General features: G+C 42.2%; 2 protein-coding genes across 5 annotated transcripts; both read left to right on the plus strand.

The window, feature by feature from the left end:
- The first annotated feature begins 16595 nt into the window (after nt 1–16595).
- On the plus strand, nt 16596–49152 carry LOC139019392 (regulator of microtubule dynamics protein 2-like). Of its 4 annotated transcripts, none has more exons than XM_070428413.1 (11): nt 16596–16685; nt 20492–20959; nt 31254–31428; nt 33646–33748; nt 35060–35120; nt 39373–39448; nt 40658–40735; nt 42823–42921; nt 44168–44221; nt 44308–44388; nt 48803–49152. In XM_070428413.1, exons 2-11 carry the CDS (start codon nt 20508–20510, stop codon nt 48845–48847), a joined length of 1224 nt encoding a protein of 407 aa, XP_070284514.1. In that variant the 5' UTR covers nt 16596–16685; nt 20492–20507; the 3' UTR covers nt 48848–49152. The 4 variants fall into 4 exon arrangements, with proteins under 4 accessions (XP_070284514.1, XP_070284513.1, XP_070284515.1 ...); XM_070428412.1 differs by lacking the exon at nt 16596–16685 and adding an exon at nt 16742–16901; XM_070428414.1 differs by lacking the exon at nt 16596–16685 and adding an exon at nt 18933–18953.
- Nucleotides 26793–28655, plus strand: LOC139019562 (uncharacterized). The gene is made up of 3 exons (XM_070428562.1): nt 26793–26809; nt 27416–28254; nt 28651–28655. The coding sequence occupies exons 1-3, from the start codon at nt 26793–26795 to the stop codon at nt 28653–28655; spliced, it is 861 nt and encodes a 286-aa protein (XP_070284663.1).
- Nucleotides 49153–61220: the final 12068 nt, after the last annotated feature.

A 61220-nucleotide genomic window follows, 5' to 3' on the forward strand; every position in this document is an offset into this window, starting at 1 on the left:
TACCTCACTGTTCAGACTGTTTCTGCCCCTCCCCATCCCCCTGGATCTCCCCATAATCTGGCAACTATAGGACTAATGCATGATTCAACAAGGGTATCTTCCAAATCTAATCTAAGCCTTGAGAAATCACTAACCTGTTCCCATCCTATTCAGGCTCCTTACCAAATCTAGCAATCCAACATCCTTGAGTACACACACGCACACACACACACACACACACACACATTAGGGAGAGACCCTTCTTGGAGGATTGGGTTGGATCAGGGAGATAATGACTTGCTTAGGTCTGAATTACTCAGCCTGGCTGACCCGATTATATCTCAATCTATATGCATAGACTGTTGCCCAGGAAAGGCCCAGAGAGAAGGAAAAGGCACAGTCCATCAGGATAGGCTTGGAGCCTGCAGCCTGGAGAGGCAAACAGCTCAGTTCTGGGCAATTTGTGGCTCAGCGGGACCTACCTTCAGAAGGATGGAGCTTAAATTGCTTGCTTGGATTTATTAAGTTGGCCCAGGCCATGGCTAATGCATCACAAACCCAAGGCCATTGTTGAAGATAAAATAAAGTTTTGTATGAAAAGTTGGGCTGGGGGAAGGGATCGGAGGCTCACACCCACAGAAGTGCACCTGAAGACTGAGAGAATTGACTAGATTCACTTTTCCTTCCTTTCACACCCGCTGTGGTGCTTGTACTGATGGCTGAATCCTGGCTTGATATCTCAGTGTTGTAAATGTTTTGCAGTCTGCCCAGAAGTTTACCATGAACAATTACAGCGCCACGCTGGGCAGTAATTATTTTTACTCATTTTACAAACAAGGAAACCAAAGAAACTCAGAGAGTTTCCATAACCTGCCTGTACCCCTTTGGGAGTGAGGCCCTCAGACCTTAAGTCCAACGTCTCCTATTACATCATGTTGCTACTTAACGTCCTTTGAATAAAGACAGTGCCCTCTTTTGTGTGACTTAGTAGGAGGTGGCACAGTGAAGCTTAGTGATGTATGTACATTTCTGAGGCAAGTAGGTGGCAGCATGTTAGATTGGGTGAAGGTTGAAAAGAAATATATCCTGGGAGCTGATGGCCTTTTCAGGAAAACAACACATGTACACATGCAACTCTTAAAGAAAAATATAAGAATCCATCTTATTTTTGTCAGACGAGTACAGCTCATTGCAACAGCAAAAGAAATAAATACAAAAACCCGCAATGGAAAGCTTACTTGTTGGATGTGTACCCATAAGCAAGGAGAAGGAAGAGGATGACAGGTTTAGTTAACGGGGAAGAAGAATTTCTCAGGACTGGGGAGGATGCAGAAGGAAGAAGAGTAACCTACTCTGATGCAGCATCCAGAGAGGCACACAGTTCAGGTTGGGCATGTTTGCTGCAACCTCTAAGGCAGTGGTTCTCAACCTTCTGGCCCTTTAAATACAGTTCCTCATGTTGTGACCCAACCGTAAAATTATTTTCGTTGCTACTTCATAACTGTAATAATGTTGCTACTGTTATGCATCGTAATGTAAATATCTGATATGCAGGATGGTCTTAGGCGACCCCTGTGAAAGGGTCGTTCGACCGCCAAAGGGGTCGCGACCCACAGGTTGAGAACCGCTGCTCTAAGGGAAGGAGGACTGAGGAGAAGTCTTTGACATCCTCCTATTGTCCTCCCCTTTTCTACATGGGTTTTTCTTCGGTGGAGAAAGAGACTAAATAACTTTGCATGTCTCGTGGCTTTAGGACCTTTTTGTCTGCAATATATGTAGGGAGATAAGGACATTTTTATTATTTCAGCACCCTGGTAGGTGAGCTCCATGCTTGTTGGGGAAATACTCAGTAGGGCCACACAGAGCAGGTTTGCCTCTGGGTATGTGGAGGTTGGGGTTGGGAGAGGGGGGTTGGTGCCAAGGCCATGGGAGCGAAGGGCATACAGTGCAAGGAGGTGAGATGTCAGCTCCCTATGATCCTTATGGAGGGATGGAGGGGGGGGGGGCTAAGAAGTAGGGGTGGGAAGAGAGGAGAAGGAACAGTACAAGAGATGGCAGTATGTGGCATCTCATGACCCTCCTACAGCAGCTCTAAGACATTATTAACTTCTAGGAATGCTTGACAAGAATGACCAACTACAGAGACCTCCGAGGGCCTGAATTTTCAGGTTGAGGGGAAGCAAAACACAGAAACACTTGTGAACGCAGGAGCTTGGAATAGTCCCATTCGAGGGTCCCCTAAGTCCCCAAAGGGCAGGGAGGTCTCAACTGAACTCTGGATTTCATAGTTAATCACATTAAGGCATTTTTTTTTAAATCCTCACCCAAAAGTATTCTACCATTGATTTTTAGAGAGAGTGGAAGAGAGAGAGAAATATCGATATGCGAGAAACACATCGATTGGTTGCCTCCTGCACACACCCCCACCAGGGAGGAGCCTGCAAGGTACGCGTGCCCTTGATCATAATCAAACCCAGGACCCTTTGGTCCGCAGGCCAACTCTCTATCCACTGAGCCAAACCAGCTAGGGCACACTAAGACATGTTTAATATCTGAATCAGTAAAAATGGTTTGGTTTCCTGGTTTTTAAATTTTGGGGGAGATATCTTTTTGATCCTCCTAAACTCAAGACACCATGATTCTCTTTATGCTCAAATTACAGTTTCTGAAAACCTGGTTTTTGAAGGCCCTCCAGGTGCCCTGTGGTTTCCCAAATGCAAGGAATAGGTTTTGTTAGAAGGGAATGAGTTCTCCATAAAGCGTATAGATATTTGAAAATTACAGTCAGAAAGATAGTTGTGTGCTAGACCAAACACTTCAAATAGTGTGTGTGTGTGTGTGTGTGTGTGTGTGTGTGTGTGTTGTATGGTTGCAAACAAAGCTTTCAGGTTAAGTGGTCCAAGGGGTTCTCTTTCAATGTGGTTCCCAGTGTGGAAAAAAAAAGGGCCACATGCTAACCTGACTAACTCAGGGAAGGCCCGAAGGCCTGCGTGACGGCCTTGCAAACTCAAGAGACCTAAAGTAACCACAAAAAATGGTCTGAAATTAAAAACCTTTTGTTAAAAAGCAGTTTATAGTGGGTAGTCATGTCCTAGGACAGTATCTTCCTTGACAAAAATCAACTTCGATCTTACTCAGCCTATTGTCCTTTTGCATCTAAGATAACATGCCTGTGAAATGTTAGGGTAACTTGTTACTTCCCTTTTTCGGACTCCTCTGGGCACAACCAAACGCACCAGAGCGCCAGGGCCCAAACCAAAAATTCCCTCATTGTTATCCCGTTAATTGTTGCCAGTTAACTATCAGTACTCACCTAAGTAAAAGAAACATGTGTCTATCATTTTACTTTTTATCCAATCTAAGAGGTTCCCCCTCCCCCCACTGCCCTGCTTTGCTTTCTCCCACTTCCCTAATCTATCACCAGTGGATTTCCTGTAACCCACTTACGTCTCCTCCTTTGATTGTAATGTATAAAACAGTGATGGCGAACCTTTTGAGCTCGGCGTGTCAGCATTTTGAAAAACCCTAACTTTACTCTGGCGCCTTGTCACATATAGAAATTTTTTGATATTTGCAACCATAGTAAGACAAAGATGTATATTTTTGATACGTATTTTATATATTTAAATGCCATTTAACAAAGAAAAATCAAGCAAAAAAAATGAGTTCGCGTGTCAGAGGTGTCATAGGTTCGCCATCACTGGTATAAAACAAGGTGAAAAACTTCCATTCTCCGGAGCATTATCCCAATACAATGGTCGGCAAACTCATTAGTCAACAGAGCCAAATATCAACAGTACAACGATTGAAATTTCTTTTGAGAGCCAAATTTTTTAAACTTAAACTATATAGGTAGGTACATTGTTATTAACTTAATTAGGGTACTCCTAAACTGGCCTTTGCTAAAAACATCCTCAATCTGAGGGGTTGACCTCAGCGAACATACCTCCACTTATTCTAACACCACTTCTTCCAAACAGACTCGCACAGGCCGAAAACCGACTTCTGCGCATGGGCCACGAAGTTTCAGTAGCACTGTACATGTGCGCCCGCAAGGGGCCAAAGAGCCACATGTGGCTCGAGAGCCGCGGTTTGCCGACCCAATACATTGAGATTCTGCTTCCTGGCAATTGTCCAACAGTTTGGCTCAAATAAACTCACAAAACTTCTCTACAGGTTTGAATGTTTTTATGCTAGCAACAGTCTAAAATCTCATTTGGGATGAAGTTAAACCACTTATAAGACACTAAGAAATCAAACCAGCATGTCTGAAAAATCTTTAAAGTGGGTATTTGTGACTGATATTTCAACTGAGAAACAAACTACCTTGACCCAAAACCTTTGCAATTTCATTTCTGACCATAATGAAGGGTTTTCTTGTCCGTGTTGCCCTCAAATCCAGTTTTGTTTTGAGTACTACTCAGCTTTGAAGTTTAGTGCTGAATCCTATTTATAGGGGATGCTTTGGGAAGAGATTGGCTAGGAAATCCATTCCCAAAAAAGGTCTTTTGAAAACCTTCCTTAATCATTATCATCGTTAACTATTTTTTTTAAAGTATATTTTTATTGATTTCAGAGAGGAAAGGGAGGGGGGAGAGAGAGAGAGAGAGATGGAAACATCAATGATGAGAGAGAATCCTTGATTGGCTGCCTCCTGCACGCCCCCTACTGGGGGTCAAGCATGCAACCTGGACATGTGCCCTGACCGGAATTGAACGGTGACCTCCTGGTTCATAGATCCACGCCCAGCCACTGAGCCGGGCAGCCGGGCTATGGTAACTATTTTCTAACTTTAGTATTCTCTCTCACATCGATGTTTCTCTCTCTCCCTCTCTCTCTAAAGTCAATAAAAACATATATTTTTAAAAAAATTATCTTCTATCCTTTGTTTCAAAACCATGGCAAGAGTGCAGATCATTCAGAGAGTAAGAGATCGCCTCCAAGTGCTGGCCACATTCTGCTGTTCAGCCTTGGAGAGGTTTACGCATCTTTATGACCTTCTTTGAAATCAGCATGTCTAAATACTCCTTGTTATGTGGTCTAGTTTCTCAGGAAAACATTTTAACAGCTACCACTCTCCTAACCATCGTGTTTGTCCTTCCGGATCAAGGTCACTGAGTGGAAGATTCTGAATGGGGAACAGTGCCCCAAAGCTGCTGCATCGGCGTCCTGTGGGCCCTGTGTTAAAACTACGGACTGCCGGCCCCACCCACGCCACAGAACCAGGAAGTCACGGGTGGGGTCGAGGAATGGGTGTGATTCTGCCCTGGCCATTTTCTACGAGGCATGTGGGGCCACTCCAAAGCAGCCAGGCCTCTGCAGCCATCTCCTGAGGGCATCGGTGGCTCCCTACTGCCCTCTTGTGGTAGGAGAAGCTCCAGGCATTCTATGTGCCTATCTGCTTTATGCCTCAACACAACTTCAAGGCTAGGCCTGCGCTCCATTATGCTCTGCTTGGGACTCTCGCCCCGCCCCTCGCGGCGCTTGTCCTGTTATTCTCATTACAGGTCTCATGATTGACGGCCTTCGGCTTCCAGTACACGCGTCACCCAGTTTCCAGTGGACCGCCTCCACCTGGCCCCCACCTGCACCTGCTCTGACCGGTTACTCTGCCTGACCCTTACAAGAGACATAAATATCCTGCTCCCTAGCCTTAACTAGTTTGGCTCAGTGGATAGAGCACTGGCCTATGGACTGAAGGGTCCTGGGTTTGATTCCAGTCAAGGGCATGTACCTTGGTTGTGGGCACACTCCCAGTAGGAGGCAGCTGACCGATGTTTCTAACTCTTTGTCCCTCTCCCTTCCTCTTTGTAAAAAAATCAATAAAATATATTTTTTAAAAAAATCCCGCTCCCCCTACTCTGCCTCGATGATGCCATTTTGGCCTCAGCCCTTCTGCTAGCAGATGTAACAATAATTTATAATTCTTTACCCCTTTTGGCCTCATGCGTTCCTCCTTCGGGGACCCTAACACTCGACTCATCTATGACAAAGATACTGCAGAGTGACTTGCTGGAGGTCATAAAGTAAATCAAGTTCAGAGTCCAAAACACCAACCCAGGTCTCCCTCCCAGCTTAATTCCATCACGACAGCTTAAAAGAATCCCCCACCACTGCCTTCCCCGGAAAAATTCTTGAAAGGTTTACATCCACGTAAAACTCCCTTTTAACTTAAATATAAACTTTCAAAAGGATATATATTTAAACTGTTTTATTCAAAACTCTTCCTTTAACCGGCATGAAACCTTCATGAAAGAACATTTAGAAATTGCAGTGAAATGATAACGATGAGCTTTTTCTTACCATGTTTTTTTTTTTTTAAACAAGACATTTTAGCTTCTATACACAGCCCCCATGCCACTCGGGGCCCGGTGGCACTGATTGGACCAGGGGGACTTAGCATTCTTCATTTCTTCATTTGAGAGGCTTAATGCTTTATTTGCAAAGCTCGCTGGCACAGAAACCCACATGGGCTCAGTCCGGAGTATGGAAGAGCAGCCAGGCTCCCTGGAGGGAAAATCACTGAAAGCAAACGTTTGTTTTCCCTCAAGGCAACATTATCTTATCTCAGACTTTGTTCCCTTATCTAAGAAAAGAGGGTCAAATTCTTCCTGGGTTCCCCGAGCTGTACTTGCACTGTTGGAAGCAAGGCTGGTTTCTTGTTTTCCCCTACTGTAATCTCAACTTTCATACAACTATGTAAAAGAAATGAGGGATTTTGCAACAGCTCATGGTCAGGAAGTCTCTTTTTAGATGGTTGTGCTTAATTGTGTCAGCGTTATTTTTATGAAAAGGCCAGTTTGTCTCAGAAAGTTCGACTACCCCACCCAGGTAGGAAAGCAGGCAAGGGGTGGAGTGGGGAGGCAGGGAGGGGAAGCAGAAATGCCCAGAGAGCCAGAGACCAGAGAAAGCTGATGGTTGACCCACAAAAGAAACAAAGTACTTGCCCTTGAAACCAAAGGCCATGGAAATGACCACGGATACCAGCAGCTGAAGCCGGAACATGAACCCAAAGGCAGGGGTGGAGGTGGGGGTTGGGAATCAAACAAACTCCCTCTCAAGGGAAGAGGACAGCAACCGAACACGCCACCACACGGGTGGGGTGCCAGGATGATCCAGGAGCCTCATCAAGAGCTTAGCTCATCCTCAGGGCAAAGGAGAGAGGGTGAATGGGGTGGGGGAGTGCCCCAGGTTTAACGTCTAGGAGTAATCCAGTTACCTTGAATAAGCAATTTTAATTTCCATTGCATTGCTAGCCAGGACTAAGGGTTCAGTCATTAAATTCAGTCACAGATTAATAAAAAACATGACATTTCTGCATAGTTGAATGTTATCTCTGAAAGGCTTGCCTGCTGTATTAGCAATATTTTGGTTTATTGAAGGATGTTGTTGTAGTGAATCTTTGTAAAATATTTTTACAACCCCTCCCCCGCCAAAAAATGTTAAGGTCATTGTCAACATGCCTTACAGCAAATCTAATTCAAATGTGTAATAAGTTAGTTTAGCTTTGATAGTACCAAGGTTTTTTTTCCTTAGTATCAAATAATAGAACAAATTCATATTCCTAATATATAATGTTCTTACCAGAGTTTCTCATACTTTGGTAATATATGAACCTGCTTTAAAGAAAAATAAGCAGAATCCCTATGCTGACTTTTTCTATTATAATATTTCTTAAATAGGTGCAAACATAAAATAGATATATAAAATCCTTATTTTTGATGTCCCTTTATTACAGAGGATATATGCAGTCTTATGCTCACCAACAAAATAACCTTCTCAATTAAATAACCTGTAATGAACAATGCTTCTCCCCAAATCAGGGAACAGAATGTATACCTAGAAACAAAGGCCTGGTTTGTCATGCCTGCCATGAATCGCTAACAGCCCTTTGAGCATATTACAGGAACTAGCTAGGGGGAAGGAGGCTAACTCCAGCAACTAGACGTTCTGGCTTTGGGAGACTTGCCGACTTTCAACCTTAAAAAGTGGACCTCTGCTTGACCAGTTTCAAGATAATCACCAGAATGGATTGTGCTGACTTACACATAGAGAACTTCCAACTCTCCTCCCCTTGATTTCTTTGTTCTGCTTTTCCTCTCCCTCCTGATTAAAACCCCTACCTGCACTGAGATGTTAAGATGGGCTTTGCAATGAGAGTCGCCCATCATCTCAGGTGGCTGGCACTTGAATAAACCACTTTACTTCTCATCAGCATCTATCTCACAAGTTTGGCTTTCTTCATGGCAGGCAGTCTAACCTGTATTCAGTTACACCTTTATAACTATAAGGAAAGAAACATAAATTAAATATAAGTAATATCCATATAATTCAAGGTAACAATTAATTTAATAATAATGCTGTTTTGCTGAAACTAAATTGCTATTCTAAGAGTGAACCCAGATGTTTAGGCTTATTGACTGAAAAAAATATTGACTAAGTGTTTCATCAGCAAAAAAAGGATTTCTTAATAAAAGGATTTATTCCGGAAAATGGATTGCAACCCCATACATGCCGACACAGCAAGCCACATGCACACTCTGGCCTACGTGCCAAGATGAAGAGCTATTTATAGAAGGAAAAAGAAAGTTAAAGGGAGAGGAAGTTAGAACCGCAGAGCGTTATTATAAACAGAGTTCTTCTGGGAGGGTTCTTGTGATTACATAGAAAGCGATAACTTCCATAACCCTTAGCTCTTTCCATCAACCCTCTTGTTTAAACTTCTTCTTTTTTTAAAATATATTTTTATTGATTTCAGAGAAGAAGGGAGAGGAAGAGGGAGATACAAACATCAATGATGAGAGAGAATCATTGATTGGCTGCCTCCTGCATGCCCCCTACTGGGGACCCAGCCCACAACCCATGCATGTGCCCTTGACCAGAATCAAACCTGGGACCCTTCAGTTTGCAGGTCAATGCTCTATCCACTGAGCCAAACCAGCTAGGAGCTAGGACATGATTATGTTCCTTTCAAGCTTCCAGTTAGTCTTAACAGGCTTTAGAACTGAATCTAAAGAGGTAAACATACAGGTTGGGACAAAAGTAGATTTACAGTTGTTCATATGGGAAAAAAAGATACTTAATAAATGATAATACAAGAATAAATTCTGTTTCATGTACTCACAATGTAAACCTAAAAAAAAAAAGTGACTGCATGTTTGGTGTTCAGCATGTTTATCCCACCATGTACCCTGGGACCACTCAACCCTTTGCTCCACTTATGTGTTTTGCGGATGCACAAAAAGGTGCATTCCAAGTCTGATGGCCATTGTAACCCACAGGTATTAAGAAACCCCCAGACTCAAGGAGTCTGAAGCCCAGAACCTCTAGCTTATTATAAAACTGGGGGAGGAACATGCTTGTTCTTTCAATGCCGGGCATTGCTCAAGCCCACCAGGCATTATTTAATTCCCTAGGAAAATGTACTTGTGTTTTACTGTGCTATTTCCTATTAACCAAGGGCTGGATTCACAAAGTTACATGTTAACTAGTAGATCTACTGGTAACTAGTGGGTGGAGACCAGGGATGCTGCTGAGCATCCTACGACAGAGAATTCTTTCTCCCACAAACAGTTTTTATAGTCCAAAAAGTCAACAGTACTGAGGAACTCTCTTCTGCAGGGGTCAAAAGCCACTCTTTCTGAGAAATCAGGAGGCATTTGTCCTTCTTGGATACAGCCGTTTCAGCGCCATTTTGGAGGTTTCTGCAGTGGACTAACGAAGGGAAGGCAGTCAGCAAGTGAAGCCTGCAAGTGGAAACTTTTAAAGTTTGTGGTAGTGAAGAGTGTGAGTGAGATAATGTAGTAACACACAAGGGGAGGCAGGGACGAAGGTATATTTTAAAGTATCTGGATCAATTAACATTTGCATTTTCTTTTTTTTTTAATCTTTCCATTATGCAGCTTGGCTTAGAATGGCCCTTAAGCGCCCTCTCTCTCTCTCTCTCTCTCTCTCTCAATATATATATTATTGCTTAAAGTATTACAAAGAGTGTTACATATGTATCCTCTTCCCCCCCCCCCCCCTTGACAATCCCCCAGCCTCCCCACCCCCCAGTGTCTTATGTCCATTGGTTATGCTTATATGCATGCGTAAAAGTCCTTTGGTTGAAGGACTCTCCCCGCCTCCCTTCCCGACGTCCAACCCTCCCCAGCCTTCCCGCTGTAGTTTGACAGTTTGTTCGAGGCTGCTCTGCCTCTGTATCTGTTTTTGTTCATCAGTTTATAATGGTTCTTATTATCCATAAATGAGTGAGATCATGTGGTATTTTTCTTTCATTGACTGGCTTATTTCACTTAGCATAATGCTCTCCAGTTCCATCCATGCTGTTGCAAATGGTAAGAATTCCTTCCTTTTTACAGCAGCATAGTATTCCATTGTGTAGATGTAGCATAGTTTTCGAATCCATTCATCTGCTGATGGGCACTTAGGCTGTTTCCAGATCTTTGCTATGGTAAATTGTGCTGCTATGAACATAGGGGTGCATATATCCTTTCTGATTGGTGTTTCTGGTTTCTTGGGATATATTCCTAGAAGTGGGATCACTGGGTCAAATGGGAGTTCCATTTTTAGTTTTTTGAGGAAGCTCCATACTGTCTTCCATAGTGGCTGCACGAGTCTGCATTCCCACCAGCAGTGCATGAGTGTTCCCTTTTCTCTGCATTCTGACAGGTGTGAGATGATACCTCATTGTTGTTTTGATTTGCATCTCTTGGATGATTAGTGACTTTGAGCATGTTTTCATATGTCTCTTGGCTTTCTGAATGTCCTCTTTTGAAAGGTGTCTATTTAGGTCCTTTGCCCATTTTTTGATTGGATTGTTTATCTTCCTTTTGTTAAGTTCTATGAGTTCCCTATAAATGTTGGAAATTAAACCCTTATCGGTGATAACACTGGCGAATATGTTCTCCCATGTAGTGGAACATTTGCATTTTCATTAAGATGATTGATGCCTTCAAAGCAGCATTATATAATTTTAATGAAAAATCTTTACATAGTCCACACCTGAAAAATGTGGGAAAATAATGATACCTAATTATGCTCATAGCTTCATAATTGCAAACATTTAGCAAAGGAAAACAATGGCAGTGCCTTTATGTCTAAAGCTGTATTTTCACAACTAAACACTGAGTGAAACTCTGAAAATCCCGTGAGCTATTGTCACTCTGTAAATCTTACTGCATTTCTGTTTGTAAATATCTAAATTATTTAAGTGGCTTGTTAAGAGTCTTTCATTCATGAAATAGACACCCCTTCAGTTGTGCCTTGTGTACCATGAGTGGCCAGTCATTACGTCCAGAAGAAAAGTTCCTTTTAAGCCCTGCTGTTTGAGAAATGGGAACTTTCCATTACTAAGAGAGGGAGTAAATGTCATTATTGTCAATTTTTTTTTTTTTTTTAAGGAGCAGTGGAAGAGTTGTTTTGCCTCAGGTGAGAACGGCAAAGAGCCCTGTGGCTGAATGGGTGGTTCTTTTACAATACATTTTGTCTAACTGATGGAACATTTAACTTTATTTTTAATCTGTCACAAACAGTGAAACTGGCCTTGACTTGTGAAGTGGACATATACGTGGTCAAGGATGTCCTTGAACATGCTCTCTCCACATGAAGAATGCGGAAGGGAGGGGCAAAATTCCTCTTTGCTCTGACTCTCTTGATCTCCATTTCAGAGTGTATCCAAGGCTGCACTTTGAACAAGCTGAGTACAGAAAATCAGTAAGCGTATGACTTACATCTCCTGCAAGTTCTGAAGAAACTATTCCTATCTTGAAGTGCCACCAAAAAAACTGCTGATAATCATTGAGCAAGGTCAGTATCAACCAGGCAAGATACATGCTTTTCTGAACAAAAACGTAATTCTTCCAACAAAACAAAGTTTCTAATAAGAATTCTGTATCTTAATTAGATAGATTTTTAAAAATAAATAGATTCAACATTGAATTGCTAAGAGCCATTATATAAATGTTGCTGCTAACTTTTCTTTTATGCATATCTTCCTAAAATGCTGTTTTTGATTTATTCAGTACAGGCATATTGGGTCAACTATGTTCTATGTATTTAAGTGATGAATAATTTATCCCACTAATTCCTTAGTCTTATGGAAATAGTTAATAAACGTATCCTCATGCCTTTTCCAAAGAAAGCATTTTTGCCTTGGGAGGTCCAATTTCGTCATAACAATTTTTCAAAAATTTTCTGGGTCATTTTCTTATGTCCTAGGGAATAAGATTTTAAATGTTTATATTAGACACAGTATTATTTTCCCTCTTTTCCTCAAACTGGATTCCCAGCCTAACCTGATAGACCCACAATAACTTTATACCCCATGGCTTAGAGATAATGGTAAACCCCACAGAAAAGCCCTCCATGGAGTGGGTAAGTGTGCCTGCCTGGGATTCAGTCCTTCCTGTAAGAGGAACAGTGAAAGATGAACCGAAAATAGCTGAAGAGGGAGACGGAGACAACAATACCACGTGAGAAGTGTTATGATGTGCTTATGAAAGGTGCTATGAAGAGTCCCCTTCCAATGCCTGGCTCACAGGAGTGGTTAAGAGGGTCTCTGAAACTGACTGCGTGGCTGGGACAAGCATCTTCATCTCTCTAGGCCTCTCTTTCCTCATCTGTAACTTTTTGTTGGGAAGATGAAATACAATTATTCATGTAAAGAATGGAGGAGCAGCCTGGCCAGCGTGGCTCAGTGGTTGAGCGTCAACCTATGAACCAGGAGGTCATGGTTGGATTCCCTGTCTGGGCACAAGCCCAATTGCAGGCTGGATCCCCAGTAGGGGGTGTGCAGGAGGCAGCTGATCAATGAGTCTCTCTCATCATTGATGTTTCTATCTCCCTCTCCCTCTCCTTTCCTCTCTGAAATCAATAAAAATACATTTTAAAAAACATATTATGCAATATATTGTAATAAACTTTTTTTTTTTAAAAAAGAATGAAGTAGCAGCTAAATATAAGACTCGGTCATGGTTTTTGCTGTAGCTGCTGTTGTTTGCTCTCATTCCAGGTCACAGAACTGGGGCGTGGCTCCTGCCTGGCTGGCTCCTCTCCCCACCCTTGCTCTTTGTACAGGCAGACTTGGATCTCTGACTCGCTTTCTTAATGTGTCCTTAATTTTTAAAAAAATATATTTTTGTGGATTTCAGAGAGAAAGGGAGAGGGAGAGAGAGATAGAAACATCAACGATGAGAGAGCATCATTGATCCGCTGCCTCCTGCATGCCCCCTCCTGGGGATCGAGCTTGCTACTGGGACATGTGCCCTGACTGGGAATCAAACTGTGACCTCCGGGCAGGACTACAATTTCTTAATGCCTTTCTTTAGAGTGTACGTTTTACTTTCACAGAAGTGTGTTCAAATATTTATCTAATACAGAGCATGTGCAGACATCAAGGATACAGGGATAAGTACATCCTTGCCTGTAGTTGTTCACCCTTTCCTGGACACAACAATCACTGACTAAGCAGTAATGTACAGTGTCCAAGACAGAGGTGTGCTGCAAGACAACAGAGAGGAGTTTTATATTCGTCTAAACCAGCGGTTCTCAACCTGTAGGTCACGACCCCTTTGGGGGTCAAAACGACCCTTTCACAGGGATCGACTAAATACATCCTGCAAATCAGATATTTACATTATGATTCATAACAGTAGCAAAATTACAGTTATGAAGTAGCAATGAAAATAATTTTATGGTTGGGGGTTACCACAACATGAGGAACTGTATTAAGGGTCGCGACCCATTAGGAAGGTTGAGAACCACTGGTCTAAACTCTTCATCGTTCAGAAAAGTTTTGATTGGGCACGGATGACTACTCCTTTCGGGGAGGAGGAGAATGTGTAGAGCAGTGGTTTTCAACCTTGGCTGCACATTAGAATCACCTGGGAATCTTTTTAAAATCCTGATTTCTGGGCCTCATTCCAGAGTTTAAAAGGATTCCCAGGTGATTCTAATGTGCAGTCAAGGTTGAGAACCACTGGTGCAGAGTCACTGCTCAAGGGAAGCAGACTAGACTGGATGAGTTCGTTTTTGACAGGCGGCACAGAGCAGAGTATTCCAGGCACAGGGAAGCAGCCTGAAAAGGACACACAGACTAGAAAACGGGTGGCTATGGAGAGATCGTAAGGTGGTTTGGCTACAGCTAAAGTGCAGGATGATGCCCGGTGGAATGGTAGGGAAAAGCTGCAAACAAGGGTGGGGGGAGATTGAACGCCACTGGTGCTCAATGATTGTAAATGCTGTGCTGGGCGTGATGAATTAAAGCAGGGATCCTCAAACTTTTTAAACAGGGGGCCAGTTCACTGTCCCTCAGACCGTTGGAGGGCCGGACTATAGTTTTTAAAAAAACTAGTCAGCTGCTAAGCAACAGGCAGCGGTGGCAAAGCGGGCCGGATAAATGTTTTCGGCGGGCCACATGTGGCCCACGGGCCGTAGTTTGAGGACCCCTGAATTTAAGTGTCTTAATCTGGGTTGCTATAGCACATTACCAACTGGGCAGCTTCAATGAGAAACATTTATTTCTCACCATTCCAGGGGCTGGAGATCTCTGATCACAGTGACATGGTTGGGTTCTGGTGAGGATCCTCTTCTGGGATGCAGACAGCTCGCTTGCTATACCCTCACCTGGTGGGAAGAGCAAGCACTGGTCTCTTTCTCTTCTTATAAGGGTATTACACAATCCCATTCACGCAGGCTCCAACCTGCTGGCCTAATGATTTCCCAAAGGGACCACCTCCAAATACCATTACTCTGGGGAGTAAGGCTTGGATGAAATTCAAGTAAGGCTTGGATGAAATTGGGCATAGCTGAAATTCTTTGGGGAAGTTCTTTGAAGACTATACACTCCTATTAAGGGTGGGGTGAGTCATTTCTCCTTTTTTTTTAGTAATCCCTACCACAGTGCCTGGTAAAGATAGCTCCTCTCTTTGCCAGCCAGCCAGCCAGGCAGGACCGACACGCCCATTATCTAAGTTCTACCTCTCAGATAAATTGTACTGATCAAGGAACACAATCAAAGGAATCAGAGGGCAGGCAGAGGAGCCGGTACTGCACAGGCACACAGGAAGAGTCCAGCTAGTTCACCCTGTTTCCTGAACCTGAAGAACGAGTGAGCACCAGCTTGCCAGCTGCCATCTCCCTCTTGGAGCAGAGGTGGCAAGGTCCTGTTCTCGGCCCACACCCCACGCTTGCACTGGGGACTCTTCTGTGTTGTGTGCTGGGGAGGCAGCAGGGAGCGGTTCCGTGGGCTCCCCCGGGAAAGCTCAATCTCAAGGTGCTTTAAGCTCCTTTTAAGTATTGAAGAAACAGTCAGGTTTCTTTTATAATCAAATCCTGTTTTCCTTTCTATTTTTTCAAAGATATTCTTATTGATTCCAGAGAGAAAGGGAGAGGGAGAGAGAAAAACATCGATGATGAGAGAGAATCGTTGATGGGTTGCCTCCTGCACGCCCCCAACTGGGGATCAGCCCGCCCCCTGAGCATGTGCCCTGGGCCCCAATGGAACTCGAACTGGGGACCCTTCAGTCCGCAGGCGGAGGGTCTAGGGCCATGGTTGGCAAACTGTGGCTCGTGAGCCACATGCGGCTCTTTGGCCCCTTGAGTGTGGCTCTTCCTAAGCCTTAGGAGTGCCCTAATTAAGTTAATAACAATGTACCTACCTATAGAGTTTAAGTTTAAAAAATTTGGCTCTCAAAAGAAATTTCAGTCCTTGTACTGTTGATATTTGGCTCTGTTGACTAACGAGTTTGCCGGCCACTGGCCTAGGGCCTATTTTTCTTTTCAAATAAAAACCTATTATCACTAAGCACGCCAGGCTTGCGTTCTATGGTGTTCTGGTGGAATGGCGCACCTTTTAGCATTACGTTGTAGCATCTCTGCCAACCATACAGAACAGCGCTGAAGGCGGTTCTCAGAGAAGCGCGCGCTGGCTGACCTGGGCGCCATACGCTGGCAGTGGGCATTAGAGACGGGCATGGCCCCATGCACGATGGTGCGCAAATTCCCCCAAAGCGTTCCTTTTTTTAAAGAGGAAAAAGAGGGGAGTGACTTCGTTTTCATGACAGGACAATGGCCGGGCTTGCTTACTCTGGCATGTGCCTGCCTAAAGCTCATGAGCCATATTTGCAGCCTTATATCCCCGGGAACTCCCGTCGGTAGCTTTGTCCGGCCTGGAGAACCAGGTGACCTTTTACGCAGGAGGGTGGGGGGCGCCGAAGGGGGTGCCCGAGCAGTTGCTCGTTTATTTGGCAGAACTTTATCGTCTTCCGAACCGCAGACAGTGAAGGCTCAGTTCTCAGAGGCGAAGCTTCTGCGGAGGCGACTTGGAACGGCGGGGGGCGAGCAGGCGGGGCTGCGCTCATGGAGAGGGAACGGGAGCTAATGGAGCGAGGGAGGCGGCGGTGCCGTGATGACCGGACACCCGCGCCTGACCCTGGGCCCGCGAAGGGCCCCAAACAGGCGAACGCCAGGGGAGGGGGTGGGTGTGGGCGCGGCGGCGGCGGCGGGGGGCCGCGGGGCGGAAGGAGCGCGGGAGGCGAGAAGCCCGCGCCGGGCCTCCGCCGGGGAGGCCGCGGGGCCCCGAGCGGGCGCAAGGGGGACGCGCTTCGGGGGGAGGCAGCTTCCGGGCTTCCGTGTCCGGCGAGGGCCGAGGGCCAGGCGGGCGCAGTTTTCTTCCTTGGGACCCAATGCGCTGGGCGCCCGCCCAGGTGAGTGCACGAGCCGCGCGAAGAGGCGGGACCCGAGGGCGCGGGGCCGCGGGCTCCTCCCCCGGCGCCTCGGCGGTCAGGGTCGGGCCGCGGCCGGGCGCGGACTCAGGGCCCGCGGGCTGTGGGACTCCGTCCGCCGGCCGCTGCCTCCCGCTCGCCCCGCCAAGCTGCCGGGTCCCGGTCCCCGACGGCAGAGGAGCCCGCGCGGGAGCACAGGTGCGTGCCGAGGCGGCGGCGGGCGCTCCGCGGCCGGGACGGGACGCGGCCGGGGGTGTGTGCCGAGGTTGGGAAGCACTTCCGGGTCGCGGCCGGGGCCCGGGGTCCCGCTGGGTCCTTCTTCCGGCCGGGGGCGGGGGCGCCTGCGGGATGCAGCCCCGAGGCCGGGGTGCGTGCGGAGGGGCGGCGTGTGCCTCCCGGCGGGTCGGGCAAACCCCGCGGAGTTCCCGCCGGAGGCACTTGCTCGCCGCTCCCCGGGGACCCGGGTCTCACCTGTCAGCCGCCAACACACGCTCCTGTTTTGCTCCACACTCGCGCTTCCTACCTGGTTCACCCCAAACGGAGACGGGAGGTTCAGCGCCACAAACATATGCGAATAACCCAAACACCAGAGAGCCTTAAATTAAAAAGAAATGACAAAATAGGAAAAGTTGTGAAAACCTGGTGAAATGTGAGCGTTAGCTGACACTTCACGGATCGGATTATCCAGGTCGCTGTGGGACATCTGATCTTTAATTCAAGTTCGCGGGGCGACTCCTTGGAGATCTTAAACCTCAGGCTTGTCCGGAACCCATAATGTCCCTCTACCCCCCCCCCCCCCCCCCCCCGCCCCGCAAGACTTTTCGTTCATCCCCTGACTCTATCAGTTACATATTTTACCTATTTCCCCTAAGAATCTGCTGATGAATTAAGTGAATATGTGTTAGATATTGCTGAAAGCATTATAATTAACTTAGTAAAGTATAACTTTTATTTAAAAGTTAGTTTAAACTAGAACATAAACATTAAATGATGTTTTCTGAAGTTACTTTCTCGTGACTGTCTACAAAGACATTTTAATATGGACATTTCTTTCGCGACAAATACCACATGATCCAACTTATGTGTGGAATTTAATGAACAAAATAGACAGCCCTCAGGGGAGGTGGGTAGGGGAGACTGGATGAAAGAAAGTGAAGGGATTTAGCTAAAGAACATGTATGCATAACCCAGGGACACAGACTATAGCGTGGTGATGGCCAGGCTGAAGGGAGAGCCGGGGAGGAGGTGGGCAAAGGGGGTTGGGGGGACGGGGACATCTGTAATAGTGTCAACATAAAAATAAAGTTAAAAAAATTTTTTTGAGTCAACATTTTGATTTCAGTAGAATTCTTGATTCTCGTCTCTGAATAACCTCTAATTATGTATTGCATATTAATTTCAGATGGCAAAAACTTAAATTAAAATGTCATTTTCCATTGTCATTACAAATTGAACCTTGTAACTGGAATAATACTTATATCTAATTATATAGTTAATAAGTTGCAAAATAATTTTTTTAATTGATTGATTTTAGACAGAGGCAGGGACAGGAGGAGAAAGAAAGAAACATCTATTTGTTGTTCCACTTATTTATGCATTCATTGGTTGATTCTTCTATGTACCCCGACTGGGGATTGAACCTGAAACCTTGGCCAGAGCCTCTGTTAACATATGTTTAGTATTTACATTAGATAGTGAACATATTTGTAATAGTAGTTTTAACATTGTCCTGCTTCTTTACATGTCTGGTAATTTTTGATTGGATGATCAACACTGATTTTTATGTTGCTGAGATCTGGATTATTATTATTATTATTATTATTACTATTTTTTACTACTTTAAAGAGTATTGACCTTTTTCTCTTGAAGGCAGTTAAATTACTTAAAAATAAGTTTGATCCTTTAGTTTAAAGGCATTTTAAAGCTGTCTTAGGGCAAGTCTAAATAGCCTTAACTCTAGGGTTAATTAAGGCCCACTGCTAAGGGTTGCCAAGGCATTGTGTTCCCTGCGGAAAGCCTCATGTATTTCATAAGCACTGAACTTGAACATGTGCCAGTTCTGTGTCATCTTTAGGAATGGTTAAGCTAACAGCTCCAGGAATGGTACTTTCCCTGGCCCGATGGGGTTTGACTCCGTGCAAGTGCTGACTGGTGTGCAATCACAGATTTAAGAAGACTCCTCTACCTGTTTCGGGAGCTCTTTCTCTGCATCCCTCCATCATCCTCAGGACCATGCCACACAGAGTGTAGGTGCTGCAGTTCTTCTGAACTCTGATCTCTGGCCAACTCAGTGAGACTACCAGGCTCTGTTTGGTTTTCCCCTGCAATTACAGACTTGGGGAGATTAAAGAATTTAACTCCTTTGTTTCCTTTTCCTCGGGGATCATAGGTGGCAGTGCTGTAATGCTCTTCTGCTGTAGAAAGTGTCGGGAAAAATAAAAAAAAATTACACATTTTATGTTCTATAACAGACAGTTTACCATTATTTGTAATGTTCTTCCAAGTTGCTAACAAAATTTAATACAAAATAGGAGAAGTTGATGGGAAAGCAATTCGGGGAACTTCTCAGTCTGTGAAAAAGCCTTACTATATTTTATGCTACGTAAATTCATCATAGTTCTCATATACTGAGTGCCATTTTAAAGTGTCAGAAGGAAAGGGGGCTTTATGTTATTATTTTCCTTTAATGGTCTTTTGACTTTAAGAACAGAGACAAGCAATAAAACTAGTGAAGATGGGATGTCCTAAAGAAAGATTAGGTGCATTTAGTCAAAGTAGCTGTGGTTATATGGAATCAGGTGGGCCAAAGCTGGGGCCTTGAATGCAGAAAGGTGACATTTCAGAAGGAGAAGAGAGTCAATTAAATGACTTTTTGTTACTTTTTTAAAAAGTTACAATTTGAGCCCTGGTAGGGTAGCTCTGTTGGTTAGAGCGTCGTCCCCTTATGCCAAGGTTGCATGATCCCTGGTCAGGCCACGTACAAGGAGCCACCAGTACAAGCATGAATAAGTGGAACAACAAAGCTATGTCTGTCTCTCCCTTCCTCTTCCTCTCTTTCTAAAATCAATTGAAAATTTTTAAGTTAAAATTTGAAAGAAAGGAAAACATTAAGACCCCAGACAGAAATAGCAATATAAGGAGCAGAAGATTTCTGGGTCCTAGGAAGAAAGGAGATGAAGGCTGCACGTATGTTAGCATTTCTGCTCTCCATGTTGAAAAAACAGAGATGGGGGTTGGATTACAAACTTGCCAAAGTTCTCTAATATATTTTGTACCTCAACGCTCTGGGGTTTTAAAATGTTTATCACCCTAAATATCAATACTACAAATATGAACTAGGTGCTAAGGAAGAGCTTCTTTTTGGCCTTCTTTAAAGATTAGATAAGACCCAGAAATCAGCATACTAGTTAATTTTACACAAATAAAAGGTTCAAACACAGTTAAGCATAGTTTTAATTCTTAAATAGTTTTTTCAGGAATTTTTAATAATGCTTTTATCTCTATCACATCCTTTAAAAAGATACAGTAGAGTAAATGTCAGATCAGTCATGTAGAATAAGTTGATACTTTACCATGGACTTCAATAATATTCTTAAAGTAAATATTTCCACTGGGCCACATACATTATAAAGGTAATAAATTTTAGTTTATGATTTATGATTTATCAAGTATTTTTGTGCATATTTGATGATTTAGACTTGGCTTTTGCTGTTTAAAAAGCTCTAACATTTTTGTTTTGTACAAAGACAGAGACAACATTCATTTACATTTATGCTTTTTAATTTTAGAAACAAAAACCAAGAAATGCCTCATTCCACAAACAAAGAACTGATACTTGGCATCATGGTGGGAACTACTGGAATCAGTTTGCTTCTTTTGTGGTATCGCAAGGTTTGTAAACCAAGGACAGCAATGAATTTACCTAAATTTCTTTCTCTGGGCAATGCATTTGATTTGGTGACTTCACAAGATGAGATGCAGGATGACCAAGGAACAGCAGCGATCTATCAAGGAAGGCAGCTTCAGATACTGGAGAAGTTAAACGAATTACTGACAAATATGGAAGAACTCAGAGAGGAAATCAAAATTCTTAAAGAAACCATTCCAAAGCTGGAGGAATGTGTATGTGGTGAACTTGGAGGAAAGACAACTGCTCATAGGATTAGTCCTCAGCACAGAGCTAGGAAAAGAAGGCTTGCCACAGTTCAAAGTTCAGGAACAAGCAATAGTTCAGAGGAAGCGGAAAGTGAAGGAGGGTAAGCTTCCTTAAGATGTTTTCCATGTTAAATTGCTTATTGATTGCATTATTGCTATTATTTAGGTACTTTCATTATGCATTATGGAGGATAAAGTTTCTTTAAGATATTTTCCATGTTGAATTGATTATTGATTGCATTATTGCTATTATTTAGGTACTTTCATTATGCCTTCCCAGTCATATATAGGGGTGGGCAAAAGTAGGTAAAAAATAATAAATAATACAATAATTAACAAATAATATAAGAATAAAATTTTTTGCATACTCACTGTATTCTGCTACAAACAAGATATAAAAGAAAGTGATTATTTTGGCTTATATTACAATTAAAACTATATTCAATAGAGGTCAGTATTTAAGTTAGGGTAGACCGCATTGAATAAAATAATATAAGTAACTTACTACTGCTAGGTGGTAGCATGTATGTATTGAAGAAGACAGTATTTGTTTGCTAAAATTTGTAACCTATTTTCTGCTGGAGTCCAACCCCAGTGGGTCCAGGGGTCCCCAAAGGTGTGGACGGAGTCGGCGAAGAAGGAATGACACGAAGACAGCCTTCAGTTGATCAGCAGCCTAGTCAGGACCTCTAGCCAGGATCTCCAGCCAAAGTTCTGGTCAGAGTTCTGGTTAGGAGCTGATGAGGATCTGATGAGGATCTGATGTTTATTGTCTTGTTACATCCGTATTTATACCAGCCAATTTTAATCCTGTCAATTTCTATTACAAAGGTTAGGGCGTTTCTTATCTCCATTCCAGAAAGTAAAGATTATGTAGCTTAACTACCTGCCTGGCACTTAATTAAGGGGTTGTATCTCCTCCCTAACCTCAGGGAAAAATCCCCACCTGGGGAAACAACCTTTCTCGGAGAGGTGACCTTGGTTAAAACACATGGCGCTAAGGAGAGCAAACATATTAAGAACAATATGCTATATATGCCAGGTCCCTTGAAACATATGCTGTGCAGATGTTTCTTTCCTGCAGCAACTGTGTCAAGCAGCAAGGATGGACCGGCTTCCAGCAATTTTCATATGTAGCTCCTTATATAAGAACTAGAGCCCGGTGCACAAAATTCATGCACTGGAGGGGAGGGGTACCTCAGCCCAGCCTACATCCTGTTGCAGTCCCGGACCTCTCAGAGGATGTTTGGGACCCCTCACTTCTTACCACCTGCCTGCTTGCTGCTCCTTACCACTCGGCTCGCTACTCCTGAGTGCTGCCACGGAGGCAGGAGAGGCTCCCGCCACACCGCTGTGCTCACCAGCCATGAACCCTGCTTCTGGCTGAGCGGTGCTCCTCCTGTGGGAGCGCACTGACCACCAGGGGGCAGCTCCTGCATTGAGCATCTGCCCGCTGGTGGTCAGTGTGCATCATAGCGACCAGTCATTCTGGTCGTTCTACACTAATGGTTGCTTAGGCTTTTGTTATATAGACTAGAGGCCCAGTGCACAAAAATTTGTGCACTGGTGGTGGGGGGCTGTCCCTCAGCCCCACTTGTGCCCTCTCACAGTCTGGGACCCCTTGGGAGATAACGACCTGCTGGCTTAGGCCCACTCCCAGGTGGCAGAGGGCAGGCCCAATCCCTAGGTGCAGCCCCTGGTCGGGCTCAGAGCAGGGCCGATTGGGGAGCTGGGGCGCCGCCCCTTGTCATGCACAGAGCAGGGCGGATCGGGAGGTTGCGATGCCACCCTCAGTCACGCTCAGGGTAAGGCCGATTGGGGGATTGGGACGCCGCCCCCTGTCACACTCAAGGCAGGGTCGATGGGGAGGTTGTGGCGCCACCTCTTGTTACGCACAGAGCAGGGCCGATCAGGGGGTTGGGGTACTCCCCCCTGTCACACTCAGGGCAGGGCCGATGGGGAGGTTGCGGCTCCACCCCGTCACACACAGAGCAGGGCCCATGGGGGGATTGGGGCGTCGCACCCTGTCACACACAGAGCAGGGTCGATCAGGGGGTTGGGGTGCCTTCCCCTGTCACGAACAGAGCAGGGCGGATAAGGAGGTTGTGGCCCCGCCCCCTGTCACACACAGAGCCGCAGGGCGATCAGGGGGTTTGGGCGCTGCCCCCTGTCACGCTGCTCCAGGGGCCAGAAGGCCTCACAGCTCCGCTGATCCCAGTGCTGGGAGGCCTCGCTGCTCCGCCGATCCCGGTGCTAGGAGGCCTCACGGCTCCGCTGATCCCGGTGCTGGGAGGCATATTACCCTTTCACTATATAGGATAGAGGCCTGGTGCACAGGTGGGGGCCGGCTGGTTTGCCCTGAAGGGTGTCTTGGATCAGGGTGGGCATCCCGCTTTGGTGCCTGGCCAGCCTGGATGAGGGGATGATGGCTGTTTGCAGCTGGTCACACCCCCTTCATGGTGGGGGTCCCCACTGGGGTGCCTGGCCAGTCTGGGTGAGGGGCTGAGGGCCGTTTTGAGGCTGGCAGATGACTGAAGCTCCCAACCTCTCCTTTTTTTCTTTTTCTTTTTTTCTGGGATTTATTTACCTTCTATGGCTGTCACTGGAGTTGAGAGCCGGCTTTAGCTCTGAGGCTTAGCTCCAGCTCTGAGACCTTGGCTGCTGAAAGCAGGTATCTGGGTTTGTTTGGGTTCTATAATTAAAACACTGTTGCAACTCCAGCTCGGCCGGCTGTCTGAGAGCATGGGGATTGTTTAGATTCTATAATTGCAACATAGTTGCTTAGACTGCAGCTCAGAGGCCGGCAGTGGCAGGCGGGGAACCTTGGCTTCCTCCTTCACTGGAGCAAGCAAGCCTCCTGTTCGCTTCAGGTGCCTGGCTGCCGGCCGCCATCTTGGTTGGCAGTTAATTTGCATATCGCCCTGATTAACCAATGGGAAGCGTGTCGGAGGTACAGTTAATTACCATGTTTTTCTATTATTAGATAGGATGGTCCAATAAGTGCAGTTCAATAGAACCTTGTGCGATGATGGAAATGTTCAAAATTTATGCTGTGCTATGTAGCAGCCACTTGAAGTACAGCTAGTATACCTGAGGAACTAATTTTTAAATTTTATTTAATTGTAATTAAATTTAAATTGCCATATTGGACTAGTGGCTACTGTATTGACAGTGGAGACCTAAAAAGATTTGAGAATGTTCAAGTAAGTCAATTTCTTCCTCCCATGGGATAATCCACTGAATTCTAAAACCAGGAACATCCATAATATTCTCTTAGAGGCAAACACAAGTGGTTTATGAATAAAGAAATTGTGCTTGACTAGTGTTTTTGAGGAGTAAAATAGGCAAGTAAGTAAAGAAGCACCAGTGGATATGACATAGCCCGAAATTCTTTAGGGTGGGGACCCCCATGTTTTCATTGTCGTATTCCACACATCTGATGTTGCTGGAACACATCTGTACTGGTTGACCTAAAATATGTATTTTTTTGTTTCTGTTGTTTATAAAACTACTTGCTGTTTGTTATTGGATTTGTTCAAATCCTTAACCATGTACTATGTCTTTATATTTACTAAACTGCATTTAGTAACTACTATCTCGTGAATTAATGAACTCTCTTTCTTTCTAAAGGAACTAATGGTGGAAAGGGAAATTCTAGAGGTAGCCTAATAAATTGTTTGGTAATCCCCAAGAAGTATTTTTTCTACCTTTCAAGTCACAAGAGTTTAATATTGTAATGGAAAAAAACAAAACAAAACTTAACCAGTGCTAATTTAGTGATGAACATTGTTGTTTCTTTGCATAATTGGATATATCTGGTAAGCCATTTGTACAAATAACTATAATTAATGTAATAGGTTGAATAATTTACATTCACTACACTCAGATCAGCTAAAGATGTAAATGTACATTACTCTGTAACTGAATTCAGTTCACCAGCTCCGTTTTTGATAATGTGGGAAAACTTGAATTTGTCGATGCAAATTAACTCAGTCAATTCTAGTTTAGAGCTTATGTGTGTGTGTGTGTGTGTGTGTGTGTGTGTTAAAGATTCAGTCGCAAAAGATTTCCTTTTGGAAAAGGTACTCGTGGATCTTAGTGTGACTTAGGAGCAATAGACAACTATCTCACAACACGGGGAAAAATAGTAGATTGCTGGGGAGAGAGCCATGCTCTTTGGGCTTCTTTTTAAAACAGATTATTTAAATTGATTTTTAGAAATAGAGTAAGGAACAGAGAAAGAGAGAGAAACATCGATTGGCTGCTTCCTGCGAACCCCCTTCCAGAGATCTAGCTGCAACCTGGGCATGTGTACTGACCGGAATCGAACTGGCAACCTTTCAGTGCAGAGGACAACACTCAACCAACTGAGCCACACCAGCAGGGCTCCCTGGGCTTCTAACTCTATTACACATCTTGCCTGGTGTCCTAAGAATGTAAGGCCCTGAACACTTTTTTTCCCCCCTTGATTCTTAAAAAATTGAGACTACTTTTTTGGAGCAGTTTTAGGTTCACCGAAAAAATTGAGGGGAAGGTACAGAGATTTCCCATATGCCCCTGACCCCACACATCCCCCCACCTCCCCATTACACAGTACCATAAAACCTATATTAATACATCATAATCATTCAGAGTTCATAGTTTGCCTTAGGGTTCACTCTTGGTTGTACATTCTATGGATTTGGACAAATGTTTAATGATATGAACCCATTGTTATGGTATCAGACTATTTTCACTGCCCTAAAAATCCTCTGTGCTCTGCCTGTTCATCGCTTTCTCCCCTCAAACCCTGGCAACCACTGATCTTTTTGCTGTCTCCATAGTCATACCGCTTTCAGAATGTCATATAGTTGGAATCATACAGTATGTAGTCTTTTCAGATCGACTTCCTTTACTTCATAATATGCATTTAAGTTTCCTCCATATCTTTTTATGGCTTGACAGTTCATTTCTTTTTAGTGCTGAATAATATCCCATTGTCTAGATGTATCACAGTTTATTTATCCATTCACCCACTGAAGGACATCATGTCATGGTGGATTCCAAGTTTGGGCAATTATCAAGACAGCCCCCGTAAACATTCATGTACAGATTTTTGAGTGGACATAAGTTTTTGTCTCATTTGGGTAAATACTAAGAAGCACGATTGCTGGATTGTATAGTAAGAGTATGTTTAGTTTTGTAGGAAACCTCTCAACTGTCTTCCAAAGTGGCTGTCTTCACTTCCAAGGTGAACCACCAACAATGAATAAGGGCTCCTTTGCATTCCCACCAACAGTGAACAAGGGCTCCTGTTGCTCCACATCCTCAAAGGCATTTTGGCGGTGGTCTATGCAATCAGATGGAACACTTTATTGCCAAGGTAGATGAAGCGAGGTAGAAGGGGGCAATAACATTTGCTGTTTAGGTTTTATGTTTTTTTCTTTACTTTCTCAGGATATCTTCAGATCAAGTTTTATAATACGTAGTCACTTTCCATATTACTGGATGGTGTAAAAACCTGGGGTAAAGCATGTTTGGTGAAAGAAGAATGAGTTAGTAGGACAAGGGTATGGAGAGCAGCCAGTAAGAGAGACCATCCCAAGCAAAGGATTGTGCCAATATACTGTATATGTTATGGCCTTCATTTTGCTGTTTTCTCATCACTTGATTTCTTAGATGACTCCTTAAACATGACAAAGTTAGAATACATATTCTACAGTCACGTGGATTGGAGCTTTTCAGAAAGGTGAGCCGCAGGACAATTTTATTCTAAATTGATGTCATTAGATTCTAGAGTCTGCTGTCATCACATTCTGTGCTATTGCCATGCTAATTCCACAAGCAACTTAAACATTCAGTCTTCTGACCTGTTCCACCTATACAGGCATTTTATGGCTTAAAGATGATGGCTTAGAAAGGAAGGGAGAGATTTATTTTTTGATTAAACTTAATATGGGAAAATGTGTAAGGTAAGCCTTTAAAAAGAAAAAAAAATTTCTGTATATTTATGAGCTAAAGCTCATTGATATATTCATAAACCAAGCTTTAATGCTTCCTTTAGTGTCCCACTGTGACTGAATAACTGGGATATCTGGATATTTATCTGAAATAGTCTTGCGAGTGATTCTGTTTAATCTGTGGTTAATATTTTAAAATGCATGGTATACATTTATTTTACTAACTCCTATCACTAGAGGAACTTAATATTCTCAAGCAGATATTATGGCTTATTATTTTCTAAGATGGAAAGTTCTACCTTTTCCTTCAGGGGATCCTTTAGTTTTGTGCCCTCTCGTGTATTTCCCCTGATCTTTCTTTCTGCCTGCTTCTCTGTCTTTCAATTTCTCTTCCCCAAGGTTTAATAGACTGGGCAGGTACGTAGAGGTAATTAGAGACAGTCTTTTAGACTTAGCATCCTTTTGGATACCTGTGTGACCATCTGCTTTAGCTGCTATAATTTTCTTGTTCCCTGTTGTTTCCATATTGATAAGGTGGATATTATTCTTCAGGAGGCTTGGGAGGTTTCCACGTCCGCTGCCTATTTTTTTCCTCATCTGACACTTTTCTCACTCTAGCTGCTACAAAAAGGACCAGAACTTCCAACAGTATTGTCCTGAAGATCGAGTTACTTCAGACCCCTTGCACCATGGGACCTCTTCTGTTACTCGTGAACCTAACTTTTATGATCTCCCTGCAAACTATGCTAAAATACAAAAAGTCAGTATACGTAGAGGAAGTAAAAATTTCACTACTCCATCAAGAATATCTGCTTTCTCATCTTCCTCTGATGGACATTCTTTATTCAGTAAATTTCAGAAAAGCAGTGTTACCCTTCAGCGTCAAGAAAGTAGAGCTAACTTTGATTCTGAAGACAAAAGCAGCCTCAGTAATTTAAAAACTTCCCCAGAAAATTTTGCTTTTAAATCCCGGAGACACTTCTCTACCCGTAAACCAAGTATAATTTCCTGTTATGAAAGCTCTCTGTATTTTGATCTTCAATCAAGTAGTGAGTACATGAACAATCCAAGTGAAACTCCAGGAGCTTCTAAAAGCTCAACTACTGCCGATGTTGAAAAATACTTAAGTTCTTGTTCTCCTGACTATAGCATTAAATATTTTATAAGTTTTGAAACAAAAGTTCATTCCTTGGCCAATCCGATAGATGCTGCTAGAGATCCCTACAGACCAAGCACAGCAACCTTCATTTCTGTCCCAACTCGCATTTCCCATTCTCATCAAAAAAGAGAAATTGCCAGTGACACACAAGAAAGAAGCCAACCAAAGAAAGAGCTCCTTCCTCCTGATGTTCAGAGTTGCAGAGCCAGTCATCCTCCAGCTGTGATTCAGCAGCAGACCTCTGAAAGCGCCAATTCTGTTCCCCCTAATGTTGCATTTGCTTCGTTTTATAAACCTAGTAGGAAGTTTACCCCAGTTATAATGGAAGTTAACTCAGATTGCTTTGATGGTGGAAATATTGCTCAGTCATCTCAAGATGAAGACAAATCTTCACCTATTGAAATTCCTAACTTAAGGTCGCCTCAGATTTTATCCTCTCTTAGAAGGGCAGCTCAAATCGGAAGTTTTCCTACCAGGCGTACTCTACAGTCTGTAGAAATCACTTCCCAGTTTTCCCCGAAGCCTCCTCCCTTACTAAGCTTCACTCCATTTTCTGAAAAAGATTGCTATGTTGCAGTTTATATTTAATTTTAATGTCTGTGTTTTCTGAAAAATAGTTCATTCATAATATTGGAATATGGAAGTCAAACATTATTCATGTGTTTCAGGCTTTTAACAGATTTACTACTTATAGATTGACAGGGCCCAGATTTCTGAGTGACTGTTGTAATACATTTGTGATCTGAAAATAACGTCAAGCTTTGATATATAGGTCTTCTAAATGTATTACATTGTTTGAGAGTTTAACATCTTTTATCCTTGTCTCATGATTGGAGATAGTATTCCTATATAATATATATATAGGGCGGGGCAAAAGTAGGTTTATAGTTGTTCGTATGAGAAATAATACAACAAGTAAATAATAATACTCACACCTATAAACCTACTTTTGCCCCACCCTGTATATTTCCATATTTATCAGTTCAGAAATTTTCATTTACATAAGACTTCTTAATTATATTTCTCATGCCACACATTTCACTGACAGATGATGTTTTTACTAATACAAGGACCAAAAATTATATGTAAAAACATTATCATGGAAATATGTAGACTACTGAAACCAGATATTTTAACAAAATACTTTTAATACACATTTATGTATGCATGTGTCTGGGAATTCAGAGAACTCTGAAATAAAAAATGTATATATTAGTAATTTTTATTTTTTAAAGTTAATACATTTCAGGTTTTTTCCAACATTTTTATTTTTAAATTGTCAAATAAAATTTTTATTTTAAAAAGTATCTCTAAAATTTTTATTTTTAAGAGTGAATATTTTTTATATTTTTCTATTATATTATACAAAGTTTATAAATATATTTATCAGACTAAATAATGAATGGACAATGTATATGGGCAATTAAAAATACTTAAGTTAGAATAGAATTAATCTTTTTAGAGGAAAGGAATTTGCATTATTTTCAATTATCGTAATAAAATGTTCCTTATATTTGTCATTGGGCTAAGATGTTATTTTTGTTTTTTTACTCCCCGCCCTTGGCTCCACCCCCCCCCCCACCCCCCACCCCCAGCACTATTTGTTGAAGAGACTCTTTTTTTCTCCATTAAATAGTCTTGTCAAAAATCATTTGACCGTATATGTGAGGGTCTACTTCTGGGCTCTATTGTATTCTATTGATGTATATGTCTGACTTTATGCCAGTACACACTGTTTTGATCACTGTAGCTTTGTAATAAGTTTTTAAATCAGGAAGTATGAGACCTCCAACTTTGTTCTTCTTTTCCAAGATTGTTTTTGCTACTCAGGATCTTCTGTATGCATTCTAGGATGGATTTTTCTGTCTTTACAAAAGACATTGTTGGGAGTTTGAGAAGGATTGCACTGAATCTTTGGGTAATATTGACATCTTGACAATAGTAAGTCTTCAAACCGATAACATGAGATTTCCATTTGTGCCTTCACATGTGTTGAAGCTTTTTCAATGTGCTGTAGTTTTCTCAATGTGTAGTAGTTTTCAGTGGCTATGTTCTGGATGTATTTTGAAGATAGAACCAATAGGGAATTTCTAACAGGTGATATTGCTTAGGAGAGAAAAAGAAGGTCAAGGATGATTCTACGTTTTTTCACTTGGGCAACTGGAAGAATGAAGTTTCCATTAATAATGTTGTAGAAGAGGTTGAATATCATTTCATATAATGTCTTCGTTATAAGGACTTTGAAATAAATTTATTTTATATTGGAAATAGTTGCACTTCTCTCAAAAACTTGTTTCATTTATATCTTTGTTAATATCTGCTGGGGGCTGTAACTGCATGGCTGCTGGAAGATACAGACATTTGTGTCCCTCATAGCAAGGATGTAGAGATTTAAAATATATGTATTGTTTTTATTGACCTCACTCACATTTGGCCTTGGTTTTATCTTTTTTTACTATTTCTAATTAGTTCTCTTATATGTTATGTATCCTTACATACCGCCTTAAAATCTTTTTAGAATAGGACAGGGCTTGAATAAATGAAAACAAATTGTTTTTGTATGCCACCAAAAAAGGGAAATGTGGAAGGTAGCATGAATTTGTAAAAACCTAAGTTGAGAGTGAGAACATTATCTTGAACTATAAATATATGTGTGTGTGTGTATTTGAATGCCTACTGAGTTCCTACAACGCTGTATCATACATTCAACAACATTCAGTGCATATCTACTATGTGTCAGATGCTGTTTTAGGCACTTGAAACATCGGTTAATAAAACAAAGAATCCTGTTGTCAGGGAGCATGCAATCTAGTGGGGGTGATACTGATAAAAAGTAGCACCTGTAGTAGATTAGTAAATGATATAGTGTATTAGAAGATGATATTACAGAAAATAAATGCCAAGCTAAGAGAGATTGGCCATGAAGAGAATGTGTGGAGGTTGCAGTATTAAATAGAGTAGTCTGGATGGGCCACATTTGAGAAGATGACAATGGAGCTGAGACATGAAGGAGGAGAGAGCAAGCAAAGGTCCTGAGGTCGGAGTATGACTAGCCAGTGTGGAGCTGAATGAATGATAAGAGTAGTATGGAACCAACGTCAGAGAGGTGATGTGGTTGGGAGACAAATATAGGGCCTTGTAGACGCTTGTGAGGACTTGAATATTTTCTCTGAGTGAAGGGGACACCATAGCAGGGTTTCAGCATAAGAGTGGAACGATTTGACTTGCATTTTAAAAGGATCACTCTGGCTATTGGAGTATAACTTTTAAGAGTTGATATAATTTCTGCAATTTTAGGTATATTACAGCTAGTACTGATACAGAAGAACAGAGTTTTCCAGTCCGTAAAGCACTTAACAAATGTGTTGAGGAATTAAATTTAGATGCCCTTCTTCAGAAGGCAGATAACTTACGTATGGATGAGTCTAAAAAGATGGAGAGTTTTGAACTACTTTGTGACCACAAAGAAAAGGTAAGATATATATGTTAACGAGTTTGTATAGCTTTAATTTTTTATTTAATCTATGATTCTATTCATATCATGCCCATTATAATTGTGTCACAGTTTACAAAAGATAAATGATGGATACAAAATTTTTCTCTAATATGACTAAAATTTTTTAAAAGTATATATAAGAGCCCTAACCGGTTTGGCTCAGTGGGTAGAGCATCGGCCTGCGGACTCAAGGGTCCCAGATTTGATTCCGGTCAAGGGCATGTACCTTGGTTGCGGGCACATCCCCAGTGGGGAGTGTGCAGGAGGCAGCTGATCGGTGTTTCTCTCTCATCGATGTTTCTGACTCTCTATCCCTCTCCCTTCCTCTCTGTAAAAAATCAATAAAATATATATATTTTTAAAAAGTATATATAAGAGCCCTGTGTGATGTGGCTCAGTTGGTTGGCACATGCGCCCTTGCACCAAAAGGTCATGAGTTTGACTCCCACTCAGGGCAAGTGCCTAGGTTGTGGGTCTGGTCCCTGGTTGAGGTCTGTGTGAGAGGCAACGAATCCATGTTTCTCTCTCACGTCAATGTTTTCTTCTCTTTCTCTCTCCCCTTCCTTGCTCTAAAATCAATAAATAGTCCTAGCTGGTGCCGAAACCGGTTTGGCTCAGTGGATAGAGCGTCGGCCTGCGGACTGAAAGGTCCCGGGTTCGATTCCGGTAAAGGGCATGTACCTGGGTTGCAGGCGCATCCCCAGTGGGGGATGCGCAGGAGGCGGCTGATCGATGTTTCTCTCTCATCGATGTTTCTGGCTCTCTATCTCTCTCCCTTCCTCTCTGTAAAAAATCAATAAAATATATTTTAAAAAAAAAATAGTCCTAGCTGGTTTGGCTCGGTGGATAGAGCATCAGCCTGCGGACTAAAGGGTCCCAGGTTCAATTCCGGTCAAGGACACATGCCTGGGTTGCAGGCTTGATCCCCAGTAGGGGGCGTGCAGAGAAGGCAGCTGATCAGTGATTCTCTCTCATCTTATCGTAGCTGTTACTAGAGCCCCCATGAATGGACATTGTCATCTGTGGATGTTTCTCTCTCTCTCTCACCCTTCCTCTCTGAAATCAATAAAAACATATAAATAAAATAAACATATCTTCAGGTGAGGATTAAAATAAATAAGTAAAAGATACATAGTTCTAAAAAGTATATATACGACTTTCTTAGGTTCTAAGATTATAAAAATGAGAACCAGAGATATGATTATACAGATTTACTTGGATTTTTGTTAATTTATTATATTTAATAACTATTTGATAACATAAATAACAAGGCACACTGCTACTCTTGAGAGGAGAGCTACATTTTAAGTTTTCTAACTTATTCATGTAACAGCCATCAGTATTTTTTTAATCCTCACCCGAGGATATGTGTATTGATTTTAGAGAGAAAGAAGCATCAATGTGAGAAACATCAGTTGGTAAGCACCCCAACCAGGGATCAAACCCTCAACCTAACCTAGGTATGTGCCCTGATTGGGAATCGAATCTGCAACCTTTATGGGGTACAGGACAATGCTCCAACCAACCGAGCCACCCGGGGCAAAACCATCAGTGTTTTAATCTACTTCTACCAGCGGTCAGTTTCCAGTGTTTAATGTTGGGCTGAATTGGGAAAGCCCATCCCTGCCATTGTCATCACCACCACCACCAAATAAGGGTTTGCAGTATCTCACGGAGCAAGAAATCTCTTTCCAATGAGCAAGCCTAATCTTTGAGGATCTAGCAACTCTAAACACATTGTCTAAAAGTTTTTAAATCTCCAGGATTATATTTAAGTAATTTAGGTTAAAAAAAACACTGCTCTTTTGAGCATATGTGATCTGTAGTATCTGATATTATCTGAACTGTCCCTTGAAGCATCATATCAATAGTCGATAACTTAGAAAGTAAATGAGAAGATACTACAACCCAGAGGGATGTATGGATTCTGGCACTTGTCAGTTCTCTCTTCTACGTAGGTGGGAGCTAGTGCCTGGATAGTATTAATTAGTTTTCAGTTCCATACGTAACACTATATTAAATCACATTCTGTAGCCAGGAATATTTTAATTGAAAATGTTATATGCACAGGAATAGATTCAGTCATCTATAAATACCAGCTTACCTGCCTAATCTTTTTGATGGTACAGTGGAAAACATTTAGAGTCTGGTCAAGTGAGTGAATTAATCTAATGTGCAGGTCTCTCTTTTCAGTTTAGAGATGAAATAGAGTTTATTTGGCGGTTAGTTCGTGCTTATGGAGACATGTATGAGCTATCTACAAATACAGAAGAAAAGAAACATTATGCTAATATCGGTAAGTATTTTGTAAAGATTGATTATCCTCAAGTGACAATTGTTGGCAATAATAAAACACTAATGAATTTTAATTAAAGCTGAATTATCTAAGCTAAAACTCATATGTTTATTCTATCTCAGTATATCCTGGTACTAAAAAATACACATAGTCTAAGGACAGGAAAAAAATTTTCAGGACTAAAAAAACCCCACATGTAAGCATAATAGAATAGACGACTAAAAAACTCAGATTTTAGCTTTTAATGTTTATAAAACCTCAGAAGAGACGTGAAGTGGTAATTTTCAAGACCCAGTAACAGGCAGAAGGCAATAGTGTTTCACTGCAATGAAAATAACGTTCTTACTTCCTATAACGTAGAACTCTGGGTGCCACGAAGAAATAACTACTCAGACTTTAATGTTTTTTCAAAATTGATCTTAATAAAACAAGATTAGCCTTGAGCTGATCATTGTTTTAGCTGAGTAATAAGTACATGGTGGTTCTTTTTATTGTCCTCTATACTCTTTTGCATATTTTTGAACTTTTCCTTTAATAACAACGATGAAAGAAAACCAGCCAGAATGTCAAGGTGTCTATACATACGCATGTCCCCTTGACTCGCACTGCAGAACAAAACCCTTTCCAGCAAAACGCTCCTTAACTGCCAACTCCATGACAACCTTCAGGGCAGTAATTTGACATGAAACTTCTTTAATTCATGCATTCCCAAGTCCTCTCTTTCCCAAGCTTTCCTTGTGTAAGACAGCAAGAGGAAGAAGCAGCAGGGCACTCCAGACCTCTTTCCAGTCTCTCTTTCTGTCCTTTTTATTTCCAAGAAGGAAATATTTTCAAACTTCCGGTAATTACTTTTCTTGCACCGTAGTTTTCCTTGCCAGTTGACCTCTGCACCATAATTCTGTCTCAGTGGGAGGAGGGTGGGAGGAGGGTGGGAGGAAGCCTCCTCTTGTTCTTTACATATTCATCATCCGCTTTCTGGGGACAGTTTTTCCACAGCAATTCATCGTGCAGGCCGTAGACAAAATGTAGACAAGAGAGTTATTAACTTGAAGGTAAATAAAAATTTAACCACAGGGAACAAACTGATTTTTTTATGTCTACTGAGAAAATTAAAGTATATCAGTGTTAAATGTTCTGAGAGTCATCAATTTTAAACACTCCCCTGTGGTCAAAACTTTTGCTTTCTAAGCAAGTTTCCAAGTGAAGCTTCTGGTCTTGGGGCCATACTTTGGAAACCACTAATTTAATTCAATAATCTACCCTCCACCAACTTACATGAAGGTACTAATTGTAAGTCCGTTTATCTTTCAGGAAAGACTTTAGGTGAAAAAGCTGTTACTAGAGCCCCCATGAATGGACATTGTCATCTGTGGTAAGTACATAGAATTTATGCAGCCTTCAAATTCTAACATGCCTCTGTGAATTACAATGAAATGTAAAAACATGATTGACTTATTTAACCTGTCTGTCACATTCGCTGAAAAACCTATTTAGTAGATAACAGTAACTATTCTTGTTCTGTTTATTCTCAGGTATTTTTCATTGTGTATATTTTAAATACATTTAAGGTGAACTTTTATTGAAGATTTCACAAGTGAATCTACCAAGTCCAGTGGCTTTGAATTTGATAAATTCTAATTAAAACTAATTTAACATAACTTAAAAAAAAACAACAACACAAAAGCTAAAATGGTGCTGTGTTTCTAACCAAAATGTAGTGATGAAGTTGAATAGTTGCAACAGAGACGCTCTGACCTCAGAGTCGAACATGTTTGCTAGCTGGCCCTGCAGCAAAAGTTTGCAGACCCATGGTTTACAGGGCTGTGTGATGGTTTATAAGCCTTCATTTTGAAATAAAAGGCGAAATCCTTAGGAATAATTATCGTAAAAGACTAACACTGAGGGAATAACTGAAAAACCATATTATTTTAAAGGCTTGTTTTTCATCTTCATCTTTTCCAGAATGAAATTGCTTTGTAACTTTATGGCTACACAAGCTTTCTGTTCTGGAATCAAGAGACTAAAACCACCAATGGATTTGCAGTTTGTTAGCCAAATTGGCCTGACCTTAATTATAAATAATGTCTTACATATTTGTTGTGCTCTACTGTTCACAAATTATATCCACATGCCTCGGAGCATGTGATTCACAGAACAACTTGTTTTCATTTTACAGATGAGGTAAGCAAGGCTGTGTGTGTGTTGATGAGTAGATTAATATCCAAGGCTCACACAACAAATGGAAAAACAAAGGCAGAGCTTATATTCTTAAATACTCAGTATTCTATCACATTATTCTTCCTCTGCTTTTGTCCAGTATAAATAGCATTCATGCTCAGGCAGAAGTGCTGCAGGACAATGAACGGAGTTGTTTTAGTAGTTGTTGAAAAAGAATGTCAATTATTAAAGATATATTCCATATCAATGCCAATAAAATACAGAATTTTTGTCAAGATGCGTGTAGTTTGAATGACCTCTAGGTGGAGGCAGTAGACCATAGTGTGAATAACTTTCTTCAGAGTTCCCATCGACTTGAGAGTTTAGGAAGTAAAAACTTAAGTTACATTTTTAATGCTGAACAATGTAAAAAACAACAGCACCCACCCAGAGACGTAGGTGGAACTGATTGCCAGAAAAGCAGTGCTGATCCTTTGGGGAAAGTGGTCAGATGTATTGTGAATTTATGATATGTAGGAAGATACATAGTACTTTAGACTTTAAAGAAGCAGACTTCAGAAGGGATTATAAAAAAAATAAGACTCTAGTGACAGATTATTTATAAGGGAAAATGTACATATTTCATGTAATGATTTCATAAATCGCGTGTGTTTTTTCCTTAAGAGTAACTTGGAGAGAATGTGCTGAGAGTACTATAAAAGCCTAGAACTACCACATGTGCATTAAGTAGTTCTCATTTTCAGAAATTAGATGGTTGATTCCACTGCTGTAGATCGGTGAACATAGATTCGTTTCCTTTAATTCCAGCCCTGATGGTTAGTTGGGTTGTTCTCTGAATCTCTGGATAAGGACATTCAAATAGACCCAACATAGATTTTCTTAAAATGTGACATGGTCTTTTTTTTTTTTTCTTTGCTAGTAGATAGAATAGGGAAATGGAGCCAGTGTATCTGGATTTAAGCAAGGTATTAAGGCAAGTTCACTCCTAAAATTCTTGTGAACAAGATGTAGAAATGTGGGCAAGCTTCTGCACTGTCCATGCTGACAGGAGGGTTTGGGCCTCATTATTCCACAGAATAGCGATTGTCAATATCCTTGTCAATCTAGAGATGATTCTAGTGTTCCAGGTCTATGTCTTAAACACTACCGTGGTTAGTAGTTTTGTCAGTGGGGAAAGATATAGAAGGCATTCTTATAAAAATTAGAAAATAGCACAAATTAGGAGGAACAGGGCATATGATGGATAACAGTAGTAATTAAAAAGATCTTCATGTAAAAGATACAGAACAAGGTGTTAATTAATAGGAATAATATGGAAGGAAGGAAGGGGAGAAAGTGTCAAAATTTAAGAACATTAGGGACAAACAGATGAAAATTTGAATAAAGTAGAATTTAGTTAATAATTTGTTAATGTTGGTTCATTGTGAAGATGTATCAATATTGTAGGTCAATATTGATACAGGTGTGATAAATATAGTCTAGTAATGTAAGATGAAAACAATAGAGAAAACTGGATATGGGTACATGAGAACTCTGTGCTGTCTTTGCACCTTTCCTGAACATCACAAGCTACTTTGAAATAAAAGTTTATTTTTTAAAAAGTGGCCTAAGGTTTTAAGTCCAAATAAGTTACAACACCCATAACAAAAGTGGGGAGTTTGGATACGCAGTTGTGTGGGACTTTGCTCCACATTCTGGAACTCTCTGGGAGGAATGACAGAACAGAGAGCATTTCAAAAGAGCATGGAAGGGCCCTAACTGGTTTGGCTCAGTGGATAGAGCGTCACCCTGCAGACTGAAAGGTCCCAGGTTCGGTTCCAGTCAAGGGCACATCCCCAGTAGGAGGTGTGCAGGAGGCAGCTGATCGATGTTTCTAACTCTCTATCCCTCTGCCTTCTTTTCTGTAAAATCAATAAAATATATATTTTTTTAAAAAAGAGCATCGAAGGGACAGTAGTGGCTACCACTGATGAGCTCGAGTCTTTCTCCTGTCATCTCATCATAAATTCTCTGGTGGCTGCAGAGATGTATGTGAAATGCACTCTGATTTGACAATTTGCGAGTAGTAGTATTTGCTCATCTAGTAAGTGTTCACATCACTTTTAGTAGGTTGACTTAGTCATCATTCTTGCTTCTACAGTCGCAGATTCCATTGATGATGTAGAAACTGGGAAGGTAGGAAGTCAAAAAGTCATCATTGAAAAGTGGTCATTTCATTGGTTGTGCCTAAGTTATGTGAACTATGTGATCTTTTGTGTCCCGAAACAGTGTTACTGGTCCAAAATAAGAAAATGGTTCACTTCATATCTATACTTGAAAGTTATACTTATCCACAGGAACAACAGAGTTCAATAACACCCAGAATTCCCTTTTTCGTTTCAGTTAGGATGATGCAAGTGAAAATTAACACCTCCTCTTGAAATGCTTAGGTAAATGAATATTTTGCCTAAGACAGAAACACTCTGAAATAAATACTCCAAAGACTTTTGCACAGACAGAAGCACTCTGAATGTGAAAAGTAATATATCCCCAATTTTTAGAGTAAGCAAATTGCTGAACAGACAGCATATTTAATTTATAGTCAAGTAATTATTTATGTAAATTTTATGTTCCCATTGGGAAAAAAGTAAACAATCCACGGGCTGCTCTGTTTTAGTAATGCAGTGTTTCCAAGGAAGGGTAGAGGGACATGGGAAATTTTTTGAAAAAGCATATTCTACAATTACCTTTGACTTCATTTAGTTTGAGTCATCATACTTATTTTTATCTTGAAATGACATTAAAGGAGGCCATGACATTTTAATTTTTATTTTTAAAGAAGAAGCAGGGGTTTGTTGATCCAATGTATTTTTCAGTTTAATGCTTTCATGATTAAATTTTTTTCTGAGAGCCTCTTTGTGACTTTAATGTTGATGATGGTGATAGTGGCAGCTAACATTTCTTGAAACTCACTATATGCCAGGCAGTATTACAAGCAATTACATGTTTTGGGTATCTACCCTCACAGCATGCGTATGAGATAGATGGTGGTGGTGTCCTCAGTTATAGATGAGGAAACTGGTCTCACATTCATGTCAAGTATTCATTGTTTTCAGGGCCCTTGCATCCACGTGAATACTTTTGTTAAATTTTAATGACTACTTCAAAGACATTTTTAGAGATATACTTTTTATTGATTTCAGAAGGAAGGGAGAGGGAGAGAAAGATAGAAACATCAATAATGAGAGAGAATCACTGATTGGCTGCCTCCTGTGCACCCCCCACCGGGGATTGAGCCTGAAACCTGGGCATATGCCCTAATTGGGAATCAAACCATGACCTCCTGGAGCATAAGTTGACGCCCAACCACTGAGCCACACCAGCTGGGCCAAAGACATTTTTTAACTGTTATATTTGATGGTATTTGAAGAAGTTCACACAATATCCACTGTTTTTACTTTTTTCAGGTATGCGGTTTTGTGTGGCTATGTATCTGAGTTTGAGGGCTTACAAAACAAAGTCAACTATGGATATTGCTTCAAGGTATTTCTTGATATAAAAAATGTTTTGGGCCATGGCGGGGCAAAAATGTTTTAATGTAGCCATATGTTCCATTAACCTGTCTAAATGAAATTATTCAACAAATTAACCTCTACAAATTCATCCTTTTTATTTAAATAAAATGAAATGACATTCTTCAAATAGTACTGTGCCAAAAGGAATCAAATTGTTTGGGTGATTAGAGATTATTATTATTCTAGATCTTGAAAAAAGTCACATAGTAGACAAGTATAATTTTTTCAAAGATAGAGAATTAGCCTGTTGGCCATGAGCTCACCAATACTGTAAGCATGACTGGACTAATTAGTTAACATTTTCTGCATATCGATTTGCAGGTAGAGTAGAATCCAATCTCAGCCTTAAAATGACCATGGTAGATGAATAAAATAAGTAATGTAATACACATCATGTATCATGTGCCTGTAGTTGTCATAGCTCAATAAATAAACCCTCAGTTTCAGTAATTATAGTGATGGGCAGAAAGTTCTTTGTTCTTCAACCCCCTGTAACCATTTGATGATGTCAGTGGAGTAGATTCCTCTCCCATCCAGTTCTGCTATTTTTTCCTCCATTGTACCCTCATCATTTGATATTTGTAAGCTTGCCTCTGAATCAAAAACTTAGCTGGGCAAGTCATAGGCAGATAATAATGTGACTGGGTATTTTCTGTTTTTATAGTGACACTAGAGGCCCAGTGTACGAAATTTGTGCACGGGTAGGGTACCTAGGCCTGGCCGGTGATCAGGGCCAATCAGGTTCCCTTGCCTCCCTGCCTCCCCGCCTCCTCCTTCCCTTGCTCCCTCAGAGTCCCACTGCTGCTGCTGCTGCTACTAGTTGCCCGCCATGTTTCGCGCCACCCCCTGGTGGTCAGCACACGTCATGCGAGCATCAAACTCCCATTCTCCTAGTCGAACTCCCGAGGGGACACTTTGCATATTAGCCTTTTATATATATAGATTTTGGCTTTAACGTATCTGTAATCTTATTAAATCATAGGCACAGTTCTGGTTCTAATTCTGAGCAATCATGTTTGGTAATGAATTATTGATAATAATGAGTTGTGTTAATGATAGGGATTGAGGAGGAAGATGAAACAACATTGTAAAGCTCCTTTGAATTTACTAGTCACAGTTCCATGCAACGCTACCTTGAAACCTTGGGAGATGATATTTCTTTGGGATTTTCTTTCAGGAACATCTAGATAAAGCAATCGAATTATTACCTGCAGAACCCTTTTTGTATTACCTCAATGGAAGATACTGTTATGCTGTAAGTTTTTATTTATAAATCTTATTTAAATATATTCTAATTGTATGATATATTTTTAGTGACTTATTCATTCTTTTATTGTTTTATGTAGTGCCTACTATAAGGGAAATAGATAAAAAATTACAAACTTTGAGTTTATAAATTTATATTTTATAACTTATATTTTTGTTTTATATTTACATTTTATATATTTATTTTAAATAATATGTAAATTTTCTTCCTTTACTGCCTTTCTGTTTCCCCTGTAGCAGGCACATTATCTCCCTCTGGGGTCTCTTGGGGGGTGTTGGTGCACTACTCTCTGTTGTTTGGGAGGATGTTTTTTATTCAGAGTTGATTGAGTATAAATTATGTGCTCACTGGCCAGAAGATAAATAAAGCACTGTCCTTTTGTTCAAAACTTTAATTTAGAAAGGGACACAAGACATATAGAAATAAAGGCAGCTGCTAAGTCTAAGACCAAGTGACTTAAATGACATTAGTTTGTGGAAAATTAACAGAATGTGAAAATAATACTTAAGAAATGCATGAAAAATTACCATGAAGATAAATGCTATTTCTGAATGAGAAAATTCAGGTAAGCAAGAAAGGAAACTTTTAAAATGAGGCTTGAAGAGGATTAGGGATGAAGAAGGAAGCTTGCTTTTATTGAACACCTGCTACACATCAGATATGCATTTTTTTCCTTACATTTCTTATCTCAAATAATCCTATAATGGCTCTAATAATAATAATTTTCTCAAATAATCTCTTATAAGCAGTTTTTATTATTCCAGTTTTAAGTGTTAAGAATCTGAGTCTTCTTAAAGGTAGGAGACTCTTCTATAGTTTAAAAACCATTGACCCAACCTCACATGAGTCTGGAACTTGAATGTATATTATTTGTTTAGACTTCAAAAACCCAGGAAGAAAATTTTAATGCAAAAATGAAACCTGATGTTCATGCCATGGACAAATGGCAGAAGCTCATGCTAATCCTCTGCGGAGGAGTATGCCTTCACACAGGCCTTATAAATCTCTCGCAGAGAGGCCCAGCAATAATGAGCTCACCATCAAAAATAATGCAGTACACGGGAAATAAGCCACCTGGAATGAAAAGCAACAGAAACAACAAGAGAACAGAAATAGTTCTAAAAGGACTTTAGATTGTGGAAACATGGACTACAGTAAAGTATATCATTTGGCATTAGAAGAAAACTCATTGAAAAGTTGTGGCAGTAGATGGGTACCACTAAAGAGAGCATTAGACCACTCTAAGGTAGACCTGAAGAAGTTCCCTAGAATGTAAAACAGAGGAACAAAAGGATGGAAAATATGAAGGAGAGATAAAAACACATAGAAATTATCTAAGGACACCACATAGTAATTAATTTTTACCCACCGCTTTTGGAAATGAAAAGGACAAGAAGACAAAAAAATATTAAGAGCATCAATACCCTTTTAAGTATTCATTTCTGAGTCCTTTTAATCTTTTATAATAAACATCTAATATTCATATTTGGGGAAAATGAAAAAGTTTTAAAAGAAAACAAAAAACAAAAGGTAATATGGAATTTAACTTTGATGATTATTGGTTTAAAAATGTCTCCTGGATTGTGAATATGTAAATTGGGCCCTCACTCTACATTCCCTCGGGGTTGAGAATTGTCCACCTGTTTAAATTTCTGAGATGCTTCCCTCTGGGTCAGGTTAGCAGCATGGAGGAGGCGGGAAGAAAGCAAAGGCAGGATCTTGTCGCTAGTATCTCTGTGCCAAGAAACATTTTGCCATCATCTGAGAGTCATGGATCAGATGAACAAAGTTAATTTAACATTATTCTTTACCCCCACCCCAATTTGAAATCTTCTTACAGGTATCTCAAATTGGTTTTGTAGCCAGTGCTTTCAAGAGTTCAGAGTTTTTTGAACTATGAAAAAGGAAGTAAAATATTAATACCATAAAGCTGATATCTCTCATTTATGGATATGTATTTACATGTATTATATGCATATACGTACATAGTTACATACATAAACATCTAATTGGGAAGAGATTATCCATTCAAAAGGCGAACACTTTCTAAGAGTGATGTTGCTCTGCATTTATAGGTCTCGAAACTGAGCTGGATTGAGAAAAAGATGGCTGCTACTCTGTTTAGAAAAATACCAACCTCAACTATACAAGAAGCTTTGCAAAATTTCCTTAAGGTGTATTTTGCCTATCCATTATTTTAGTGTCAAACTAGGTTCTATCTGGGTCAGTCTTTCCTACCTTTCCTTGTCAAGGAAATTGTTCTTGTCTCCATGTATAGATCTCTAACAGTTTGAATCCTAGTTCTGTTTTAAGCCTCTCATAATGTGAGTTATGTTTTAAATCCAAGCGGCAGCTGGTTATGCCCCAGGTCCCAGGTACAACAGCCCTTACTACCAAGTCCAAGAACAACTCTTCAGGTCATGGGAATATGTTTAAAAGAATTTATGCCCTGATTATTAGACTTGGTCTCAAATACTCCCGATTAGCCTAATGTAGACACAGTTTAATCTTAACCAAAAGATGCCAAAAGGAAGAGTTATTTTAAAAGTCATTCCATAAGTTGTGGACAAGTCTATGAAACATTTTTGGGGCATCAAACCAAATCAGTATTTTCACTGGTGTCTTAAAATGTATAATTGCTATACGAATAAAACTCTAAGCAGTACTATGTGTGTGCGCACATGTAAATGTGTAATATACCCACATATATAACCAACTTCCTGTTGTGCTAATCCCCTCACCTTTGTCTGGAACTAATTATAGATTCTTATAGGTACTAAGGTATTCCATCCCCCCCCCCCCCCCCGCCACCTATGATTTCAGATTTGTAACAATACAGACAAAATCAGGCTTTGAACCTGATATTGTCCAACATATTGTACCTGCTGATTTTTTTTCGGGGGGTGGGGCGGGGGCAGGGTGTGCTTCAAGGATTAATCTTGTAGAACTGAGAGGAAATTAGAGATCATATAGTCTAAAATGAGAACTAGATTTCATTGCGCTTTCTGAACAGTGGCTAGTGGCTGCCTAGAATGCTTGCCGGTGGTTCAGCTGGTTGGGAGTACACGACCGGTTATTTTTGTTCTCTAAAGGAAAAGAGAGAAAGGATAGAGAAGAAGAAGTGGGGAGATGGTTCTACAAAGAAATCCCCAAACCTTAAAGGATCCCATTGCTTTGTAAGCTTTATGACCATGATAATAATTTCATTGTAACGGATAAGCTAAAAAGCTATTTTGCACCCAAAGGATACTTTGAAACCAATAAAAGGACTCAGATGAGATACAACCAACCTAAATTCTTAGGGCAGTTTGCTTCAATTTGGTTAATATTTGATTTATTGAAGTATGTCCTCTCCAGTGGTGGTTTTTGTTGCTTGAATATCACCCTGTTTTTCTCTTTTCTGTTTTCTCTGAAAATCAGGCTGAAGAGCTACACCCTGGTTTTTCGAAGTCCAATTACATGTACCTTTCCAAGGTAATGAAAATGGCTGTTTTAATATCACTTTGACTCCATTACATAAAAGATGATTACCTTTGACATCGGTTCTTCTCCATTTCTAGTGTTACAGGGATCTTAAGCAAACAGAGAATGCCATGAAGTTCCATGATTTGGCAGAGCAGCTTCCTTGTATTACCAAAGAGGTAAGCCCAGACGGTGCCAAAGAGCGCTGTTATTTTACCAGGACTGCCCCAGCTTCCCACGTGAACAGTGGCTGGCATACATCTGGAGCTCTCTTCTATACTGAAACCTCTTCACTTGGACTTACGTGAACTACGAAGCTTTAAAGCTTGCTGTAGGTAGCCTTTCACCAGGAGACCCCTTGTGTCTTTAAGGGACTCACAAATCATGGGCTGGCAGTTAACCCATCCTGATACTTGTTAGGTGTGAGACAGCAGGTACTGGAACAAGCCCCAGCAGGAAGAGCGGGGACAACATAATTCTGGGGAGCTGGTGATTAGACCTCCATAGGCAGCTAGACAGGCTGCCCACCTTCGAACAAGAGGAGTGTCCGTGGGGTTGCCATAATCAGTCCCCAGGGTTAGGGTTAGCCTTTGTTTCCTAGTGTCCTTGTGTTCCAGCACCTAACCACTAATTTAGCAGACATTTATTTAGGGCTTCTAGGTGCCAGGCACTGAAGTAGCCCTAGGGCAACAAAGATAAACAAATTATGGCTTTTTAAAATATATATATTTTATTGATTTTTTTACAGAGAGGAAGGGGGAGAGATAGAGAGTTAGAGACATCGATGAGAGAGAAACATCGATCAGCTGCCTCCTGCACATCTCCCACTGGGGATGTGCCTGCAACCTAGGTACATGCCCTTGACCGGAATCGAACCTGGGACCTTCCAGTCCGCAGGCCAACACTCTATCCACTGAACTAAACTGGTTTCGGCAATGGCATTTTTATAAGTTCTTTTAAGTAATACATTAACACCCTAGGTTACTCATCATATTTTCTCACAACTTTCACAACATACTGTTTTGATAGAAGGTAAACTTCTGGTGGATCGGAAACTACAGTTGAGTCAGTGTATTAATGTTTATGATTAAAGCTATTGAAAAGCTTTCAGTTAAAAAAAAAAATCTAGCTAGCAGCTACTTCAAACATCTGTGTTGTCTAGTTTTCCTCATGTGTTTATTTTAAATGTATTACATTCCTTAAATTCTTTCTGATAGGTGCTCGGTAAATGTTTGTTAAATATAAAAATGAATAGGATATCCTACCTCTTGAATTTATTGCCACTGTTTCTAACTTACACACTTGTTTTAAAGAAACAACAATATATGGAGTCCTATAAAACATATGGCTAAAAGTATAAAATTAAAAATCGTAAACATATTATTTTTAAACATATATATCTTTTTTTTATTTTTTAAAATTAAATCTTTATTGTTCAGATTATTACAGTTGTTCCTCTTTTTTCCCCCCGTAGCTCCCCTCCACCCGGTTCCCACCCCACCTTCTGCCCTTACACTCCCCCCGCACTGTCCTCATCCATAGGTGTACGATTTTTGTCCAGTCTCTTCCCGCACCCCCGACACCCTTTCCCGCCCCGAGAATAGTCAGTCCACTCCCTTTCTATGCCCCTGACTCTATTATATTCACCAGTTTATTCTGTTCATCAGATTATTTATTCACTTGATTTTTAGATTCACTTGTTGATAGATGTTTATTTGTTATTCATAATTTGTATCTTTACCTTTTTCTTCTGCTTCCTCTTCTTGAAGGATACCTTTCAGCATTTCATATAATACTGGTTTGGTGGTGGTGAACTCCTTTAGCTTTTTCTTATCTGTGAAGCTCTTTATCTGACCTTCAATTCTGAATGATAGCTTTGCTGGGTAAAGAAATCTTGGTTGTAGGTTCTTGCTATTCATCACTTTGAATATTTCTTGCCACTCCCTTCTGGCCTGCAAAGTTTCTGTTGAGAAATCAGCTGAAAGTCGTATGGGTACTCCCTTGTAGGTAACTGACTGTTTTTCTCTTGCTGCTTTTAAGATTCTCTCTTTGTCTTTTGCTCTTGGCATTTTAATTATGATGTGTCTTGGTGTGGTCCTCTTTGGATTCCTTTTGTTTGGGGTTCTCTGCGCTTCCTGGACTTGGAAGTCTATTTCTTTCACCAGGTAGGGGAAGTTTTCTGTCATTATTTCTTCACATAGGTTTTCAATATCTTGCTCTCTCTCTTCTTCTGGCACCCCCATAATTCGGATGTTGGTACACTTGAAGCTGTCCCAGAGGCTCCTTACACTACCTTCATATCTTTGGATTCTTTTTTCTTTTTGTTTTTCCGGTTGGATGTTTTTTGCTTCTTCGTATTTCAAATCTTTGACTTGATTCTTGCGATCCTCTAGTCTGCTGTTGGAACTCTGTATAATATTCTTTATTTCAGTCAGTGTATGCTTAATTTCTAGTTGGTCCTTTTTCATATCCTCAAGGGTCTCACTAAATTTATCGGCGGTTTCTAGAAAATTCTTGAAAAACCTTGTAAGTGTGGTTTTGAACTCTATATCCAGTAGTTTGCTTTCCTCCATTTTTGTCATTTGTGACCTGTTTCTTTGTCTCCACGTTTTTTATGCTTCCCTGTGTTGATAGAGTGGCTTTCTGTGCTAGGTGTCCTATAGGGCCCAGTGGCTCAGCCTCCCCAATTACCTGAGGTGGACACTCTTAGTGCAGCCCTTTGTGGGCTGTGTGCACAGTCTTGTTGTAGTTAAGCCTTGATTGTTGTAGGTATCACTGGGAGGAATTGACCTCCAGGCCAATTGGCTGTGAGAATCAGCTGTGTCTACAGTGGGAGAACTTCTGTTCTGGAGACACCCTTCTGGGGCAAGACTTGCTTCAGTGGGGCTTTAATGCTCACTGAGTCTGCCCCCTGAGTGTGTCCCTTATGGATCTGAGGAGTTGTAATCTGGATGGTCCCACTTTGACCACTGGGTAAACTGGCTCTTGGATCTCTAAGGAGGTGCTAATTTAGCCTCTGCCTGAGGCTACCCAGCAGGAGCTATGGAGAGATTCCTCTTCTTTGTTTGGAGTTTGGAGGTGCCCAGATGAGGCCCAGCTGTGAAGCAATGCAAGCTGCTGTGGGGCCTTGGACCTTCTTTTGGAAGTTCTGGGTCTCTCTGATTCAGCTGCAGTTTGTTAGGTAATTTTCAGGTTGCAAAGGGCCGTGTCATTCATATGCAAAAGCCTCTGTGCACAGCTTGGGTGGGGCAGGGTCTCAGGGAATCAACAGGGCGGAGTAAACAGCTATGGCTGATCCTCAGTCTTACCCTAAGAGGCCCCGCATCTCAGTGTCCCAGTAATCGCTGCAAGCACCTCTGAGAAAAAGCCGCCCTCGAGTTCCGACCGATGCCAGACAGGCCAGTTTCTCCCCATATGAGCCTGGGTCCTCAGAGACTCGCCCAGAACTGGAGTTCAGAGCAGTTGGGAGTTTGAGACTCCCTCCCGATTGAAAAAGACAACCGCGTCCTCAGTTGCCAGCCCTTTCCACATGCACCTCCGTACCTCTGCACTTTACTTCCGCACCTCCTCTGAGTCTCAGTGTGCTTTTCTCTTTCCTTCTAGTTGTAGAATTTCCACTCAGCCAGCCTTCCTGTGGTTCTGGATGATGTCCATTTTGTCTTTTAATTCTATTTTTGAAGTGGTTGTGTGAGGCAGCAATTTCCGGTGTTTACCTATGCCGCCATCTTGGTTTCTCTCTATATATATCTTTATTGATTTCAGAGAGGAAGGGAGAGGGAGAGGGAGGTAGAAACATCAATGATGAGAGAGAATCATTGATCAGCTGCCTCCTGCACACCCCCTACTGGGGATTGAGCCTGCCACCCAGGCACATGCCCTAACTGGGAATCGAATCGTAGCCTCCTGGTTCACAGGTCGACGCTCACCACTGAGCCACATCGACTGAGCAAACATATATGATTTTTAATCTTACCTATAAAGTCCCTGAGAATGTCAGTAATGAAATGTGTATTTGCCTGTGTGGGACTTACAGCGGAATCTCAGATTTCTTCAGATCCTGCTGCTAGGGCTAGGAATTCTTCCATATCTTAGAGTTGAAGAAGAAAACAGTGTTATCATTAACACTCTCCTTCCTGTTTGCTACCCCTCCACACCTGGTGGAGGAAGAGCCTGGACATAGTTCTCCACGGTACTTATGTTCTCAGAGATCTGAATCATGCCTGGTCCTCAGAAAGCCACATTTTCGTTGTAATGGTCATTCAAAAAAGTCTCCCCCCAGCCCTAACTGGTTTGGCTCAGTGGATAGAGCGTCGGCCTGCAGACTGAAAGGTCCCAGGTTCGATTCCAGTCAAGGGCATGTACTGTGGTTGTGGGCACGTTCCCAGTAGGGGTTGTGCAGGAGGCGGCTGATCAATGTTTCTTTCTCATTGATGTTTCTGATTCTCTGTCCCTCTCCCTTCCTCTCTGTAAAAAATCAATAAAATATCTTTAAAAAAAAAGTCTCCCCCCACTCAACAGAGCTCTACTTCCAAGTACCTTGAGTATCAGGAGGAATGTGTGAATTTTCATTGTGCATTTGTGTTTTCTTTATAGGATAAAAATGCAGAGGAAGAGATGAAAAAGTACGCATTGCCTTGAAGAAATAAATAAAAGAACTTACTCTTCAACAAATTAGATGTGGTCTACTAAATATTAAACTTATCAAAGTTGTGTTTTTTATTATCCTCTTTTTATGTAAGGGTAATATACTCAGATTTGAAGGGAAAGCCATGTTTCTGTAGAATGCATTCTCTAGTAGAACAACACCAATCATGTTATTTGGAGAAGTCTGTTTCCTATAATATCAGTACAAAATGATCTTTAAAAAATGTATGCTTTATATTTTTCCTATCAACAAACTGTAGTCTTCAGAATCTTTATTTAAATCTTTCTTTAAATAAAATACTTAATCCAATAAAATGGGCTCCGGTGAGTGTTTTATTGTTGCTTCGATGGAAACTTTACAAAACAAAATAATTTCATTAATGTGGATGAAAAATGGAGAAGTGGGCAAAGGATGTGAACTAGTCATTGGTAAAAGAGGAAATATAGCCCGGCCGGCGTGGCTCAGTGGTTGAGCATTGACCTATGAACCAGAAGGTCACAGTAGGTTACTGCTCAAAGCACATGCCTGGGTTGCAAGCTCAGTTCCCAATAGGAGGCGTGCAGGAGGCAGCCAATCAATGACTCTCTCTCATCATTGATGTTTCTACCTCTCTCTCCCTCAACTTTCCTCTCTCTGAAGTCTATAAAAACATATTTTTTTAACCAAAGTTTTAGATGAAAAATGAACCCTGCTTTATCTTCATATTAAACTAATTTTTCCAAGTGTTACCACATCTCCTATTTCAATGAAAGCTTCGTACATGTGGAAATAGGTTAAAAAAGTGATGCCGTCCTCGTTTTCCTGTGGAGGAACTGGACCAAAGGCTAGATTTGCTGGAGGTCATCACATACCTAGGGAATGAGAATAGGAACTCGACCCAGCGTCCTGGCTCCCCGCCTGGGCCTGTACAGCGAGCAAGGAAGGGTCAGAGCCATACAATCAATCTTAAACCATTTAAGATTTAATGGCCGTAGGAACTGTTTCCTTTGTTGCCATTTGCCTTTAAAAAAGTGCTTAAGGCAGCTAAAAAAGATAGCCTTCTAAAAACAAAGACAGACTTGTTGAAATTTGTGTCACTGTTAACCTAGCCAAGAACGTACTAATATTTCCCACAGTGGGGGGAAATGGTTCATTGGAGGGAAAACAGTAATTTAAGATGGGCTTTGGATGGGAGCTTGGTGTCCATATAAGATAAATTCATGGGGTTCGCCTGGAAAGGAGCCCTGTTCCACTTAGGGGACCATTTACTTCATCTGGCTGTGGGAATTTCCTCTCAAGATGTTGCTCAGTCATACTTTGTTTCCCTTTTCATTTTGATGCAATTATGTGAATGTTCACTCTTCCATAACTATAATTTCACAGCATACTTAGTTGAGATTGTGATCTATCTCAGTTTCAGATGCCCCCCATCAGGACTGTTGCATTTGGCTCTCCGAGTTGACCACAGAAATTTGGGGGTGAGGGAAAAGTTTGTGTGATTTTCTCTGTATTACCAACACCCGGTTTCTTTACAGAGGCCAGCTTGGAAGTTAATAGCTGCATGTTCGCCCGACCTCCCATGTTGGTCTCAGGCTGGTCATGCTCTCAGCTCCCAGGATGCACAGGGCCGGTGAGGAATGCTCTTCTTTTTTTTTAATTTTTAAATTGAATCTGTTGGGGTGACATCTATAATAATAAAAGCATCATATGCTAATTAGACCGGACGTCCTTCCAGACGACCTTCTGGATGAAGCCGGGGCTGCAAGGGAAACCCGGGTCCCAAATGCCAGAGGGAAGCTGGTGCCAGCAGCCAGGGGAAGGAAGGCCTACTCTTGCACAAATTTTGTGCATTGGCCTCTAGTTAGTTAATAAGATTATATAGGTTTGAGGTATACAATTCTACAATACATCATCTGTATATTGTATTGTGTTCACCACCCCAAGTTGAGTCTCCTTCCATCACTATTTATGTCCCCTTTATCCTCTTTTACCTCCCCCTACCCTCCCTTTCCCTCTGGTAATCACCATACTGTGTCTATGCCCATTAGCCTTTTTTTTTTTTTTTTTTGCTAAATCCCTTTACCTTTCTCACCAAGCTCCCAAACCCCTCTGACAACTATTGTCTGTTCTCTGTGACCATGATTTGTCTCCACAGGAATGCTCTTTTGAACGTAGTGAGCTAGATCCCCAACTCTAGTTTCTTGCTCAAGAGAGAAGCCAGTGATCAAAAGAATCAGTCAGCCAAGCAGACTGACTGGCCTCGGTCCTGGCACAGCATTTTCCCAGGTCTGGGGAGGAGCTGCTCACGACTCCATCACCCACAGTGAGTGCTCTATTTCCCAACAACTTGATCCTGTGGACTGTTCCCTAGAAGGGGTGTCTCCTCCTTTTTGCATCAGCTTTATTGAGATAGAAATTACATCTAACAAAATGCACCCATTTAAAGTGTACAGTTTGGTGAGTTAACACAAATTTATGCCTCAGTGTAAACCCTACCACAGTCAAGATATAAAATATGTGCATCATTCCAGAAAGTCCCCTTGTGTCCCTTTCCACTCAGTCTCCCACCTGCACCCCAGTGTGCTTTCTGACAGGTCTGCTTTCTGTCACTGTAGTTTAATTTTTTTTTAGAATTCTATGTAAATGGTATTCTTTCTCAGAGCACAGTTTTGAGATTCATCTGTGTTATTGGATATATCAATAGTTCATCCCAGATAAAAGACTTAAACGTAAGATGGGAAACCATAAAAATACTAGAGGAATCCATAGGCAGCGAAATAGCAAACATATGTCGAAGGAATTTCTTCTCTGATAATGCTCCTAGGACAATAGAAATTAAAGAGAAAATAAACAAATGGAACTACATTAAAATAAAAAGCTTTTGCACAGCAAAGGAAACCATCAACAAAACAACAAGAAGACCCACGGCATGGGAGAACATATTTGCCAGTGATAACACCGATAAGGGTTTAATCTCCAACATTTACAAGGAACTCATAAAACTTAATAATCCTATCTAATAAAAGAGAAAGATGCAAATTGACCGTGGCCCCGAATGCTTCCCATTGGCTAATCAGGGAGATATGCAAATTAACTGCCAACCAAGATGGCGGCCAGCAGCCAGGCACCTGAAGCAAACAGGAGGCTTGCTTGCTCCAGTGACGGAGGAAGCCAAGGTTCCCCGAGTGCTGCTGCCAGCCTCTGAGATGCAACTCTAAGAAACATTGTTGCAAATATAGAAGGTAAACATTCCCCAGAAACCTGCTTTCAGCCAGCTGGGATTCAGCCAGCAGGATCGCAACAGTGTTACAAGTATAGAACCCAAACAAACCCAGATCCCTGCTTTCAGCAGCGGAGGTCTCATAGCTGGAGCTGAGCCTCAGAGCTAAAACTGGCTCTCAGCTCCAGTGACAGCCATAGAAGGTAAATAAATCCCAGAATAAGAAAAAAAGGAGAGGTTGGGAGCCTCAGTTGCCCGCCAGCCTGAAAACAGCCATCATCCCCTCACCCAGACTTGCCCGGCACCCCAGTGGGGACCCCCACCCTAAAGGGGGTGTGACCAGCTGCAAACAGCCATCATCCCCTCACCCAGACTGGCCAGGCACCCCAGTGGGGACCCCCACCCTGAAGCAACAAGATGGTGGCTAATTTGCATACTGAAGGCGGGCGGCAGCGGGCAAGGATGTCCACAGTCCAGGACCCAGATCTGTGACCCTGCTGGGCAGGGGGAAGTGCTTGAGGCTGTCTGCAGTCCGGGACCCGGATCTGTGACCTGGCAGGCGGCGGGGAGTGCTTGAGGCTGTCGGTGGTCTGGGACCCGGATCCATGTCCTGGCATGCGGGGGGCAGCGCTTGAGACTGTCTGCGGTCCTGGGACCCAGATCCATGACCCTTCCCGGCAGGGTGGCAGCTCACACAGGGGCGGATCCGCCGGGGTTGGGCAGGGCAGGATGCCTGGCTTCCTCCCAGTCCCAGTCACTCTGGGCAGGTGAGCAGCGCAGAGAGCCTCTGGACAGGGGAGGCAGGCCAGCGGAGGGCAGCCTGTACTCCCCACATGGCGGTGGTGACAGCTGTGAGTGTGCCAAGCAGAGCCTGCAGGCTGAGCTGGCCATCAGCGCCCAGGAGTGGCTGCTCAAGATCCGCCTCCTGGCCCAGAAGGTGCAGGATCGCAGGGACAGCCACCGTGGCGGGCCAGACTCACATCCTCCTGGCCGCACCACGAGGGTTTGCGGATCTACAAAGCCAGAGGCCTCCGGTGTGCACATCCCCCCTGGCATGCGAACATCCCCCAGCACACTGTCACTCTCCCGAGCCTGCAACAGTTGCAAACCAAGGCGTGCACAAGTTCCCCCTGCCTCTCCACCACACTTCCATCAACCTGGCATGCCTAACACCCCCACAGGATGTGCACACATCCCCTCTTATGCGTTCATGTCCTTTGGAGAGTGTCTGGGTGTTCTGGGTGCTGAGAGTGGGCGCCTGTGAGATGACAGTGAGAGGGCGGAGTAGTGATGCCCTGTTCCCACGGAGGCCAGTGCAGCTACGAGATCACCTCTGGGGGTTTAATGCAGGTGCTGAGGCAGGAGCAGGTACAGACAGACACACCTGGTGGGCGCGAGCGGCCCTCGCTGAGGTGCCTTCGGTCAGTGTTCAAGATCAAGAACCCAGAGGTGGAGAGGAATTCCGTCCTCTCAGTGAAACAGTGGGATAGTCGGGGCGACTGTAGAGGAGGAATGTGCACTTTGGGTGCCAGCACCCATGAGCGAAGGCTGCCCTGACTGAGCCTCGCTTGCTTGGGGCCTAGCGCACTCCTGCCAGGCAGCGGGTGACAGGACGTGCTTTTCTGAATTAATGAGAGAAAACGTTGATTCTCCTGCTGCCCACGAAGGTGGAAAGTGAAGGGGGGAGACATGTGGGGAGTGAGTGAGGTTCCCTGTCTGGGGGTTCCAAATCTGCTGTTGGTTTCTTTCACCGCTGACTAGAGATATACAGGGTGTCCCCCCAAAATGTATACACACTTTGAATACCTACTAATTCCAATGGTTTTAAGCACGAGAAAGAAACAACAATGGAGCTGTTACCTGTTAAAAGTTTGGGCACAAACAAGTAGTTGGACATTCCCTGAGGGGTCTCAGATTGGAGAGGGTGAAGGCCAGACTGAAGGGCCCCTTTCCCCCCAACCCCCTACCCCAGTGCACGAATTTTGTGCACCGGGCTACTAGTAGGAAGATAAACAATCCAATCAAAAAATGGGCAATGGACCTAGATAGACACTTTTTGAAAGAGGACATACAGAGGGCCGAAAGACATATGAAAACATGCTCAAAGTCACTAATTATACGAGAGATGCAAATTAAAACGACAATGCGGTATCACCTCACACCTGTCAGAATGGCTATCATCAACAAATCAACAAACAACAAGTGTTGGAGAGGATGTGGCGAAAAAGGAACCCTTCTGCACTGCTGGTGGGAATGCAGACTGGTGCAGCCACTGTGGAGAACAGTATGGAATTTCCTCAAAAAACTAAAAATGGAACTCCCATTTGACCCAGTGATCCCACTTCTAGGAATATATCCCAAGAAGCCAGAAACACCAATCAGAAAGGATATATGCACCCCTATGTTCATAGCAGCACAATTCACCATAGCTAAGATTTGGAAACAGCCTAAGTGCCCATCAGCAGATGAGTGGATTAAAAAACTGTGGTACATCTACACAATGGAATACTACGCTGCGGTAAAAAAGAAGGAACTCTTGCCTTTTGCAACAGCTTGGATGGAACTGGAGAGCATTATGCTAAGTGAAATAAGCCAGTCAGAGAAAGATAAATACCACATGATCTCACTCATTTGTGGAATATAGAGAACAACATAGACTGATGAACAGGGACAGATCCAAAGACAGAGAAACAGCAATCAGACTATTAATCCCCAGAGGGAAAGTAGGGGAGGGTGGGGGTAAGGGGAAGTGATCAACCAAAGGACTTGTATGCATGCATATAAGCCAAACCAATGGACATGGACAACAGGGGGATGAGAGCATGAGTAGAGGCGGGTGGGGGAGAGGATGGGGGTTAATGGGGGGGAATGAGGACACATTTGTAATTCCTTAACTAATAAAGAATTTAAAGATTTTTTTTTTAAAAAAAAGAGTGAATAAAATCAAGTATGTCCACTGGAAAAAAAATTACACAAGTAATTTTCATTGTGATCAAATCATTGCACTGCAATCAATTATTTGTGTCTGTTTCCCCCCACTAAATACTAGGTCCTTCACATCTATATCAAGTTCATTTTTATATCTCTGGCATTGAACAATGTCTGGCATAAAGGAGATATTAATAAATACTCTTAACTAAAAAAAAAATAGTTCATCCCATTGTATTGCTCTGTAACATTGCACAATTTGAATATACCATAAATTGTTTATCAATTCACCTGTTTAGGGTTGTTTACAGTTTGAGGTTGCTATGAATTTAGCTGATATGAACATTCATGTACAAGCCTTTCTGAGGCCATGGAAAGGGGGCAATGAACACCTAGACATGGAATTGTTGTGTCACCCGATAAGTGTATGTTATCTTTACAAGACACTGCCCTACTGCCTTGCAGGTGGTTGTACCATTCTGCATTCCCATCAGAAATGTATGAGTTCCAGTTCCACAGCCTCACCATCACTTGGCATGGCCAATCTCAGTCTCTAATTTTAGGTTTTAATTTGCACTTCCCCGACTAGTCATTTGAGCATCTTTTCATGTGCTCATGGGTAAACCTTCTGTGATTTACCTGCTCTGATGAGCTCAATGCACTATATTCAATAATCCTCTAGCCTAAAGCATCCTTGTCAGTTGCTGGTCGGTTGTTATTTTTCTTTCTTGCCTTAACAGCAGCAGTAGTAAGAGAGCTGACAGAAGCTGGGATGTCTCTCCTGTCCCTGGGGGAGATCATCAAAACAGACCTTCTGAAATCCCCTGCATCAAAAGTTGAGTTGCTATCTTGAGCCTGCAGCACCAGAACATTGCTGGGAGAAAGGAGTTACCAATCATCAATCGTATGTGCCTCTTCCTCCCTTGCTCTCCTGTACTTATTTCCTAACAACTAGTCTTGAGTCCTCTGACCTCTTACAACACAGTTTATGCTTCTACTTTTGTTATTCTATTCTGTTTCTTTGAATTGTTATCTACTCCATAAGTGCATGTATTCATTCTCTAAATCAAGCATGTCAAACTCAAAGGCTAACATGGGCCAAACAAACGAGGCATGCAGCCTGCAGGCCTCGAGTTTGACATGCTTGCTTTAAATAGATTAAAAGACACTGCATCTTATCTTGCTTCTGTGTTCCAGTGATGCTCAAAAAAATATTTTCAAAGTTGAATTAAGTTTGCAATTTTACACACACACACACACACACACACACACACACCCACTCCATACTCTTGTTTAAAATGTAAAACAAACTGCACTGAGCCTGGAAATTATCTTTATGGAATACATCAGTATGCTGTTTTGAGTTTTTGCACTGCATGTATTAATTTTAAAAGAATACATGCCTTGGTTCAGTAAAATTTGCAGAAAGCCAGACATCCCATGGAAAGAATTCGTTGGTTGAGATGTTTATCTCTCCAGCTATCTTTCCCCTTTTATGACTACAAAGAATACTGGTGTTTCTTTACTTTTCAGAATCCTTTACTCCAGAAGACTTCTGACAGCAACCAACAGGATGTCCCACTGTGCAGAAGCAAAGAGTCTTTATGCGTCTGGCTCCTCCCCACCCTTTGGCTGGTCTGCCCATAGGTGTGTCCGCTCTCACACTCTCACACTACCTCAACCAGAAAGTGTCTCTCTCAGCCAGTACACTGTACTGTGCAAGACTGGACCCAGAGAGGCTGGGCCCAGGCCACACCCTCTCTCCCTGCCTCTTCTTGTGGTGGTGCTTATGTGATGGGGGTGAGGGGCTGGGGGAGCCCAGAGGATGACATTCTGATGTGGAGGAAGACATTCAGAGGGCCACAAAAATCAGACTTTTTCAGAGGAGAACTAAGGCCTTCCGATGACTGATGCTCAGTTAGCCAATCTTCCATCAGCTGATAGGATAACTGATATCCATAACAATGATCATAAAGCATTCAGAATCCCGAGAGGCCTTCTACATTTAAGAAAGATTAAAGTGTCTGTGCTAAATGTTAATATTTTAATGTAAGTAATTTTACTAGAATCTTCTAAACCCATTGTCTCCAATTTTTGGATAGCATTGCTTGAATTCGTTTTTTGACATCCCCCAAATATTTATGTTTATTTATAAATTATACATATTAATGCTCTGTTAAAATGTTCATGATAAAACATACACACAGAGAACATTTTAAAGGGTAAGATTGCCTCCTTTCTTGATTAATAATTTTTTTTAGCAAAGTAGGGAAAAAAGGGACACTTTCTGAGCCCATGATGCTTATTAACACAGAATTTAGAAGCATTTGTACTGAAGTCAGGGATGAGACAAGGATGACATTGTCACTATTACTATTTAATATTGTTCTAGAGGTACTAGCTCTAACAGGAAAAGACAAGTATATTACATTTGAAAGTAATATATGAATGGAGTATAATAGATATCATTACTTATGTCGGTAAATAAATTTATATGCATGAAAAAACTGAGAATTAACTTCAAAACTAATGTCAACAATAGGAGAGTCTACTGAAGTAATGCAGTAAAAAAATTAATGTGTACCAAAAAAAGAAGCATCACAAATACAAATAACAGCCAGTTAGAAGATGTAATACCCCATTTACCATAACCACATAACAAAATCAAATAGCTAGGAATAAACCTTAGAATCAAGCCTGATAGGTAAGCAGAAATCTAAGGACCCAATGGTTTGAACAACTAGAAAGACATTTTGACTACGAAGACAGCATCCTAAAGTTATCAAAAATTCCTCAGTTAATCTTGAAATTTAGTGCAATTTCAACTAAAATACCAATACAATTCTTTTTCTGTTCTAAGATTCAAATAGAAAAACAAAGAGCAAGAGTACTTGTGGAAATTCTGAAAAAGTTGAGTAAGAAAGGGAAGCCATACCTACCAGGTATGAAAAAAAAAAAAAAGTATTGTAAATCTATAGTATTTAAAGCAGTTTTGTGAATAAATGAACAGAGCAGTAAAATCGAATAGAAAGACAATAAATACACCCTAATACACATGCAAGTTTAATATAATGGATAAAGGTGACATGCAAAATAGACCGTTCTATAAATTGCCTTCTTCAATAAATGGAGGGAAAGGAGAGCGGGGAAGATGGGATAGACTAAAATGAAGCAACAGGTTTAGATCTAGTTTAACCAGCAGGAGGCAGCAGCATGCTGAAACCCATCCTCCCCATTGCACCATGATGGTCACAGTCCTCTAAGGGCACCAGCGGTGTTACATGGATCATTGTATCCTAAGCATGCACAACTGTGTCTGGAGCTACACACAGCTCATTAAAGGGCCACAGCAGCTTTAGCCTGGGATACCACCACAGGCAAAGGGATGCCAACTAAGAAGGAAGTCAAGGCTCAGAATTAAAGAGTACAAGTAGAAAAAGAGGAAATGGGAGAGAGAGAATAGCCTCACTGGGCACGCAATCGGTGGACGCTTGTTGATGGGCCCAACTTAGAAAGTGGTGCCTGTGACAGAGAACCATGGAGATGTCATCACGGAGACCTGGTGTGTCATCTGGGAACAGCCACCACCTGCCAGGAGCCCACAGGCATGGCTCTGTGTGATCTTGAGCAAACCAAGCATCCATTGTTGGGGACACTCCTTCCTGCTGTGTCCAGCTCATAGGGTTCACATAAGAAGAATGGGACATGACCAATGTGAGTATACATTGCAAAAACTATGATTTATGATAATGGTTCACTTTAAGTTGAGCCTTGCTGGTAACATGCCCTGACCTCCTGTGATCACCTTTTATTTCCAAAGGAGCCATGGCTTACATGGACTGTGTAGACCAAGCAAGAATCCAGACACCCTTCCCCAAAGGAAGCTGAGGGTGAGAGCCGTGGAATAATCAGCATCTCTCGCTGTTCTGTCCAAGTGCAGGTCCCGGGAGGGAGCCATTACCCTGCGAGCCTCCTGCTTCATTTTCCTGCATCCTGCAGGCAGTGGGGCATCTTGCAGAACTTGGTGAAAGACCCAGAGCTCAAGTCAGAGCATGGCAGCAGCGAGGGCTTTCTTAGATGCAAAGCCCACATCACAGTCTCTTCTTCCCTACTGACATCTGTAGCTCTTCAGCGGGTCTGATAACACATTCAGAGATAGACTCCCAGGTTCCAGAGAAGTGCTGAACTTAGCTGGCAGGTACCAGTGTTCTTTCTGCAAGAGTCTAGTGGGAAAGCAACGAGGCCAGACACCCACTGTGCGTGCTACAGTGCAAGGGTGACCAGGGCTGCCACAGGCATCCTGGTGCCTTATTACCTATTTCCAGAGAAAGAGGAGAGGGATCAAGAGCAAAGATCATGGGAAACGTGCTGCTTTATCACTGGAGTTCATTTAGTTCCCAGAAACGGGCTTCTAGGGAGGCGTGGCATGGTGTGAAAATGGAAAAAACTACTGGACTCAGACTTGGGTTCAGGTCTAGACCTGGCACTTGCTACGGGTATGAACTTGGGCAAGTGACTTACGCTCTCCCAGCCTTAGCTTCCTTGTCTGTAAAATGCTAATAAAAATTCCTACTGTGCAGAATTTTGTAGGAAGATTATATTGTACATAACCTAATTGGCAAGAGATGGAGAATGCTCCTCAGCGTCCCTCCTGGAGGGGTAGGGACTCTCCTGGCAATTGTGTCTTCCCTAGACAGGTCCCCCGGCCCCTGCAGTGCCACTAAAGTGGTGCACATAGAATTTGGTAGCTGCTTGTGGACTATCCCCCTAGCTTCTGGTTGTTGAATGAATTTCTGCAGAAACAGCCCAGCTGGCATGGCTCAGTGGTTGAGCATTGACCTATGAACCAGGAGGTCATGGTTTGATTCCCGGTCAGGGCACATGCCCATATTGTGGGCTCCATCCCCAGGGGTGTACAGGAGGCAGCCACTCAATGATTCTCTCTCATCATTGATTTTTCTACCCCTCCCTCCCTCTCCCTTCCTCTTTGAAACCAATACATATATATTTTAAGTAAATAAATAATAAATCAATAAATTTCTGCAGGAACGGGCTGGGCAAGGTGCCCACTGAACAGAGTCCCTGAAGTCCATGGCGGCATCAGAGGAACTTGGTGCAAATTTGTGGGAGAGAAGCTGTGTGTTTCGCTCCATCACACGCTGGCTGCCCCCAACGCTGTGCTGCACACACACTAGATGGTACGCCGGTGCTGGTTTCCTGGACTTGACTGGGTCCCACAACGTAGTCCAGAAGCCTGGTGAGACGTTCCTGAATTCACGTGTTTTGTGGGTGTTTTCAGGTTCCCATTGGCTACTGAGAGCTGGCAAGGAGCACAAGGAAGGAAACCCACAAACTGCTCGTAGAGAGACTGTTTCACATGCGTGGCCCCGGGGGCTCCTCTATCCTCCCCCCAGGCTCACGGTGCCCATTTCACAGGACCTGAAGCACAAGCTCCCCGAGGATCGGTAAGGCACACAGTGTGCCAGGCTGCTGATGCCTGAGCTGGGGCACAGCCCTTTCACAACGAGATGGCAAGAGGAGAAAAATGTTAAGAAGAAAAAACAAAAACACATCCAGGTGTTTTGTAAGTCCGCGGAAGCTTCTATAGCCTGGTAGTTGTTGACTTTGTCTCTAAGGCTGACGGCTAGGACTCTTGCTACCCTCCTTCCCTCTTCTCACCCCTGTTCTCCCTCGTCCCCTTCTTTTCTTTGCCCATTTCGTCCATAGAAAGGCCTGTACTGGCTCCATTTTATTTATTTTTTTATTATTTATTTTTTTTTTTTTTCTGGCTCCATTTTAGGCAGCACAAATCTCCCAAGCCCAGGAGAAGGGCTTTAGGGACTTTCCACGGGAGGGCGTCTGCCTTGGTTTTGGAGCCCTTCATGAGGCCAGCACCCACCCCGTTCCCAGGCGGGAGGAGCATCTGGGCCAGGCGGGACTGACTGCTAACTGTGAGTCTTTCCTTGCACAAAGCATGTGCCCTTCCTTCCCTTGGGGTGTCTGCGGCTTTTCCCGACAGTCAAATAAGCTGTGCTCTGTGTGACTGGCTCAGTTATCCCGGTACATGGGGGTAGGCGCCAAGGAGAAAGCTGATACCCGTGTTGTGTAAGCTGTTTCCTGGGAAGTTTGCCTCCTGCGTGGTCAGAGCTGGTTACCACTGTTACCACTATCTGTGTACCCCCCCACCCCCATCCCCCACCCCCAGCCATCTGTGCCTTCTGTGAAAGAGCCTGAGCATT

The sequence above is a fragment of the Myotis yumanensis genome, unplaced genomic scaffold, assembly GCF_028538775.1.
Source record: "Myotis yumanensis isolate MYYU_CA2020_CCGP unplaced genomic scaffold, mMyoYum1.0.hap1 SCAF_11, whole genome shotgun sequence".
NCBI classification, from domain to species: domain Eukaryota; kingdom Metazoa; phylum Chordata; class Mammalia; order Chiroptera; family Vespertilionidae; genus Myotis; species Myotis yumanensis.

Excerpts from the sequence above, each read along its gene's own strand:
- LOC139019392 (XM_070428413.1), top strand. The coding sequence starts at position 20,508 with ATGCCTCATTCCACAAACAAAGAACTGATACTTGGCATCATGGTGGGA. Across the intron at positions 35,121-39,372 it reads AATGGACATTGTCATCTGTG|GTATGCGGTTTTGTGTGGCT; the intron begins GTAAGTACATAG and ends TACTTTTTTCAG. Across the intron at positions 40,736-42,822 it reads ATGGAAGATACTGTTATGCT|GTCTCGAAACTGAGCTGGAT; the intron begins GTAAGTTTTTAT and ends CTGCATTTATAG.